The 72,089-nt window shown below is 32.3% G+C and overlaps 3 protein-coding genes across 4 annotated transcripts in view; 2 read left to right on the plus strand and 1 right to left on the minus strand.

The window, feature by feature from the left end:
- The window catches only part of LOC134698952 (uncharacterized), an 834-nt gene extending 381 nt beyond the window's left edge, over positions 1-453 (plus strand). The window contains exon 1 of the mRNA XM_063560638.1: positions 1-453. This exon is cut by the window's left edge and continues 381 nt beyond it. Coding sequence (XP_063416708.1) covers positions 1-453 — 453 coding nt within the window.
- Positions 454-31,121: 30,668 nt separating this feature from the next.
- LOC134712425 (uncharacterized) lies at positions 31,122-35,166 on the minus strand. Its single transcript, XM_063573956.1, has 6 exons — positions 35,059-35,166; positions 34,587-34,656; positions 33,167-33,301; positions 32,310-32,360; positions 31,808-31,943; positions 31,122-31,252 (listed from the first exon to the last, which is right to left on the minus strand). The coding sequence occupies exons 2-6, from the start codon at positions 34,647-34,649 to the stop codon at positions 31,131-31,133; spliced, it is 507 nt and encodes a 168-aa protein (XP_063430026.1). The 5' UTR covers positions 34,650-34,656; positions 35,059-35,166; the 3' UTR covers positions 31,122-31,130.
- Positions 35,167-51,172: 16,006 nt separating this feature from the next.
- Positions 51,173-57,038, plus strand: LOC134712431 (uncharacterized). Of its 2 annotated transcripts, none has more exons than XM_063573975.1 (7): positions 51,173-51,233; positions 52,447-52,488; positions 52,860-52,929; positions 53,904-54,038; positions 54,805-54,855; positions 55,732-55,867; positions 56,437-57,038. In XM_063573975.1, the coding sequence occupies exons 3-7, from the start codon at positions 52,867-52,869 to the stop codon at positions 56,556-56,558; spliced, it is 507 nt and encodes a 168-aa protein (XP_063430045.1). In that variant the 5' UTR covers positions 51,173-51,233; positions 52,447-52,488; positions 52,860-52,866; the 3' UTR covers positions 56,559-57,038. The 2 variants fall into 2 exon arrangements, with proteins under 2 accessions (XP_063430045.1, XP_063430038.1); XM_063573968.1 differs by lacking the exon at positions 51,173-51,233 and adding an exon at positions 51,953-52,061.
- Positions 57,039-72,089: the final 15,051 nt, after the last annotated feature.

Raw genomic sequence — 72,089 nt, forward strand, 5'->3', positions numbered from 1 at the left:
GAGAACCTTGTACAAGACTTTACGCATTCTTCCTCAAACAAACTTTATACAGTACAATGCCAGATAATTAAGCATTTCTGGTGTAGATGGAAGAAGGAATATTTAACCGCTTTACGCGAATTTCATCGCATCAACGGTAATAATGAACAGGATATCAAAGTTGGTGACATCGTTCAAATATACGACGAAACTCCCAGGATTAATTGGCAACTAGCTATTATAAAAGAACTTGTTTTTGGACAAGATGGACTCATAAGGTCAGTTATGTTAAAAACGAAAAACGGAATAACATCAAGGCCAATAAAGAAACTTTACCCTTTGGAAATAAGTACGAATGAAGTCAACACATGCGACACAAAGGAACAGGATCATGATTCAAACACACCGAAAGATCGCAAGGCAAAACGTGTAGCAGTAGAACGAATCAGGACTTGGACTATAGGGAGAACATGAACAGATAATCGAACGTTAAATTCAAAGTGACACTATATTATGAACTGTGGACGTGGTAAAAGTTTTTTATTTTAATGATGGACTTTAAAGTTAATTTCATTTTATTATTTGAACCGAGAGACTTTAATTATTTTACAAGTTTTAAATTTTTACTTTTCGTGGGCCGGAGAATGTTAGAAATTACGCACAGAAGAACGTTAACGTAACGCGCCATCATTGTAGATCGGACGTCGTGTTCTTATGACGTTAATATTGTATCTTTAGTCTTCAATACAAATTCATACAGTTTAGACGTCTTTGTTATTACATGCAGTTTTTAGTAAAACCACTTTACGATAGTAAGCCTTCCTGTATCTAAGAACGTCAGACTTCCTGTATCCTAGAATGTAAGCCTTTCTGTACCTTAGAATGTCAGGCTTCCTGTATCCAAGAATATCAGACTTCCTGTATCCTAGAATGTCAGACTTCCTATATCCTAGAACGTCAGACTTCCTGTATCCTAGAATGTAAGCCTTCCTGTATCTAAGAACGTCAGACTTCCTGTATTCTAGAATGTCAGACTTCCTGTATTCTAGAATGTCAGCCTTACTGTATCGTAGAACGTCCGTCTTCCTGTATCCTAGAACGTCAGACTTCCTGTATCCTAGAATGTAAGCCTTCCTGTATCTAAGAACGTCAGACTTCCTGTATTCTGGAATGTCAGACTTCCTGCATCCTAGAATGTCAGACTTACTGTATCCTAGAACGTCATACTTCCTGTACTCTAGAATGTCAGACATCCTGTATCCTAGAATGTCAGACTTCTTGTAGTCAGAACGTTAGTCTTCCTGTATCCTAGAATGTAAGTCTTCCAGTATCAAGAACGTCAGACTTCCTGTATTCCAGAATGTCAGACTTCCTGTATCCTAGAATGTCAGACTTCCTGTATCCTAGAACGTCAGACTTCCTGTATCCTAGAATGTAAGCCTTCCTGTATCTAAGAACGTCAGACTTCCTGCATGTATCCTAGAATGTCAGACTTCCTGTATTCTAGAATGTCAGACTTCCTGTATCCTAGAACGTCAGACTTCCTGTATCCTAGAATGTCAGACTTCCTGTATCCTAGAATGTCAGACTTCTTATATCCTAGAACGTTAGTCTTCCTGTACTCTAGAATGTCACACTTCCTGTATCCTAGAACTTTAGTCTTCCTGTATCTAAGAACGTCAGACTTCCTGTATTCTAGAACGTCAGACTTCCTGTATCCTAAAATGTCAAACTTCCTGTATCCTAGAATGTCAGACTTCCTGTATCCTAGAACGTCAGACTTCCTGTATCCTAGAATGTAAGCCTTCCTGTATCTAAGAACGTCAGACTTCCTGTATCCTAGAATGTAAGCCTTCCAGTACCTTAGACTGTCAGACTTCCTGTATCCAAGAATTTAAGACTTCCTGTATCCTAGAATGTCAGACTTCCTGTATCCTAGAATGTCAGACTTCCTGTATCCTAGAACGTCAGACTTCCTGTATCCTAGAATGTAAGCCTTCCTGTATCTAAGAACGTCAGACTTCCTGTTTTCTAGAATGTCAGACTTCCTGTATCCTAGAATGTCAGACTTACTGTATCTAAGAATGTCAGACTTACTGTATCCTAGAACGTCATACTTCCTGTACTCTAGAATGTCAGACTTCCTGTATCCTAGAATGTCAGACTTCTTGTATCCTAGAACGTCATACTTCCTGTATCCTAGAACGTCAGACTTCCTGTATCCTAGAACGTCAGACTTCCTGTATCCTAGAATGTCAGACTTCCTGTATCCTAGAACGTCAGACTTCCTGTATCCTAGAATGTAAGCCTTCCTGTATCTAAGAACGTCAGACTTCCTGTATTCTAGAATGTCAGACTTCCTGTATTCTAGAATGTCAGCCTTACTGTATCGTAGAACGTCCGTCTTCCTGTATCCTAGAACGTCAGACTTCCTGTATCCTAGAATGTAAGCCTTCCTGTATCTAAGAACGTCAGACTTCCTGTATCCTAGAATGTAAGCCTTCCTGTGCCTTAGATTGTCATACTTCCTGTATCCAAGAATTTCAGACTTCCTGTATCCTAGAATGTCAGACTTCCTGTATCCAAGAATTTCAGACTTCCTGTATCCTAGAATGTCAGACTTCCTGTATCCTAGAATGTCAGACTTCCTGTATCCTAGAACGTCAGACTTCCTGTATTGTAGAATGTCAGACTTCCTGTATCCTAGAATGTCAAACTTTCTGTATCCTAGAACGTCATACTTCCTGTACTCTAAAATGTCAGACTTCCTGTATCCTAGAATGTCAGACTTCTTGTATCCCAGAACGTTGTCTTCCTATATCCTAGAATGTCAGTCTTCCAGTATCATAGAACGTCAGTCTTCCTGTATCCTAGAATGTCAGACTTACTCTATCCTAGAATGTCAGACTTACTGTATCCCAGAACGTCAGACTTCCTGTATTCTAGAATGTCAGACTTCCTGTATCCTAGAATGTCAGACTTCCTGTATCCTAGAATGTAAGCCTTCCTGTATCTAAGAACGCCAGACTTCCTGTATCCTAGAATGTCAGACTTCCTGTATTTTAGAATGTCAGACTTCCTGTATCCTAGAACGTTAGACTTCATGTATCCTAGAATGTCAGACTTCCTGTATCCTAGAATGTCAGACTTCTTGTATCCTAGAACGTTTGTCTTCTTGTATCCTAGAATGTCAGTCTTCCAGTTTCATAGAACGTCAGTCTTCCTGTATCCTAGAATGTCAGATTTACTGTATCCTAGAATATCAGACTTACTGTATCCTAGAACGTCAGACTTCCTGTATCCTAGAATGTAAGCCTTCCTGTATCTTAGAACGTCAGACTTCCTGTATCCTAGAATGTCAGACTTCCTGTCTTCTAGAATGTCAGACTTACTCTATCCTAGAACGTCAGACATCCTGTATCCTAAAATGTCAGACTTCCTATTTCCTAGAATGTCAGACTTCTTGTATCCTAGAACGTTAGTCTTCCTGTATCCTAGAATGTCAGTCTTCCAGTATCCTAGAACGTCAGTCTTCCTGTATCCTAGAATGTCAGACTTCCTGTATCCTAGAATGTCAGACTTCCTGTATCCTAGAATGTCAGACTTCCTGTATCCTAGAATGTCAGACTTCCTGTATCCTAGAATGTAAGCCTTCCTGTATCTAAGAACGTCAGACTTCCTGTATTCTGGAATGTCAGACTCTCTGCATCCTAGAATGTCACACTTACTGTATCCTAGAACGTCATACTTCCCGTACTCTAGAATGTCAGACATCCTGTATCCTAGAATTCAGACTTCTTGTAGTCAGAACGTTAGTCTTCCTGTATCCTAGAATGTCAGTCTTCCAGTATCAAAGAACGTCAGACTTCCTGTATTCTAGAATGTCAGACTTCCTGTATCCTAGAATGTCAGACTTCCTGTATCCTAGAATGTCAGACTTCCTCTATCCTAGAATGTCAGACTTCCTGTATATTAGAACGTCAGACTTCCTGTATCTAAGAACGTCAGACTTCCTGTATCCTAGAATGTAAGCCTTCCTGTATCTAAGAACGTCAGACTTCCTGTATCCTAGAATGTAAGCCTTTCTGTACCTTAGAATGTCAGGCTTCCTGTATCCAAGAATTTCAGACTTCCTGTATCCTAGAATGTCAGACTTCCTGTATCCTAGAATGTCAGACTTCCTATATCCTAGAACGTCAGACTTCCTGTATCCTAGAATGTAAGCCTTCCTGTATCTAAGAACGTCAGACTTCCTGTATTCTAGAATGTCAGACTTCCTGTATTCTAGAATGTCAGCCTTACTGTATCGTAGAACGTCCGTCTTCCTGTATCCTAGAACGTCAGACTTCCTGTATCCTAGAATGTAAGCCTTCCTGTATCTAAGAACGTCAGACTTCCTGTATTCTGGAATGTCAGACTTCCTGCATCCTAGAATGTCAGACTTACTGTATCCTAGAACGTCATACTTCCTGTACTCTAGAATGTCAGACATCCTGTATCCTAGAATGTCAGACTTCTTGTAGTCAGAACGTTAGTCTTCCTGTATCCTAGAATGTAAGTCTTCCAGTATCAAGAACGTCAGACTTCCTGTATTCCAGAATGTCAGACTTCCTGTATCCTAGAATGTCAGACTTCCTGTATCCTAGAACGTCAGACTTCCTGTATCCTAGAATGTAAGCCTTCCTGTATCTAAGAACGTCAGACTTCCTGCATGTATCCTAGAATGTCAGACTTCCTGTATTCTAGAATGTCAGACTTCCTGTATCCTAGAACGTCAGACTTCCTGTATCCTAGAATGTCAGACTTCCTGTATCCTAGAATGTCAGACTTCTTATATCCTAGAACGTTAGTCTTCCTGTACTCTAGAATGTCACACTTCCTGTATCCTAGAACTTTAGTCTTCCTGTATCTAAGAACGTCAGACTTCCTGTATTCTAGAACGTCAGACTTCCTGTATCCTAAAATGTCAAACTTCCTGTATCCTAGAATGTCAGACTTCCTGTATCCTAGAACGTCAGACTTCCTGTATCCTAGAATGTAAGCCTTCCTGTATCTAAGAACGTCAGACTTCCTGTATCCTAGAATGTAAGCCTTCCAGTACCTTAGACTGTCAGACTTCCTGTATCCAAGAATTTAAGACTTCCTGTATCCTAGAATGTCAGACTTCCTGTATCCTAGAATGTCAGACTTCCTGTATCCTAGAACGTCAGACTTCCTGTATCCTAGAATGTAAGCCTTCCTGTATCTAAGAACGTCAGACTTCCTGTTTTCTAGAATGTCAGACTTCCTGTATCCTAGAATGTCAGACTTACTGTATCTAAGAATGTCAGACTTACTGTATCCTAGAACGTCATACTTCCTGTACTCTAGAATGTCAGACTTCCTGTATCCTAGAATGTCAGACTTCTTGTATCCTAGAACGTCATACTTCCTGTATCCTAGAACGTCAGACTTCCTGTATCCTAGAACGTCAGACTTCCTGTATCCTAGAATGTCAGACTTCCTGTATCCTAGAACGTCAGACTTCCTGTATCCTAGAATGTAGGCCTTCTTGTATCTAAGAACGTCAGACTTCCTGTATCCTAGAATGTAAGCCTTTCTGTACCTTAGAATGTCAGGCTTCCTGTATCCAAGAATTTCAGACTTCCTGTATCCTAGAACGTCAGACTTCCTGTATCCTAGAATGTCAGACTTCCTGTATCCTAGAACGTCAGACTTCCTGTATCCTAGAATGTAAGCCTTCCTGTATCTAAGAACGTCAGACTTCCTGTATTCTAGAATGTCAGACTTCCTGTATTCTAGAATGTCAGCCTTACTGTATCGTAGAACGTCCGTCTTCCTGTATCCTAGAATGTCAGTCTTTCGTTATCCTAGAATGTCAGTCTTCCTGTATCCTAGAATATTAAATTTCCTCTATCCTTGAATGTCAGACTTTAACCCTTGATGTCAGTCTTTTTGTATCCTAGAACGTCAGACTTCCTGTATCCTAGAATGTCATACTTTCTGTATTGCTAATTCTATTATCTTGGAAACAATAATCGATAGAGAGATACTGTAAACATAAAAATTATCACGCTAATTCAAGGATGGTATATTGATTTGTTTTTCCGTTTGTCATTGAATTTGTTTATGTTTTGGATGAACAATGTCATTCAAAGAAGAATGTTTTAATTTTTTATCAATCCAAAGGTTAATATCCGAAGAACTCATTAAAATTAATATTTATAAATCTTTTTAATGTTAGCTACACTTGGGCATGAGCAGTTTTTTATAAATGATATTAAGTTAATTTCCTTACGGACCTATAGTTGCTAATGTATTTGTCATTTTGGTATCTTGTAAACAGTTGTCTCATTGGCAATCTTCTTTTTTTATAGATAGTTTCGTTTTTATATATGTGACTGTATCTTTTTAATTTTTAATGTGCGTATTAAGGTATCCGGCACGTAAATGTTTTGTACAGTAACTTTTTTGGGGGGACATTTTACACTCTTTCGGAGTGAAATAACAAAAATACGACGTATGATAAAAACAAAAAATCCACTTAATCCTCTATGCAAAGGAAAATCGTAAGCATAGGAAATCCTGGATAATCATAGGTCTGTTCTTTGTTCCTTTTGTATTTCAACCAAAGATGAAAAACTGGATCCTCCATCCCTGTATTGGATACCTAAACTACATAAGTGTCCTTACAAACAACGGTTTATTGCTGGGTCTTCCAAGTGCTCCACGAAACCCCTTTCTAAATTATTAACATCCATTTTATCAGCAATCAAAGACGTGCTTCAAAGTTATTGTGAAACTGCCTATTCTAGAGGTGGCGTGAATCAGATGTGGATACTTAAAAATTCCAAAGATCTTTTAGAGAACATACAATCTAACTCTCTTTCATCTTGTAACAGTATTAAAACATTTGACTTTTCTACTCTTTACACAAGTATTCCACATTCCAAACTAAAAGACAAATTAAAAGAGTTGGTATTACTTTGCTTCATAAAAAAGAATGGCCAACGTAGATACAAGTATCTTGTCTTAGGGAGGGATAAATCATACTTTGTAAAGAATCATTCTGATTCAAACAAAAAATTCTCTGAAACCGATATTATCAAGATGCTTGATTTCTTGATTGACAACATATTTGTTACGTTCGGAGGACGTGTTTTTCAACAGACTGTCGTCATCCCAATGGGAACAAACTGTGCCCCTCTACTTGCTGACTTGTTTCTTTATTATTATGAGGCTGACTTCATGCAGGAACTTCTTAGGAAGACAGATAAGAAGTTAGCAATATCCTTTAACTCTACTTTCCGCTATATAGATGACGTTCTTTCACTAAACAATTCAAAATTTGGTGACTATGTGGATCGCATCTATCCCATCGAATTGGAGATAAAGGATACTACAGATACAGTTAAGTCGGCTTCATATCTTGACTTACATCTAGAAATTGACAATGAGGGTCGGTTGAAGACAAAACTTTACGACAAAAGAGATGATTTCAGCTTTCCAATTGTGAACTTTCCATTTCTAAGTAGCAACATTCCAGCAGCACCTGCATACGGGGTATATATCTCCCAATTGATACGATATTCCCGTGCTTGCATTTCCTATCATGATTTTCTTGATAGAGGGTTACTGCTCACAAGGAAGCTATTAAACCAAGAGTTCCAAATGGTGAAGTTGAAATCATCCCTTCGTAAATTTTACGGACGCCATCACGAGTTGGTTGACCGTTATGGAATAACTGTTTCACAAATGATATCGGATATGTTCCTTATGTCGTAACTACAATCCCCTTCCCTTTCATGAATTTGACCTACCGAATTAGACTATTAACCGGATTTTTAATCACACAAGCAACACGACGGGTGCCGCATGTGGAGCAGGATCTGCTTACCTTTCCGGAGCACCTGAGATCACCCCTAGTTTTTGGTGGGGTTCGTGTTGTTTATTCTTTAGTTTTCTATGTTGAGTCATGTGTACTATTGTTTTTCTGTTTGTTTTTTTCATTTTTAGCCATGGCGTTGTCAGTTTGTTTTAGATTTACGAGTTTGACTGTCCCTTTGGTATCTTTCGTCCCTCTTTTATCATGGATTTATTGAACAAAATAACGATCTTTCATGTGGAATATAAACAAAACAAATATACATGTCATCACTAAAAAAATACAATTTGTTAATATTTTTTCTACAATATTATCGTTATAAATAGAAGGTTTACAGTAAACAGAAATACCACCTTCCCTTCTAACTCCAATATTTTTTTCTAGAAAAGCTTGTTAAAATTTCGAAACTTGAGATATCAAGCCCTCGTTATCACTCAACCAAGTTTCACATAAAAAAATTAAAGCATATTCATGATCATATTTAGGAAGTCATTTTCATCAAGCATGAATATAAACCATGAACGTTCCAAGTGAGACATCTAATGTTATACATTGCCCTCTAGTGTGCTGCTATTTTTTTGTATTATTTGCCACCAACATGTATCTTGTCTCTCACAAAATAAGCTTTATGTCCTTTATCGTGCAGTTTTTTAAGTTCGGGTATTAGAGTTTTCTTTCGTTTTTGTGTTTCACCTAGCAATTGTTCTGAAATTTCCAAAATTGATGTCTTTTAAGTTTTTACTTTTTTTTCTCACTTCTTAACTTAACTACCAAATTTGACTAGAATTGGACGGATCCTCTCACCATTCTATTGGCCTTCAGTATCTAGATGGATTCGCGCATATTTGGCATTTTTAGTTTTTTTTCACAGAATATCGAGGAATCTTCTAGACAATTTTATCATCTTTTCCAGGAATGTTATAAAAAACGAAGTTCTCAATATTTGAATTTATTTGTGTATCTTAAAGATCTTCTCTCATTTTTCATTCAAGTTTTTTAAATTTTTTCAAATGATTATTCAATTTCTTTCTTCGGTGCTGTAATTTATTTTACTATAGAAAACAAAACGTTTATCTATGTTGATGACACTTGATTTTAATTCGTTACATTTGGTTTTCTGGTCTTCATATTGGTCACTAACATAATGTGTTGAGATTTCAACAGCTGCAAGGCTTGTTTCTTGCTCTACTTGTATAACTTTCATATTCACTGAGCTCACCAATATACCAATTTGATCAAGTTTATCTAACCTGAGCTTCGATATGACGCATATTTGGGAATAGTTCATCAACCCACACTGGTCTTTGTGACATCATTGAAGGAGAAGTATTCGGTGGAGGATGCACAATGTTTAGAGAAGATCAAAAAGGGAGAAGGGTTAAACCATTTGTTGATGTTGTGATTGTTGAAACGACTGAAACGATTGCATTTGTTGTGCATATTGTAATGATGGGTTCACAATTGATAAATAATCTGGATTGTATTGCAATATTTTTTGATGTGATAGACCACTTGCACTTGTATTTGATTTGTTTACATTTTTCATTGATTTAGGTGAACTCGACTCGTTCGGCACAAGACCGCTAGCTTCTTTATTTATGGCTTTAGACTTCCTTTGTTGTTGTTTTTTTACGGCTTTTTAAGTTCGGTTTCACTCCACGCATTTCCGTTAGTTGCATTTTCCTTCCTTTTACTGCTCTTGCCATTCATAGTTTTACATAGTAATGTTTTTTTAATCACAAAAAATTGTTTACAACTTATCGGCCTGCCGCTTACGTCCTTTGTATTTGTATGTTTATGTGTTGTCATGCTGGTAAACACTTATTTATGCGCGTCTGGCGTTATCAAATTATTATCCTGGTATTTTTGATAACTAATTAAATCTTTATACCGTAGACATAATGCTAAATTATAAATTTTTGTTATACATTCAGGATACAGACAGCTGCTATCCTACTAATCCTTGCCTGGAAGAAACCAGATGCCTACCAACTAATTCAAACGGTCATGCCTGTTTAACGTATGGTAAGTTGTATTTCCGAAGAAAATCATAAACACAAAGTCCAAAATCAAATTGCAATATCAAAACCTCAAACACATAAAACGCATGGATATTAACTGTCATATTCCTGACTTGGTAAAAGCATTTTCTTATATTGAAAAATAGTGAATTTACCCTTGTTTTATATTTATAGCTAGACAAAACGCTCTTTGTATGACAGTCGCGTCATTAATATATCCCCCCTCATTTTTAGACTTATATCTCGAATTTAATTTACACAGTCATTCAGTACCAGAATCTATGACAAACGAGACGATTTTAATTTTGAAATTATAAATTTCCCCAACCTTAGTATCAATATACCAACTTCACCTGCATATGGAATATATATTTCCAAACTTATTCGATATTCAAGAGCTTGCAGCTCCTCTTCAGACTTTGTAAAACGTCATCAGTGTCTGAGTAGAAAGTTGATGGACCAGGGCAGGGGTATGTCAAAGAACGTCTCGTCCTTTTTCTAAAAAAAATTCATCGGAAGGTACTAAGACCTTGTTGGTAAATATTCCGTATCAACTTCTCAAATAATATACGATGGTCTTGATGTATAGATTCTGCGTAATGATGTTGTTTATTATCTTAACAACGTGTTTAATTGTTCTTTGATTTGTCTTTGTTCTATTATTGATATTACTTTTACTGTTGAGTGGTTTTATGTGATATCCGTTTGACGAGGCTCGGTACTTAAACAACTCGTCAATGTGTTTTCATTGGCTTTCATTTTTAGTGGTTTGATTTGTATATGCGACTTTTTGTATTTCTGTCGTTCTTATGGCGTGACTCTGTACTTAAAAAGATCCCGTCAGTATGATATTGTTCTATAATATGTCATTATGATATATTTCTATTATGAATTACTATATATGTTGAACCACAAACGTCAAAATCATTCTATCGCGTAGTGGAATCAACTGTTGTTTGATTCTAATGGATTCTATATATAACTTTTGGACTACTAGAAGTTTAAATCTCGGTTTATTTCTGAAGTTTATTCTTACATACTTTTGATTTTTAACCCTGTATGCTGACGTTGCCTATGTAAATTTTAAAATTGTTTGTATGCACATTGGACGACAAATGATGTACCGTGTAAAAATTTCTGACGTCAGACACTCAAATAAATCAATGTATTCGTAGATAGTAGATGTGATTGTGTTCTGTTAAATTGTTCCTTTTTTAAATTGTTATACGATGATGACTGGTGTACCCATATTTTGACTATTTTATTTATTGTGTCTGTTTATTCAACGCATTAATGTAAATATAACGGAATTTGATGAGACTGTCATTAAAGTGAGAGGGTTAGCGCTATAGAACCAGGTTAAGTCCAGCATTTTCTACATTTGATAATGCCTGTACCAAGTCAGGAATATGACAGTTCTTGTCCATTCGTTTTTGATGCGTTTTGTTATTTGATTTTGCCATGTGATTATGGATTTTCCGAAATGATTTTCCTCTAAGTTCAGTATTTTTGTGATTTTACCTTTTTCCATTATATTCACAACGATGTGATAAAAGAACAAACAAATACAATATTTAAAAATATCAAAAATAGGAAAACAACAGTCAACATTGTATTAAAATCTAAATCACTCACTGTAAAACAAACAAATATTTAACAATTGCCAATTTCCTGACTTGCTACGGGACATTTTAAGATAAAATGGTGGGTTAACCTGGTTTTGTTGCTAGCCAAATCTCCCAGACTTATATCAATCTTAAATATAACACTAACATTGACAATTTACATGACAGAACTACTATACAAATTAATGGAAGAAAATTCAGGTACCAGGCTTGAAATATAATACACTAGATGCGTCGTGTTTCGTCTACATAAGACTCATCATGGACGCTCAGTTAAAAATAGTAAAAAAGCCTGTCAAAAATGAAGATCATTATGACCCAAAATTCCAAAACGCTGGGCCAAATACGGCTAAGTAAGTAAGTTTATAAAAATAAATCCCTGTATAATTGATATACAACTGTAAACACCGACGTGACCAACAACACAATAATATTCTCGTCGTAGCTAAACAAGCTTGACATTTTGTAATCCAAACGCGCATGTCGTGTAAACAATAAGTGTCTGTAGTATCAAAGGAAGATTTTTTAAATACTGTCTTTAAGATAAAAACAACGTAGCAAATTTAAAATGAATATATGTGTTTCTGACCCGTTCAAAAATCTTTGGACATCTCATCCTCTCTTTGCGATAAATATGTTGTAGTGTCAGTTGAAAAATTCTCAAACAGTGGTTATTTACATGGTAACACAACATACTACCTACGCACGAGTGTAACTTCACAATATTCAGAACATTTAGGTATTTTTGGTATCAAAGACAGCTGCATGACTGGTGATCTTTGTAGAAATGTTTGCCTGATAATTTTGAATATAAAAAAACACTGCAACAAATTTTAAAAGAGGTTATCTATTGCCTGTTTGTCAAATCTGAAGTACCTTATTTGGTACATCCGCAGATCCGGGAACCAGTTCTTTTTTACATACCATTAAGGTATGTTGATTTTTATAGTAGAAGATACCATAAAGTGTTGCCATGGCATTTCATAATTGTCACTTTATTTGAATATTAAAACAAAATAAATTGATATTGATAAATTAACCATAAAAGTCAAAAAGGCCAGGCATTAGTGGTGTTGTCCATATGCCAAAATCATAATTTGAAAATTCCTCACAAAGAACTTTCAATTTACAATGATACTAACAAATACACCCTACAACAATCACGAAAGAGAAGATTTACAAAAATTATTGGGAATTTACATGAGAATGTTTTACTCACACCACTTATTAGCTCATCGAACACTTTCAAGGGGTGCTTACCATGTTTTAACTAGCTACAAACACGAAAAGATTAATATTTGTGGCTTTTTTATGTGTTATATCGGTCTGATGATTTAAATCTGATTGATGTATATCATATATATTTCAGCACACATGAGGATATTGGGTTTATTGGTTTTTTTTATATCTCTTATACCTCATAATTTTTTTTAAATTGTTGAACATGATAAATATAACTAAGTAGTTCTAAATGTTGTCTTTGATCTTTATTAGTGGCTGTCGCATTGGTATTAATATTATACTTCTTTATTTCCTTGTATACGTTTATATTTAAAATCTACATTGGTTTATATACATAACATCATCGAACAACAAGCTATAAAGGGCATCAATAATTACTAGTCTAAAACATTCAAACGGGAAAACCAACGGTCTAATCTCTATTAAAACGAGAAACAAGTATGAACTACATAAACAGACGACAACTACTGTACATCAGATTCCTAACCTAGGACAGTACAAACATGTGTTCCATAATGTACGTATTGCATTATCACTCATGTAGTAGTTTGGTTCCACAATTTTATAATTGGTTTTCCTTAAACCTTTTACTTTCTATGTAATGATTTATTTTTTTATTAAATCAAATTATTATTTGTAGATTTTGTATGTTTTATTTCCAGTCACACTATGTTCACCTAATCCATGTAGACATGGATATTGTACTATAACTGATGATGGTTATAAATGTACATGTGATACAGGATACTCCGGTTATAATTGTCAATGTAAGTAAATACATTTAACGTCTTCCATCCCATTCTACTTGTAATTGTCATCTAGCTAAACAAAACAGTAAAACAATATTTTCTAATTGTTGGCTTCCTTTGTCCTTGAAAGAGTTTCTTTTCAATGCAAATTTGCATAACATAATAAACATCTTTAGTATATGTTGTTTTACAGATCAATCTAACTCAAAGGGTATGCATTCAATTTTGCCAAAAGTATTTTAAAACATAACCAGGAATTGAAACGGATACGTTGTTATTACTGTGAGTGAATCGAACCGATAAACAAATAGAGCAAATGAGATATTTACTGCGTCCTGTTTGTTATTATCAACATCAAATTTATATACATTTTTTTGTATTGTGAAAAGTACGGACTCTTTAAATTTATTATTTTTTTGTGGTCAATTCATGTATCCCTAATCCGTGTAAAAACGGTACTTACTGCTCCCCAATGTGTAAATGGTTTTAGTGATGTTCAGTTCATATCTATGGACAATCTTGCTCAATGAATTTTGTCAAAAAAATGACATTTTATGTAATTTTTTTTAGATTCTTGTACCGGATCGGGATGGATACTCCAAGGGACAACGTGTTATTGGTTCAGCGGCGGCACATCTAATTGGCAAAATGCACAGGTAATACTGAGTAACTAGTTAATAGGTTATCTCCTTCTTACTGTCCCCGTTAGCGCACTTAAAAATCTAGCAGAAAAAAATAAATGCAATTTTTGTTCGATATTAATAAGGTAAATTCACAAATGGAAAGACATTAAAAAAGGGAAACAATAATCAAACGGAACGGATGAAAATTCCTTTAATTATTAATTTTAACATTGTTACATTAATCGCCTTAATATAGTAGCACAATCGAATACCAAAAAGGGGGGTGGGTTTTGCTTTATGGTTGAGTATATTTCGAAATTGAGATGTTAACTCCAAGATGTATATACGGATAGGGTCAAGTTACATGAACGTAAGAGAACCTAATAAACATGTTAAAAACTCTCTGAAATTGATAAATATGTAACCATTTCTAGAATAAATGCTTCATATGGGCAATCATACCACATATTCTTTTTTATATATTCATTATCTTCTTATATCTTTCCTTGTTGAACTGATCCGTTCATCATTGCACTCAGAATTAATGAAAGCTAAATTCAAGACAAATGAATGCAAATATCTGGTTTATCATTTCATTTGCATACTAGTACTTATTTACTGCCGAAGGAATATTTTATTAGACAAACGTATTTTTCTGTTATGTCTGTGTTAAATAATCCATCTTGATTTGTTTAAACCTTTATTTTACAATTTTGTACAAGAGCAGACACAAGAAAGAGTTTCAAAAGAGTCAGATAGAGATTAGTAACTTTAAGGTTCCTAGTTCGATTCCCGTTCAGGGATGAAAATTTCAGGAACTGATTCTTTTTTCACACCATTTGCGAGTATGAAAACGGTGATAGTCCATCGAAAGTGGACGATAAATGACTGACCCGTATTAAGAGAGAGACATATATCTTTCACGTTGAATGCACCCTTGTAGGTTTCGAAAACGAGCAGGCTTATGTCTCTACAAGGCAGCACTCGCCCCCTCAAAGTGGAAAGGGATTATTATGAGTTGCAAAACGTGTTTCCTTATCCCACTATGAATAAATATGTTTAAATTAAAGAGATTAGTTTTTTTACAAAAAGTTCACGACTATATATTTTGAAAGCTATTTACTGAAATTTTATTTTTATAGAATGACTGTACCAATAGGTTTGGTAAGCTGGCTGAACCTAGCACTAGTGTTGATGTATCATTTTTGAGAAACAAGGCAACTGGGTCCGGACGTAGTTAGTATTTTTCTCTATCTAATTGAGTTAACGTACAGAAATGTATGTCATAGCAACTGTTTGTATTTCTGCATTTTAGTCATAATTAAGTCTATCTATATTGACTTACAATAGCTTTTAAATAAAAGTCTATCAGTTCAGAAAAAAATATTAAAATATAACTTGTTTAAGGGGCTTTCAGATCGATATACAAAGTAAATTAACACCGAAAAAAAAAGAGCTGTAGAGGAGATTCAAAGTCTCTTTTATTTGTATTGAAGTCCTGCCACGTAATATTGTCATTTTAATGTTATATTTTAACCTTGCCATAAAAGCGAGCGTGAGGTTTGGCTAGCCACAAAACAAGGTGCAACACACCATTTATTTTCTTAAATTGTCATGTAGAAAGTTCGCAAAATGGCCATTGATATATTATAGTTCATTTCTGTGTGTGTTGCATTTTAGTGTTTCTGTTGTGACGTTGTTCTCCTTTTATACTCGATATGTGTTCCTCAGTTTTAGTTTGTAACCCGTATTTGTGTTGATTTATGAATTTCGAAAAGCGGTATACTACTGTTGCCTTTAATTTTGCATTTGGGATTACCTGAACGCTTATTTATTCCATTTTTTTTGTTATAAGACCTCAAAAAACAATATTATTTGAAGCTCTGTCCGAAAGAACAACACGATATGTATCTTGAATAGATGAAAGACATTTCACAGATTCTTTGTCTCTGAACATGAACTTTGGTCGATCAATCACACATTTGTTCAACGTATAGTTGATATTTTATCAAAGACCTGATTGTGTGTCTGACCTGCAAAATTGTATAATGGTATATAAATAAAGGCAGCAGTAGTATAAACTAAATTTGTTGAGGTAAAATTACCTTTTTATGACCTATTTATATGTGTTTGTGCTCAAACGATCCTGTTACTTTATGTTCAATACTAATTTGTTTCTTATTTGATTTTTATACGTTTTACTTTTTAAATGCTTTATGTTGGTGCTTGGTTCAAAGAGGTGAAATCCCCCTTTTAGCGCTTGTATAAAAAACAAAGATGTGGTATGATCGCCAAGGGGAAAACTCCCAACAGTAGACCACAATGACACAGAAATTAACAACTATAGGTCACGGTACGACCTTCATCAATGCACCAAGTCCATAACGCTTAGTTTGCTAAAAAAAAAAGGCACAAACATGACAATGTAAAACAATTCAAACAACAAAACAATCAACCTTAAAAAATTAAACAAAAAACACATATGTAACACAAAAACAAACGATAACCACGTAATGTTAGGCTCTTGACTTGTGTGACAACTTACATAATGTGGCGGGGTTAAACATATAAGCAGGATGAACATCGTTTCGGAGCTAGACAAATACCTTGTTTAATTAGTTCCATTACTCGCTTATAATGACATTGATATTGTTTTTTTTTGAAAATTAACTGTTTACAAAACTTTGAACTATTTTAAATACTAAGGCTTTTCTACCTCAGGATAGATTACCTAAGCTGTTTTTGGCAAAACTTTAAGGAATTGTGGCCCTCAATGTTTTTCAACTTCGTACTTTATTTGGCCTTTTTAACTTTTTTGGTTTCGAACGTCACTGATGAGTCTCTTATAGACGAAACGCGCGTCTGGCGAATATATAAAATTTAGTCCTGGTATCTATGATGAGTTTATTTACAACCACTTGGTCGATGTCACTACTAGTGGAGATTTATTTCCCCGAGGGTATCACAAGCCCACTAGTCAGCACTGTTTGTGCTGACTTTGATTTTCATTGATATTGTTATATTTAAAAGTTAACTGTTTCCAAAATTTGGATTTTTTTTTTAAATACTAAGGCTTTTCTACCTCAGGCATAGATTACCTAAGCTGTATTTGGCAAAACTTTTAGGGATTTGGGTCCTTAATGCTCTTCAACTTCGTACTTTAATTGGCCTTTCTTTACTTTTTGGGATTCGAGCGTCACTGATGAGTCTTTTGTAGACGAAACGCGTGTCATGCGTATATATAAAATTTAGTCTTAGTATCTATGATGAGTTTATAATACGCTTATAATACGTGTATTATACGTCGCAGCTTTTAAAAAATAAATTACAATTGATTTTTCGTCTCTGGGGGTAGATGTGGGTCCTCAGAGGGAGGTAATATAACCATATAAACGCGTATGTAGCCGACTGATACCCTGTTACTTATTCGTTCTTTAATCGCTTATAATTCGTTTGTTATACGTTGCACTTTTTAGAAAAAGGATTTTCAATTTTGTTATGTCTCTAGTAGTACGGTGACCGAGTAAGGAAAAGTCGCTTATTTAAGGAGTTTAATTGTCATTCGGACTATACGGCTATAAATCACAGTATTGGTAAATCAAAGGTTGAAGTTAACATTTTGACTTGTCGTCAAAAAATCGTACGGTGCAATTTTCGTAAAATGGACTTTGAAGTACGTTAGTTTACTTAAACAAAAATTCGACTTAAAAACTTTTGAGGTCTAAATTGTAAAAGATCATCTGTGTTATGATTTCTGTTGTTATATACATTGTTGTTACACCTTATTTTAACAATTTCAAATAAGTTTAGTAAAATTAATCCGTTATTAAAGAGTTTATGTAAAAGATTACCAACGCTAATATTTTGCATCTAATAGAGTATGCTTCAATTATTTTTTTTATTTTTTTTTCTAACGCAAAATGTAAAATAATTAACATTTATATGATATTTCATAACTTTATTAATCAATAGTATTAAATTCATTTATCTCAGAAGCATTATTTCAGCAATTTAAGCCAGACACATGTCCTAATGCTCATATGACGGAGCTATTTGAAGCTGATATGCAGCCTCTTATAGATACATATAAGCAATGGGGATGTGATGTATTATTTACATTAAAATACTAGGATGTTTTCCTTAAAGCAGTATACATTTTGCTTTCAAATGTAAGGGCAGAATGAGAAGGAAATGAAAAACCAAAAACTACTTGTAGTTTTTGGTTTTTCATTTTTTGTATGTATAAACAAACCAAACAAGACACTTTATTTAATGTAATATATAAAACTAAAATGATTATAATTCAACAATGATTTGTTAAATTTACACCGAATATCATCAAGTAATATATTGTGTGTATGTTCACTTTGTTGGTATCAAATCACATGTTAAAATCCTTATTCTTTCTATTATATTTCCAGAAACATCTAATCTTTTAAACTTTAGATACATTTATTTTGTTTCTATGACAAAATCGTTAACGAATAGTAAATAACACTTACCAAACAAGTTTTATCTAATCCAAAAATTTATTTTCACAAAAAACATGTGCTTCCTTTTGCACTAGCTTTCGGACAATGATTTGTAACTAATCCAGCACAAAAGGTCAAGTACAATAACTGGGTCAAAGATGTAAACACGGGACGATGAACACAAATTCGGAAGGCAAAATGATGTTCCGTAAATACGTGATTTATACTATGAAATTTTATTGTTAATATGTATACACTGTATTTAAAAGAATGTGTATGTGATATATATAATTAACACTTTAATACTTTACTGAACTTTTCCCTGGAAATTCAGTAACTAATTACAGGGATACTCGGGCTAACGCTGTAATCCGAGTAAATTGTTAAAGCAGCAGATATATAATAAAAGATATTTACTTTGAAAAAAAAAGAGAAGGAAATGACCAATTCCTTCAAATTGTCATCCCAAATGTATCCTTATTATTTGTGTAACAAAACGTACCAATTAATGGAGGTGGATGCCAGTATACATACTCAATATCCTTCTGAGAATTTTATAGATGGCTACTTTGCTTTAAGACAGACTCCTTGACATTTTAACGGTACATGGGCCGTTATAAAAGCCCAAGGTGATCAAGTGGCACTGTAGGTATAACAAATCAAAAGTCCGCGCCTATTAGATTGACCCTTACTAGAGATTTCTAAGAATCCCTTTGTCGTGTAACGCTAAAAACAGCCTGGAATTGCTGCAAATAATGCGAATTCACAAGAGGAAACAAAACCAATAACAATGAAAAGAGATGAAGAACATGTTATTACCATTATGAACTAGTTGAATAATCCATGAATGATCCGTTTGATATCTTCTCCATGTCTTATTAATATCTCTTCTAGAATGCATGCTACAAGAGATATTCGATTCCTTTGCTCACAGCTGTAGATGAAGGCTTGAGTATGTATAAACATTGTATCACTAGTGCTTTTTCTTTAAATCCAGTCAAGGAGTTTTTAAAGTCCGATATCAAAGTCAAAACTAAAAACGTTTGAACACATGACCATCAACACATACCTTAAATATAAATCAGGGGCAATACTTTTAGGTCACATAAAGCCATAACTTGTATTTGGACATGAACTGATTTTGGATTTTTGAGATGATGTTACTATAGAACATGTTCTGTCGCATCCTTTAGGTCCCATTCAAATTTCCTTGTAAAGATGACGGCACCATAAGAAAATCATGCAAGTCTTAGTTGGTGAAGCAATATGAATCTGAAGTCTCTTGTGCACGGTCCTTACCATGTAACCTTCCTTTGTACCATCTCTCTCAACTTAAATTATAGAGGGTATGACATTGGTTCAATGTATTGATATTAAGAATCCACCAAAGTGTATCAGATTATTGAGAGGAAGAAGTATTCCTGACTGCAAAACTTTGAAATATCCCCTATGAGTCATCCTGATGTGAAATTATCAAAGGCATATATATACATAAACACTGTTAATTGCTGGCGTAACTTGCTTACCACTCAATAGGAGATCTAGGTCGATACTCACTGCCTTAAACTTTGACACGACGTTTATAGAAATGCAAAAGAGCGGAGGAACAATCATAATAACTCTAATACAAATGTGATTGGTCTGTGTGTTCACAACATTAAGTATATGACACATTCAAGCGAGTTGTGATTGCGTTGTGATTGCGTTGTGATTGCAGATGGGGAACATTAGCTGTGTAAAGGATGGGCGGAGATTTTTAGCTATTCACTAACTATGTCTGTTTTCCCAAGAATTTGTTTACTATGAGCTGCTGTACACGCAGTTACCGGATGAGACAAAACTTTGTCTCTGTTTGGAGTAGGTAAACACACTGTTTACAAGATTTTGATGGACACGCACGACTATTTCAGTGGTTTTTATAGTTTCGGTAATATTGACACAGATAAACCCCCTGCTTGGGCATGAACGTTGATTTCAAAGCTTTATGATCAGAAAACTCTCTTTGAAACTTGCCACTAGTAAAGATGTAAGTGTATTTGGATCACCTCCCTGTTAGGCGGTAGTGAAACAGCGTTTCAAACTAAAAATTTGGACCGCATTACACATTGTTAAACCTCTATTCCGTCAGTTTTACAATACGGTTGGTGAAAGTTATATGATTCATTACACCCCGTGTATTTTAAAGAACATATGTCAGCAGAATTCCTGCAGGATCTTGTGTTTTCATTAAAGGGAAACTATCTATGTAAAAAGGTCAGGTGTTTGTTCACGACAAACCCTCCAAGTCCGGAGCTTTGCTACTGTAAAGGGTCAGCATTATGTAGAAATTTTAAATCATGTTCCTTGACAGATGAACTAGAAGATACTCCTGGTATAATTCTGTTGTGTGGACATCTTTGATTAGATTTTTGAGTTGTAACTGTTTTCGAGGTATTGAGTGCTTTTTGGTTTTGATGAATTATATGAATGAGCTTAGGCAAAATATGCCTTCATTATAAAAGGCTTCTTCCGGTAAAATAATAATATTTATCTTTTATTGTTAAGGTTGAATGTCAGTCTGCAAGGTAACAACTGTAACTTTAACAGAAATTGTGTAGAATAGATCAAGTGTTTGAAAAACGCCTATTACAAGAATACATCGATTTCCTAATTAATTTTTTTTTTACATTTTCGAGATATTTCATTGTTAATTAATTTGAAAACATGTCTGTTTCTGAAATTTAACCTAAATTGGTGTATGTATCTTCAAATTTTAAAAGTATGGAAGAAAAAAAGGAAAACACAAAATTTGATCTTTGACCTTATTTCATGCAAAAATGTTACCACATTTCTTTTTGACGACATCGATAATATAAAAGTACTCATTTTTCCGAATCCAGTGATATATAATATAGCCATATAGTATGTTTGACGATTAAATGTAAAAAATAGTGGGTCTGGTCACCGTACTATAGTGGTAACAATGTGTTTTTACAGATATTATAACCTTATTACCGCGTATATATCCGTTCCAGCGCTCAGTTCGTATCCTGTTACTTATTTGTTTATAACACGTGTGTTATTTGTTGCACTTTAGAAAAGGATTTTCAATTGTGTTCATGTTTCTGGTGGTAATAATGTGTTCTTAGAGATGAAATAACCCTATTAGCGCGTATTATTCGACCAGAGACATGAACACAATTGAAAATCCTTTTCTAAAAGGTGCAACGTATAACAAACGTAGTATAAGCGAATAAATAACAGGGTATTAACCGAGCACTGGAACGGGTACATACGCATTGAAAGGATTATTTCATCTCTAAGAACACATTATTACCACCAGAGACATGAAGACAATTGAAAATGCTTGTCTTAAAGGTACAATGTATAACAAACCTATTATAATTGAATAAGTAACAGGGTATTAACCACGCGCTAGAACGGTTACATACGCGCTAATAGGGTTATTTCATCTCTACGAACTCATTATTACCATCGGACACATAAACACAATTGAAAACCCTTTTCTAAAAGGTGCAACGTATAAAAAACGTATTATAATCAAATATGGAACAAATATTGATTTTGTCATTAGCAAATTAAAACATAACTAAATTTCATTATCTTTTGAGGCGAGATGTATAGGGGACACAGCCACGTTTACTTTTATTTCTATAGAACTCGCTCTTCACTATACTACTACCTGTCGATACATTTATTTTTGGCATTGCACAAGTCTTGTCTTCTTTGACTATTAATGACGTTAAAATACTAAATCCCTGTGATGTGTTTTAGTCGATTTTAGTCTCTGATGCATGATTTTTTACTATTAATTGGTTTTGGCTTTTAACTAGCTGTCAGTAACTGCGAGTACTCTCAAATCGTATTTTCTTGTTAATTCGACCTGTTGATACTGTTTATAATGCTTTTTTGTCATTTTTTTTTATATGGATCTTTGCTGTATACCAGCTTTGATTATTTGTAATATCTTCAATTTTTCACTTATTATTACAACATTTGTATAAACTTCAAGATTATAAAAGAACGTTTTTTTCTAAAGTGAACATTGATTGGTTAAATATTTCTCAGTGTGTTTGAATTTGTTTATTAGCCTTTTGGTCATGAATGTTTGTCTCTAATATTTAATTAACTGTGCATTTGTATTCAGATATCGCAGATCAAATTTAATCGTTCATTGTGTAATCATACGTTTTTTGATTGAGTTACGTCTGCCAATTGATATTTTATCGTATGTTTTTATATGTTGTGATGTTATGCTATTGTTTCAGGAAAAAGGGAGAAGGTTTGGGCCCATTAAAACGTTTAATCCCGCTGCAAATGTTTGCACCTGTCCTAAGTTAGGAATCTGATGTACAGTAGTTGTCGTTTGTTTATGTAATATATACGTGTTTCTCGTTTCTCGTTTTGTTTATATAGATTAGACCGTTGGTTTTCCCGTTTGAATGGTTTTACACTAGTTATTTTGGGGCCCTTTATAGCTTGTTGTTCGGTCTGAGCCAAGGCTCCGTGTTGAAGGCCGTACTTTAACCTATAATGGTTTAATTTTTGAATTGTTGTTTGGATGGAGAGTTGTCTCATTGGCACTCACACCACATCTTCCTATATCTAAATAAGTCACTGGGTATTATCTCAGCACTGGAACGGGTACATACGCGATGATAGGGTTATTTCATCTCTGAGAATACCACAGACATGCACACAATTCAAAATCGATTTTGTTTCAAGTTGCAACGTATACCCCGCCTATCAAAAGCGAATAATAAACGCATGAGTAACAGGGGATAAGCCGAGCACTGAAACGGGTAAATACGCGCTAATAGGGTTATTTTTATCTCTAAAAACACATTGTTACCAATAGAGACATGAACACAATTGAAAAACGATTCATTTCAAGGTGCAGCGTATTGCAAGCATATAAGTAACGAATAACTAACAGGGTAACAATCTAGCGCTCTTTGAACCTAAATCTATCACCAGAGACAAGAAACAATTGAAAATCATTTTAAAAGGTGCAACGTATAATACACGTGTTATAAACGAATAAGGAACGAATTAAACAAGGTATTAGTCAAGCTCCGAAAAGATGTACACTCCGCTAACATGTTTTAATGCTGACCATGTGGTATGTGCATTGCTCATTGTTGAAGGCCGTACTGTGACCTATAGTTGTTAATTTCTGTGTCATTTTGGTCTAGTGTGGGGAGTTGTCTCATTGGCGATCATACCACATCTTTATTTGTATACCAGCGCTAAAAGGGTGATTTCACCTCTTCGAACCAAGAACCATCTTCAAACATACAAATATAAAGCATTTAAAAGGTAGAACGTATAAAATTCAAATAAGAAACAAATAAGTATCGAACATAAAGTAACAGGATAGGTTGAGCACAAACACATATAATTAGGTCATAAAAATGTAATTTTATCTCAACAAATTTAGAACTATAACCAGAGATAAGAATATAAACAATTAAAAAGGGAGAAGGATATTAAAAATCGAATAAGTAACGAATAAGGAATAAGTAACGAATAGGTAAGGAATTAGGAATGAGGAATAAGTAAGGAATAGGTAACGAATAACGAATAAGGAATAAGTAACGAATAGGGAATAAGTAACTAATAAGGAATAAGTAACCAACTTGATGTCTATGTTATGTTGATTATTTTCCAACCCCTCACTTTTTCCTCAGTTTGTATTGACTAGTGTATTTGAATTCGTATTTACATTTAACCATATATCTTAATATCCAAGATATCACACGAACATTATTTATTCCAAATGCTTTATAGTAACGAAAGTACAAACTATACTGTTTGATTTTCGGGAAAAAATATACATTTTATGACAATTCATGAAGAAGTTGGTCCATTTTTGCAATTACTCATGATACATTGTAACTTTAAATGATGTAATGTGAATTGTATCGACAATGCCTTTCATTTTGTTATGGTATGTCCAGGTTTTGGAACTTTGAAGCTATAAGTTTTACCTTAATGTCATTGTAAATGGCCAAAAATATGCAGCTTGTATTGGTTTAGTAAGCTAGCTCAAATAATTTTATAAAAAAATTGCACATTTCTAAATGTGGCATGAAAACTATGATCACTTATCATAATTGCATAATACACTTCTTTATGTTCGCGATTTATAATTTTGTTGTCTTTTTAATGTCATTGTTGTCAATATATATATCAGGTTATTCTGCTGTTGCATTATTTTTTGCTTCTGAAATCAAATATCTATGTTCTGGTTCAATCTGTTATATATAGTTTATTGGCTTGGAGGCACGGATAGCCTTAGTGAAGGTTCATTTAAATGGGCCAGTAGCCAGACATCAGTAAGTAGTCCTGACTGGTATCCGGGAGAACCTAACAATGGCAATGGTAAAGTTCCCGAACAGGATTGTATGGTAATTGCATCTTACCATGGTTATAGATGGGACGACATTGCATGTTCAGACAGTAAATCATATATTTGTGAAAAGCCGTACGTATAGTGATAGTAATAGAATTGGGGAATAATATCACACATTTACAGTACAACCTGTCACATCCTCTGCTTAATGGTGGCCAAAAAATAGTATCCACCATGATATTTCAATCATTAAAGCCCATGTGTCTTGCTTAATACACAAAGTATAACTCAATTGATAGTTTATGGTAAAGTTAAATCATGATTGCATTTCATTCATCAAATCCAATAACTAACAGTTTGAATATATGAAATCTATATTATTTGAATAAAACTTTTATGTCAGTATGGAACAAAGCAGCGTTACTGCGAATATGATTTAAATAAAAGAGAAAAAAGATCATACAATAATATGAGAATAACGGGATGTATCAGTATGTGACTAGTCATGTTAGTGACAAATTCGCTGATTGCAGAGTGGAGGAAAGTTGTCGACGAACAGTCCATCTGCAGCTTTGTCGAACTAAAAAGATTATCCAATGTATGCGTCAATCGATTCAACTAATTATATTATTACAAGACGAATTATTTGAACAAAGGAAATGTCTTAATTGCTTTAAAAAGGATTCATATACTGTATTTGTAAATTTGACTTTGGTATTCTGGGTAAGTGCTCTAAATTTCTAATTAGTCCATTTTAGTGTGGTTTCTTTTAATCAAAGATTAAAGTAGAACCCTAAAAAATGTACAACACGAACAAAATGTAATTGAGTTGAAACGAAAATGTCAACTAATTACGACCAATTTTTTGCACATATATTGATTTTACAGTTTTTGTGGAAGTTTTCTGTTTCTTTATCCGATATAGTTTTGGTTTTTTTCCTGCGAAGTATGAATTTTACTTACCTCATAAGTGTTTCTTAATTGTTTACTTTTTTTTTGCAGAGCACATGTATCACCCTGACGAAGATAAAAGGTCAAGCGATAGAAGATCATAGATTTTCAGTTGGATGAACGTTACATGTACTGACAACACTTACCAGTTAGCACTTTATATATTTTGTTTGACTTTTTTATAAATGCGACTTAAAAGTTTCATAAGGAGTGGTAATTTTGACATCAACTTTGGTTACCTAAATTCAAAGATGAGTATCCAGTCAATTATATAACTAGTACCGATACCAAGCAAAAATTCTCACGAGTTGTCATTTTTACAGATTTAAATGTGTTATAGACAAATTGTTTTTATGAAAAAAATACTGCCAGATAATAAAAATGAGCGTTCACTGTTGTGTGTTTGTGTGTCCGTTGGTCTTTTTCTTTTGTAGCCAAGGCGATGTCAGTTTTTTCTCGACTGATGAATCAAATATCAGTTTGGTATCTTTCGCCTCTCTTTTCCTTTAAAGTATGAGCTTTAGTCTTTGGAACAAAAACAAATTATCTTTGTCTTGTTGTTCTATAACTAACATGAAACAAAAGCTAAGTACAATTAAATACACTGGAGTGATTTCGTAAAACACTTTAGAATTAAATTTGCTTTTAGATATCAGAAAATTTTAAAATGAAAATCCATCACTGCTCTTATTACATGTATTATTACGCTTAATTAATTTTGTACTATCAATTTTTGTAGCTTATAAATTCAACTACTTGACCGTGTTTTTTACCTGAAAAAACGGAACAAACACTATTGAAATGTGCAAACATTTTAATTTCGGTTTGAGAACAATTTAGACTACTCTTTTATAAAGGCTGACTCAATACATTTGAATGACATCAAATTGACTTAAGAACAAAACTATGAAGCTTAAATATTGCTGTATTTATTTATCATTTCTAATAGCAATTACCATTCTTATGTTTATAGATTCTACCACTGTTTCGAGTAATAAACGATATTTATCCACTCGCGACAGTTACATTTTCAAATCAAAATCAAAAGGCTGGCCGAGCGTTATTTTAATATTTAAAGATTAAATGTTGAGGATGGGTAAATATCGTGTGTCATCAGGCATGGTCGCCTTTCATGTCGTCACGTTTGGAATTTCAGAGGAAAGCAGGACAATTTGACGTCATAATCGAATTTTGATCAATGACCAATGAAGATCAAACGAACCACACGTTGGTGAAATAGAAATAATCAGTAGGTCCGGAAAGGGATAATTCGTGTAAGAAAAAGTATAAAATATACATTGGTAGAACGTAAAAACTTTTTTTTGAAGTCATATGAAACGTGTTTCTTCAAAAGGTCTAGGCTTTTCATTCCATACGCGTTTTGTATACAAAGACTCATCAGTGACGCTCATATCAAAATAGTTAGAAAGCCAAACATTATAAAATTAGATATCATTGAGGATCCGATATTCCTTAAAGTTGTAAAAATACAGAATAGGTAATTTCTTCTCGGGATAAGTAAATCCTAAGTATTTGAATAATTCATACTTTTGCAAACAGTTATTTTATAAACATCACCATGTAGTTGCTATTTATGTCAACACCGAAGTGCTGACTACTGGGCGGATGATACGAAACTTCCACAAACAGAAGTATCGACCTAGTGGTGTAAATAGTTATCAAACTTTAAGATACCAGCCTTTAAATTTAATACACCAGACGCGTTTCGTCTACATTAGACTTATCAGTGACGCTCAGATAAAAAAAGTTATTACGTCAAACAAGTACAAAGTTGAAGAGTATTGAGGACCGAATATTTCGAAAAATTCATACTTTTGTAAACAGGAAAGCTATTAAATGACCACTTAATTGATATTGATGACTACTGGGTGGTGATATACTCGGAGACGAAACGTCCACCAGCAGTTTTTCAAATTATATAAATTATTGTTGGTAGGTAGATATTAATTTAAAATCGTTCAAATAAAATCAAATAAAATCGTCACTGGGTTTCATAAAGCCGCTTGATTGACTACAAATATGCAATAAAGTGTTTAGTTTAAACATATTTTATTGTTCCAAAAAGAGACAAATGGATAAGACACAAGTTTTTCAACCTGGTAACGTCTTCTCTGCAATACAGTGGTAGGTAACAATATTTGTAACCAAGACAATATAAAGACAACTGAACCCAAAATAACAATTATTACAAGTTTAATGGACTCGGATAATATATGTTGTGAATTTCAGGCATTTGAAGAGATAAAATTGTAATTTCAAAATTAAAATTGTCTCGTTCGTCATAGATTCTTGTACTGAAATGACTGTGTAAGTCAAATTCGAGATATAAGTCTAAGAATGAGACGGAGGAAGCCGTGTCTATTGTGTCTTAAATATCTAGTTCTTGGGGATATAATTATGGAACCCAATCAGAAAAGTTTGGATTGTTTATGGAAAAAAATTAATCATCAACATATCTGAAAATTAAATTAAATAATCTGGCTTCTTTGATCTTCTCTCTTTTGACGAGTGTCTGAAAGAACTCCAATGCATATGAAAATAAGAAAAGATCGACAAGGAGAGGAGCACAGTTTGTTCCCATAGGGATGCTGACAATTGATTGTGTACTTCTAAACTCAACAAATATGTTGCCGATAAGAAATACCAGCCTACTGATTTGTGTATATTTAAAACGTTGGTTTTCCCGTTTGAATGGTTTCACACTAGTAATTTTGGGGCCTTTACAGCTTGTTTATCGGTGTGAGACAAGGCTATTTGTTGCAGACCGTACATTGACCGATGGTTTACTTTTACAAATCTTTTTTTTTATGCTCAGTTGTCTCATTGGCACTCACACCTACTCTTCCTATATCAATGAACATTTTATATTTACCTGTAATCAATCTGTTTGAACCATAATGAATTAACCGCATTGGATGAATCTTACAATTAACTTAAAGATTGAAAATAAAAATCAGATCAAAATGACAGTTTCAGATAATAATTGGTTGGCTTGTAGGGGAAATTCGCCTAGTTGCAAATTATAAGCCAGAAAAATGATTCAGTGCTAGAATTTAATTTGTTTACTTTTCATTTTCAAATCATCGTTAATTTTGACAATTCATTGAACATATACCCCTGTTTTTAATCCAGCGTGAGAGCTACATTTTTGTATGTTATTATTCTTTTTGAACTTATAAAAAAATGGTTCCATCTATATATGTGCATATGCCCGTGTAACATGTACTTCAGTAGTTTTTTTTTACAGTAATGACAAAAACATGAATTAGATTATTTGCATTAGTAATTTGTAATAAAAAACAAAAGATGACCAGAAAATATACATTGCAGTGATATTTGTTCATCAAAGGACTACAAAGTAGATGTATATTTCCTTTTAAACGAGTTCACAAGCAGTATGGCATATTTCGACGTAAATCCATGTATATGTTAGGGGCCATCGGTGGCCTAGTATTCTAAGTAGTTTCAACTGTAATCACTAGCCAGTCAACACTGATAATATGAGTTCAAACCACACTCGGGCGGGTTCACTCGACTCAAATCTTAATTTACTGGGATTGTCAGTTTTCCCATCGAAGATCAGTGATTTTCACCGGGTACTCTGTCTTCCCCAAACAATAAAAAACTGACCGCCACGAGGCATGTATCTTTCATACTATGTTAAGATATTTATGAATTCAGGTCAGGTATTGAGACCGGCTTTTTAATTTTCGATTATACTAGCTGCAAAGCTGAAAACAAGACCGCTGATATTGATGAAAGATCCAATGTGTATCGATGAAATATAAATTTATTAAAAGTCTTCGGTAGTATAAACGAACAAATAAGAAGCATGCATCTTTATTGCAGTTTTAGCCATGATTATCGCTGTATGTTTTGTCTTGATATTTTTTATCTGGTGTAATTACAAAATGTTGGTGTATAATGTTATAGAATAGCACAATTAAAATAAAAATATTGTACGCTGATTGATATAATAGTGTAGCTTAAAGAACAAGATGTATCCACAACTGGCTTTGAAGGAGGTTTCAATAACTGTAAGTTCTTTACTATCCATTGGTAGTTGGGTGATTGGGAGATTTGAACCACGTTTAACCCGGCCCTTTAATGATGGATTTCTGTCATAGATATAGGAAGATGTGGTGTAAGTGCCAATGAGACAACTCTCCATCCAAATAACAATTTAAAAAGTAAACCAAGAATATTTGTTTTTCTATCAAGTGTTTAGTGAATCAGACCATTTGTTTCCTAGTTTGACAGTTTCATATGTTGTCAAGTCAGAGTTAATTAACATTGAACATCGGATATGAGTGTTATTCAGTATTGACAGCCATACGACGACCTATGGTATTCCTTACAATAACGTCATTTCTACTATGGTGGATAGTTGTTTCATTGTCAATTATACCACTTTGGGTGTTTTTCCACAATTTAGTGGTCACTGTCAACTAGGTTTAGGAGTAGTTTGAACATAAAAGGTGCAATGTATATACAGGTGTGATTAAAACAGATACCAAAATGAGAGGATATACCTGTTTTCGTCATATACATTGCCTTTAGTTACATCATTCATGAATTCAATTCGTTGTGGTACACATGAAAATCAACAAAAAAAGAAAACCCTTAATGTTTGCCTTTTGCGAGCTACAAAAAAAAATCATTTTTTTGTTGGAGTGTATGTTCTCTGTTCTAAACTTTTTGTGCTTTATACAGTTCTTGAATCTATCGAATAGATTTGTTTATCGTAAAATTTGAAAAAAAGAACTTTCATAGAGATATTCCATTTACTGCAAGCGTATGTACTCCTTTTTTCCTTGCCCTATGTGCCACTAGGCATAGAAAGGACTAAGTAAGTAAGTAAGTATGTACTCCTTCTTACCCTTTGTATTCGTTAAAAAAATAGCCATAGATTAACATCGTTTAGTATTTATTTGTTAAAGGTAACAATTATAGTATGAATTAAACATTCTTCTTACAAATGAGAGGTTTAGCTAGCCATAAAAGCAGGTTTAATGTTTAAAAAATCTTTAAAACATCTTTTTGATACAACTAACAAGGAAGCAATGAAGACGCACTTACAAACAGATTTATATATATTACATAATTAACCACACAGAAGTGTCTAAAGAGTCTTGATATAAAACAGACAAAAAATTCCGAAGACACAAAAGTACTGAATGTATGAAGAGGCACTCCTATTTTCCAAATCAATAACATCTAATGGTTCTGTACCAGCAGATGTAACAGCTGTATTTGTTCCACCATCTCCTTCTGCAACATCGACCAATGTAGTAATAATAATAACATGCTCTCTTTTGGATACCGTGTTCTGCAAGTAAAAGAAAATTGGCTAAAATTGATCCTGAACATTCATGTAATATTGTCAATGTAGCAGTATGATAAAGTGCTAGGTTTTGCTAGCCATAGGACCAGGCTCATTCAATTTCATCAACACAATCAAACTGTGAAGAACCGTTATACGGGAAGTTAGGTAGCTTTAAAAGCAGATTAATCTATCAATTTCTCCCAAAACATGTCTGTCTCAATCGGAATAAGACAGTTATTTTCCATTCGTAATGTTGGTTGATACAGTATATAGCTTGATTTGAAGGTTTTAAGGAGCTTCCCTATTTTAGTTTATTTAGGAGTTGTTTGTTGTTATCCATTTTTTTATTAAGATTGTGCTGATATATTGTATCAAAATACTCCAAGTCCGGCGAATCTGAACGAGTCTTGCATCTTTTTTTTTATTTCAACTTTGCTTGCAGGACTGCAGGCATGAATAGTTGTTTGTTGCTTGCCACACGTGTGTTGCAAATATTTTATGCATTTAAGGAGAATATTTAACAAGTTGTAAACAAAAACTGAAACTAAAAATTCATACCTGTGTTACAATGAACAGCCTTAATATAAGCAATATCTAGATCTCCACATTCTTCTTTGATTTCTGCTTTGGTCTCATTCGGAATGCTTTCGTCATCTTCAAAAGCTTCATAGCATGTTTTATCATCTGAAGGATCCTGTAAAGGCAATTCAATTTACAAGGTAAATGATATATATTTAGATTGAAATGATTCTATAGTTTTATACTTCTATTCTCATAATTGCATTCATACCAGTTTAACAAACCACTGTACTTATGATTATGTTCTGCCCTATTCCATTTGAAATTGCCTTGTGACCCTACACTTCTATAGGGCAGTTTAAAGCTTTCACTTTCAAAATTTGTTTGCAAAGCAATAATAAAAATGTCACAATTGAATAATTAGAGAATCTTCATGCAAAATTGTGTATCCAACTGGTTTGAAGGGATATAATAATGTGCATCCTTGTTTGGTCAGTTTAATTTCCATTCAAAACATTTGTTGTTATTCATCTACATTTACCTCATAAAACTGAACATTGCAGGTTCCGTTGTACTTGATAATTGAATACTCCTAAAACAAAGGAAAATGAAAAAGAATGTTTAATATAAGTAATTAGCTGTAACATTATTCTAAAAGATATTAATGTAAGAAGTTTATATGCCATGTCGTGTAAAAAACTCAGTTTTGTTGACAGATAAACGTTTTTTTAAGTATATGTAATTACAGTGTTTACATATGTTTATTCGTAAAATTGAAATGAAGAATTGGGAATATAATCATTTGTATGTGCATCATTCGTTTAATAATACATTTGATGATGGTGAAATAGTAGTAAACTATAAATAGCTTTAATATATAAAGGTTAAGGTATGATAAGATCTATCACTTTGACAATCAGTAGGATAGCCAGTTGGAATTAAAGGAAAGAAATCGATTTTTTAAGAGAGAAGATATAAAAGTTAAATTGTTATAATTGAATTGTAAACATCTGTTTCTATGAACTAAAACAGTTTTTTTTAAGATGCATAATTCAGGATTATTTAAATCTTGTATATGTGAATTTATTTATATGTTAGAAAAGATCCTCGAGATATTTGTAAATTTTTAAATGTGCATAAAACAGTCGATTGTAGGTACAGATATGCTGCGGTAAAAATACAACAGAACGATAGTATATTTGTCTTTTTAATCTGCATCTTTGCCCACACACACACCGGCGACAGTTTTATTCTTTTAAAAAATCTAAAAAAATGGGCAATATTTTATCTAAAAGAGAAATTGGAGTTTCCTTTTTATGGTCGGTCCTGTTTGAATTGATATTCTTTTGAGAAAGGTATAAAAACAAAATACATTTGATACATAAATTGTCATCTTACTTTGTCTTTACTGGTAATTTCGTCTGCCAGTATAACACCATCTTTCTTTATTATTGCAATATCCGTGTTCCCAATTTCAACATCAATGACGTCATATTCTCCACCTTTATTATCTTTCAACACTTTTTCTGATACCTGAAAATTTACATGTTAAATAGTAACTGTACAATTTTTCACAGAGTTTCATTTGTGTTCAAACATATACATGTATGTGTCTTAGATTACATAAAAGAGTTTTTGATATGCATATCTTATCTAAATTTTGCATCCATATGATGAATAAAGGCAAAAATAGTGTACCGGTGTACAAAAGTCATACATCGATTGATGACAGTTTATGTTCTATAATTGATTTAAATATAACAATAAAAGATGTACATGTGAATGTTCATTCTCTCAAATCAGTTATAATTTTCGTCGGCGTTCCGTAATTCTGTGGTTTGCCATTTTTGTTGTAGACACAAGAATTCATATATATGCAATTTGAAATAGAAAAAAGAGAATGTGTCAAAAAGACAACTATCCGACCAGAAATCAGAAAACAGGCCAAGGCCATCACTAGATCTTCGACATAGCGGATGCGGCTTTTAGCAAAAAAATACTCAAGTTCAGCGACATTTGAAGTCACACTGACTTTGAATCATATAAATGAATTAAAAAAAATTAAAAAAGCACACAAGACTAACAAAGTCAAGAAGCTCCTGACTTGGGATAGGCGCAAAAATACGGCGGGATTAAACGTATTCTGTTAGATTGCAACCCTCCCCTACACCTGAAACCAATGTGAAATAAACAAGCACACAGCAATATGCACATGAAAATGAAGCACACTCCAATCGGTTATTAAATCGTAGAATATATGAGAGTATTATAACCCGAATCTGTCAATAACTGATTAGAATGATTATATATCATCGTTTCTCATTTAACGAGATTGATTTTTTTCGATTGAGCCGCTACGGTTTCGCTTTATTGCCTATGTTAAGGTCGATGTTTTTATTGACATCGAAACGTTTCCACGTTTCTAGCGATAACTGTTTATATGAATATACTTTGGTGAGAAAAAAAATTATCAGTCAGTAAGATAAAAGAAAACTTCGTAACATAGCGACCAATGTATTTGTTTCCAATAAATAAAGGCAACAGTAGTATACCACTGTTCAAAACTCATAAATCCAATAAAAAGATACTATGAGTGAATCAATGTTAATTCCAAAACAAATGCCAGCCTAAATGACCTGACAAAGTATCGTCACTATATCCATATGAAAACGTCTGTTTAAAGGTTTGGTTAACTTTTGAGGTGAATGACGACATTTTGTGCTTTGTACAGAATATTACCATAAAGTTTGTGTATGTTATCATGGTTATTAGTAGTAATTTAAAATAACATTCAACTACAATACCAAAAACTTATTACCTTGGATGCTTCAAACATACTGGCACTCAACAAAATGAACGATAAAACTGTCCATCTATACATTTTCTTACTACAAAAGACATTTGATAATAAATTAATAAAACTTGTCATGCTTATCGATATTTTCTAAATGTAATTCACTTACAGAATGGCTTTATAATTGACTTTTGCTTTTCATTGCGACTTTTGACATATCTATTTCTGACCATTTTTGCGATGTATCTTACAAAATATGCTTGAAGTTGATCTACAAATGCACATATTGCATTAAATTTAAGCCAATTAAACCTTCTGTATATGTAATTTACAAATAATCTTTGTATTTTAATGTAGGATTGATTGCTTTTAACAAAATAATGTATTTATTAACATACTCAGTTGATGTATAGATACATATTTTATCGAATTATAAACAATATATTAATGAATAAATGTACTTAAAAAAAAAAAAAAAAAATTATTACCAACTTACAATTTTGAATTAACAGCTGTTCTTATTTATGGTTTAAATGACCTGCAAATTTGAGAAACAATGTTAAAGATGAAACGAGCATTCAAATACATAGTAGAACAATTTTTGAAAAAAGGATTTGATAACCTCTGTTCAGTTTACACAAGGACACTTTAACTTCTATTGTAAAACTTACTTCACACCAATCGCAGATACCTTTGATATAATAAGCTAGAGTTTATTCGCTGATTCCAGCTAATAGAATATTTTGTTTTTTATGAGTGAAAACAAATTGCTTAATTTTTAGCCGATTCAATTTCGTTTAACCCTTTTCCAGGATCAGTTGCCTTTATTCCGAATGCACTTTGACTTTTTCATATTACACTATGAAGTTATGACTAATTGATAATTAGTTAAAACATTTAAGAATGCAATAACTCTAGTACAAAAGATATCGGACAATTTTTGAATTAAATTAATGTATAAAATATTTGATCAATACACCTAAACATTTGGCGCCATATTTTGTCTTAATTGCTCCGTGTAAGAGTGGTAGTGTTGATATGCAAAGATCACAAATGTAGAAACCCAATTATCAGGTTTAAATACATGAGCCATTAATATAAAGGTAATAATTCTATTATTAAGTTAAAACGTTATCCTGTTTTGTTTTAAAGAAATGAAGAAAAAAATGATAAAGTACGAGAAGCTAAATTTGATTAAATATATTCAGCAAATAGAATACTTCGGCATTATTCTTGTATTTTTACACAAAAATGCAACTTATAATATTATATGATTATATCCTAGTAATTTCGCTAATCATATAAAGTAAGTACATTTAAATTAAAGTTAAATGAAGGTTTTTTTGCATTTATGAAGCAATATTTAAGGATTTGGCAAATTAATAGTTCTCTTTCATTTGTTTGAAATACTAAACAACAATTTGTATGTCTCTTTTTTAAACTTTATGAAAAAACTAAACTGATCAGTTGCGATTTTATAAGGCTGAATAACAATGCGCTACTTCAACGAGTTGTGTGTATGTAAAGACATGAACAGTACAAACCTTTGTTTGAAACCTGTATTTAAATATGGCGGGAACCTGTCGTCTGCTACATTCATTCAAAAGATGTTTGGCATTGTCAAACAATGTTATAGTTCACAAAAATTAACAAATCTACCTTATGTAAATGTCGACTTATGAATGATGCATGAAGTATAAAAAGACATTTAACTGACCTAAATGATCAAAAACATCGCTGAAACAAAAGAACATTTTTAAGATAATTAATCTATATAATTTTGATATAACGTACCTTTTCTTGCCTTTGCTGGATGTCTGAATATTATATCTGCAGCCTTATATAGTCACCTTCATGTGTTCCTTGTTGACGTACAAGCCAATCAGATCCTTCTGGGTTTTAATTATTTAAAGACATTTCGCAATTATTAAATCTGGGAAAAATGGTTTAGGTTAATACCCAGTTTAACCGCAAACTTATGAATAAGCATTATTTCGCAATAAAAATACAGTTAATCCTGTTTCTTCACATTGAGATTAATGCTTGACTACTGAAAGTGAAAATTCATCACACACAACGCGTCTCTAACGATGTCTTTAAAAAATTATAAAAATTTTAAAGGAAATGATGTGTTAATTTAACGCTTCGGTTAATAGTAAAATTATGTTTCAAAATCGATTTGAAATATTTAAGATTTTTTTGTTCATTTCTTATTATGTTGCCCTCCTCTCAAACATTGAGTCTCATGTTTTAGGATCAACATGGTTATGATTTTGTATCCCGGTACTATAATAATATAGTTAAAGGATACTGTTAATTTGTTTTCTTTATTCTAAAAAGTTCCTAAATGAGGTCTGACTCTCATCATCCTAGTTCCCAGTTTTGCATTCCAGATATTAGTGACATTGATATATGTGTAACATTCTGAATATTGCGATCTGGAACCAGTTAAGTCTCAAATGAATTAAGGAACAAGTCGGAAAAAATGAAATACAGTTAGTTTCCATCGGAAGATTTTTCCACCAAACGTAACAAATTTGTTGTCAATCAAGAAATCAAGTCAGTTTCACCAGGCCAGTAGTCAACATTTCGGTGTTGACATGAATATCAATAATGTGGTCATTTTTATAAATTACCTGTTTACAAAACTTTGAACTTTTTGCAAAACTTAAGAGTTTTTTTTTATCCCAGGCATAGACTACCTGAGCCGTATTTGGCACAACTTTTTGTAATTTTGAATCCTCAATGCTCTTCAACTTTGTACTTGTTTGGCTTTATAAATATTTTGATTTGAGCGTCATTGATGCGTCTTATGTAGACGAAACGCGCGTCTGGCGTACTAAATTATAATCATGTTACCTTTACTATTTCAAATAAAAAAATATTTTAATTAGATTGATTTTTATTTTACACAGTTCGATGTATCCTTCCCTATGACATGATAATTGTAGACATAAATCGTGTTTTGTAAAAACAAAAGTCAATCAGATTAAAAAAAAAATTCTGAAACTGACTTTATTTCTTGAAAGACCATACAATGTATATTTGTTACGTATGTAGGATGTGTTTGAACCAACACTCTGTATTCCGCTTTTTGCCGAATTATCCCTTAAATCATATAAGGCTAGATTAGTTACCGATCACAATATTATATTACACATATCAATATAACTATCAGCTAATACATAAAACGTAGTACCGGGCACCAGAATAATATGTGTCTGACTTCATACAGAAACTTCGTAGAAAAATGTAAACAAATTAGCAGCTTCATTTCACTCTCTTTACCGGTCTGTAGATGAAATATCTGAAAAATTACCACCCAAATTTTACCTATTATTCGGTGTTTATTTTTTTAAGCGAAAATTCCGCGGAATGATAAACTCGTCTTCGATAACAATACAAGGTAACGTCAAACGGTATGGTATTTAATCGACAATGAGAAATCCTATACTGCTTAGTCGGCTATAAAAGGCCCAAAATTACCACGGAATCACAGGTTCTTATATATATGCATTTGGCAGATAGCAAACTCCTTAATCGAAAATGTAATAAAATTGAATAAAAAGAAAATTTGTGGGTAAATGAGCGTGTGTGGTTTTTTTTAATTTATTATTGAATTAGATAATATTTTAAAATATCCAACGTTTTTATTAAAACAGAACAGCAACATAGCATCGTACGTACTAATTTAGTTGCTGTATTTGTCCTACAATAATCAAAAGTAACCCATGGCAGCCGTGGAATTGTTTTCATTTAGCAACGAATTAGACGTTTGTAATCGTATTTTAACCTTCGCTATCCTTTGGGATAAAGATGCTCAACCTATGGTTTAATGAATGAATGAATCAATTGTTACAAGATACCCTAAAATATAAATGTACTTAGATCGAAAGGCCAGTTTGATTTACGATATCTTCTACGTCATGGCATAAACATACAAAATTTGATTTAAAAAAAAGGATAAAAATGAATGGCGTCATAATTAAAGTATCGGTATACAAATTGATAAACATGTTCATTATTAAACCATAGTCCAACTGGTCGAGAGAAAGGCAAATCAAAACGAAATAGAAGAAATAAACGTTTGTTCTTACAAATGTTGATACAAATAGTTATCAAAAGTACCAGGATTATAGTTTTATACGCCAGACGCGCGTTTCGTCTACCTTCAAATCTATCTTCAAACATAATTAAATTCTCAAATGAGGCGTTGAATTATAAATCATTTGATTTATAATTGTATACATATCTTTTACAGATTAGAGGCGTTAATGTCTTTGTGTGTAATGTATTTACATGGTCACTTGTCGAGCATTACTATTATGTAATTGACTATGTATTTTATTGTAAAGTACTACATATTAATGAGTTTACGTTTAATCTGGTTGTTATCTAAACCATATTCCTATTTTTTTCTCTCCATTTAATGATTTTTGTAGTAAAGAAAATATGAAATGTACTTAGTTTTGTCTGAGTATTGGATCAGGAACAAAACTTTATAGCATCATGTCTTCAAAGTATGAAAACCCAAATGAATCTGATTGGCTGGTACTTCAACAAGGAACACATGAAGGTGACTATATTAAGCTGCAGATATAATCTTCAGACATCAAGCAAAGGCAATAAATTTGATCAAATCTAGCTACTCGTACTTTATTAGCTTTCGTTTTTTATCTTTAGAAATTACCTTTATGACGCAATTTTAGTTTGACATAATAATATATCATTTTTTAATATGTCTTTGTATTAATACATTTGGGTAAAATTATATTTGTATAGGACAATGCCCAGTATTTTATTCATCTGAACGGTATCTATATAAATTATATTCACCCTTCCCCGGTAACCTAAGAACCGCCCGGTACCCCATCTTTTGATCCCGTCGATGTATCGTCCGGTACCCCATCTTTAAAACTGTATGGGCACCGCCTGGTAGCCAATTTTAGAACCGTTGAGGTACCGCCCGGTATCTTAAGAACCTCTCGGTACCCCATTTTTGCAACCGTCGGAGTACCGCCTGTACTTATGTATATAAGGGGATGCGAGAGAGATCAGAGAGAGAACACAAATAGAGTGGAGATAGTTAGCTACAAGACTTGAGAGTAATATTGTGTTATTGAATAATGATTATTGTTCAACTGTTTTATTTTTGTCCAACTGATACAGATTACATAGTGATTTGAATTGAAACTTTGTGATGTGGTTTGTTTTCTTTGTGCCATTTGAACATGGATTTTACGTAATTTACTCAACCTAAAATAACACATCGACAAATACGACTCCATACAAAAACGACAACGCTACATTTATATTAATGGCTTATACATTTTAACCTGTAAATAAAGTTTCTACATCTTCGATCTTTGCATATTACTACTACAATTCCACATGCAATTATTGAAGTCTCTTAAAATATGTTTTAATACATTTTGTTAAAAATAGTCCGATTGTTTTGTTTGTTATAGAGTTATTGCATTATTATATGTTTGAATTTATGATTAATTGGTCATAACGTCATAAATTTCATAGGGTAAAATGATAAAGTCAGGGTTTCGTTTGCATAAGGATGGTACGCAAATGACCCTGAAAAGATTTCAACGAAATTGTATCGGATCAAAATTTAAGGAAATGAGAACGGAAGTGGAGAGTGTGTCAAAGAGACAACAACCCGACCATAAAATAGACAACAGCAGAAAGTCACAAACAGGTCTTCAAGGAAGCGAGAAATTCCCGCACCCAGAGGCGTCCTTCAACTGGCCAATAAACTAATATATATATTTTGGTCTTTTGTGGATAGCTGTCTCAATGCAATCATACCACATCTTCTTTTTTATTTATACTAGTTCAGTGATAATGAACGCCGTACTTAACTCCAAATAGGTCGAAAGGAACTAAAATTAAAAATAATACAAGACTAACAAAGGCTAGAGGTTCCTGATTTGGTACAGGCGCAAAAATGCAGTGGGATTAAACATGTTTATGAGATCTCAACCATCCACCTATACCTCTAGCCAATGTTGAAAAGTAAACGCATAACAATACTCATATAAAAATGTTCTTCAGGAGAAGTCCGAGTCTGATGTCAGAAGATGTAACTAAAGAGAATAAACAGAATGACAATAATACATAAATAACAACAGACTATTAGCAGTTAACTGACATGCCAGCTCCAGACTTCATTTAAACTGATTGAAAGATTATGTCTTCATCATATGAATATCCGGCACAATCCTTTCCGTTAGTGGTTAAGTATCATACCATTATAACATATATAAGAAGAACACAACCCTTGTCATGCCAACAACTGTTTTTTTAAATACATGTGTTTAGTTCCGATGCAAAGACCTTATAAGTGAATCAATATATTAAGCATTTTTAAGGTGTTTTGTTTTTAAACTTATCATTGAATTCGATAATGTTTTGAAATATCTAACGTTTTATTAAAACAGAACAACAAAATAGCATCGTACGTACTGTTGACTCAGTTGTTTATCCTACAATAAGCAAAAATAACTCATGCCAGCCGTATATTTGTTTTCATTTAGCAATGAATTAGACATTTATAAACGTAATTTAACCTAAAGTCCAACTGGTTGAGAGTAGGATAACGCAATGAGAAATAGAAGAAATAAACGCTTGTTCTTAAAAATGTTGATACAAATCGTTTTTCAAATAATTTTTAACTATGAAATGAAGCGTTGAATTAGAAATTCATTTGATTTATAATTTTATAGATATCTTTTAAAGATTAGAGGCGTTAACGTCCTTGTGTGTTGTTTAACTAAATGTATAAAAAACAATGTTTAAGAGATCTAAAAAAGTTGAGGCAATTTTAGTCATCATTTTCCCATGTTAGAGTTGCATTGTAATATGCAAAGATCAAAGATGAAGAAACTCAATGCTCAATTTAAAATTTATAAACCATTAATACAAAGGTAAAGTTTCTTATATTAAGTGTACGAGAAAGAACGAAAACTAACAAAATACGAGAAGGTAGATTTTATCAAATTGTTTCAGCATATTAAATACTCGGGCATTATTCTGGTATATATAAATAATAAAGCAACTAACTATATTAAATATCATGCTTCGAAACAGTCCGTGCAATTTATTTTGTTATATAAAATTAAAACCGTCTTTAGGGTAAAATTAAGATATTTCTGCATTTACTAAGCCATATTTATAAAAGGACATAGTTAATTATTGAAACCTGTATATTAATATGGTGAGAACCTGTATTGTGGGATTAATCTGCCTCGTTTATTCAAAAGCTGTTTGGCATTTACAAAAACTCTGCCAAACACTATCTCATCAAAATGTCGATTAATGAATACCTTTCAAATTAATTAAGCATGAAGTATATTGACACCTAGGTTTTTGGCATACCACTGGGCCACAAGTTTATTGTTTTCTGTTTAATATTAAATTTATATTAAGGTCCATTTTTTTACATCTCGTGATCAATTTTATTTGACAATCGCCACTGGAAGTCAGCAGGGTTAAAAAAAAATCTGTTGTTCAACCTGTTCGTCAAATGCGTTTTGCGTTTTGTTTAAATATACTTTTTCACTTTCTCGGTCTTTTGAAAACTACTTTCAAACCTATGATTACGTTGGATAAAAACCGCAATTTTTATACGTGTGCATGTCAAACAAATTTCGTTGTAGAAGGGTCTAAAAACAGCACAAACAACATTTTCCAAAAGACCAAAAAAGTGAAAAAGTATATTTAAACAAAACGCATTTGACTTACAGGTCGAACAACTGATGTTCTTTAACCCTGCTGACTGCCATTGGCGATTGCCAAATAAAATTGATCACAAGATGTATCGAAATATTTCTTTAGTACACCAGATCTAGATTTCGACAATATATGTCTTTTCAGTGATGTTAGGGATCGAAACGGTATTTGGAAGGCCATCTTGTGATCAATTTTATTTGGCAATCGCATATGTTCCTTGTTGTAGTACCAGCCAATCAGATCTCTCTGGCTTTTATACTTTGAAAACATGTCGCAAAATGTTTTGTTCCTGATTCAATACTTAGATTTTATTAATAACAATGCAAGCCATATTTTTCTACAGAAATCATTAAACGGGGAACAAAAACAGAAACATGGTTTAGATAAATAATAAATAATAAACGTAAACTCATTAATATGCAGTATTTTGCAATAAAATAACATAGTCGATTACATAATGGTAATGCTCGACATGTGACCATGTAAATACTTCAAACACAAGGACGTTAACGCCTCTCGTCCCTTAATATATCTTTAAGATTATAATCAAATGATTTTCCAATTCAACGCTTCATTTGATAGTTAAATTATGTTTAAAGAGGGTACAAAAATTTCAGCAAAATAATAAACATTTGTTTTTTCATAACAAAGTTTACTTATTACACTATTAGTTTTTACTTTATAATATGATGTAAATATTAACAAAAATATCGATTCGATTGGGCTCCAGATGACTTTTGAAATGTTTATATCATTGAAAAAGCTTCACATTATCTCCCTTCTGTGCAAAAAAGCTATTTTTGGCATTAAAATTGAAATATCTGTTATTACTCATCGGTGACCTATGTTTTTTATTGCTTTTTTCAAATAAGCTATATATCAACTAAATAATTTTAAGCGATTTCTGTATATAAGTTCTTTTTTTATTTTAATATTACCTCTTTTTTTCCTATTAATTCAACAGAAAAAAAAGTACCTTTACAAAAATATACAATTCTTTTGAAGGCAGACAAGCAGATTGTGAGCGTAAATGATCGGTGACCCCTCTTTTTTATTTCATTTTTCTATTAAGTACAAGATGAAGTTCATTTATAGAAAAAAACTAGCGAAATCTTATATTAAATAAAACATAAATGATTTAGACCCGATAGATTTGTATCAACATTTTTTTCAAAACAAACGTTTATTTCTTCTATTTCTTATTATGTTGACCTTCTCTAAACCAGTTGGACAAATGTTTATAATGAACATGAGATGGATGACGTAAGAAGCCGAAGGTATTCCACGGAAAATTTTTCGCTCCTACAAATCCAAGTAAAACTAATATATTAAAGACGTAATCAAGAGTATAAGTATACTGAATAGGTGCCTAATAGGTAGATAGTTGAATTAGAACTAGCTGGTTGTAATACTTCAACAAATATACGGACAAAAAACCATATTGATGATGGCAAGTTCGGATATCCACAGTACTGATGTCAGCCATATTAAAAACTTACCCGAGTCATATAAAAACGTAGTGAAAAATGGTCTGATGGCCGATAATCAGGTTTAAACTCTATGAATCCACATGGGATTCTAGGTTCTGTTGAACCCGTTTTCCTGCTAGAGAAAGATCTGTTTTGTGATGTCAAACCAAACATAAATCAGTTTCTGAACCATGTTGAACTTTATTGATCATGTTTTTAATTCTAAAAACCTCAAAGGTTTGCAAAGGGTATAAGGGATGTGGCACATTTATCCTGACTCTGAAACTGACAGAGACACTTTAATAACAAAGGACCTGGTTATAAGGAAAAAGCTTTTGAAAATCTATATCCGCAATTCTAATTCAAAGGTATACTCTCCAAGGACACAACAATGATGGAACACGTGATAGACGCAAATACAAACGCCCAGTAACATCAACAACCGACCAAATTCACGAACGAACATCAAATATTCAGAAACCACAGGGACCCTAACTATCAGCAAGCTCAACAAAATGTAAATAAACTTAATAAACATTAAATAGTATAATTATCTAGCTATTTTCATGAACATTTATTTGTATATATTTACTTTTCTTCTGTGTTTTTATTTATAGTGTAAAAAACAAAATTGAATAAAAAAAGAGTTTTTTTCAATAAAAGATTGTATGTGTCCAATTGATGTTATGGTAAACATAAACAATGTTCTCATTTTATGTTTGTTCATGACTTTTATTTATTATGTAAAAAAAAAAAGGGATACGATATAATATTAGATTATATGTGTTTGAATAATGATATCGAAAATGAAAATTGGTTATCTTCCATACATACTGTATATTGTATTGCTGTTGATAAGAGTAGTATATATATATTAACCAATCAAAAAGAGAAATTTAACACAAAACTCGATCATATGTTCTCAATTGACGAAATAGAAAACAGTGTAATGTTTCATTTATCTTATATGTATGTTTATTCACAAAATACCAACAAAAACAAATGTCTGAAAGAAACAGATAATTTTAAAACAAGCATTAAACCAACAAAAAGAAAAAAAATATTCACTTGATAACAAACGATCATTAGTTCTACTATTCACGTCATTAGGCTGCATTAGTTTAATTCAGATCATCATTAAAATGCATTTATTACATGAATGCACTGATTGCACAAAAGAATCTTCTATTTTCTGCAATTCCAACAAGGATATTTGGAAAATAAATTTATCAACAACATGTAGTATATCACCATAAACAGCCTCACACACAGGAAGTACGAAACGAATTACATTCATATATTTTTGCACCATACTATCCAGACACACATACTCCACAACCAGCTATGCTAATACGCAGTATATTCGATTCAAGTACAGATCCGCATTGTATTAAAACACATGACACACACAGCAGCTTAAAGTGAACATTCGAAAATCTCCAAAGAATTCTACACAAACAGATATAATTTCCAGGTTCAACTGTATGGATAGTTAAAGACGTTATCAAAAACTGTTGAGAATATGTTTCATTTGAAAACAGTTAAATTGTTGTTGAGCGCTCTATTGAACAATCCAAATTTCTGAAAATCAAGCTCCTATATACATACAGGTACATGTACATTCTACACCTTTGAAAAAACAAACAAAAAAAATGCTTAAATCTATTAATTTTAGAGCTCTAAGTAAGGTAAAAGAGGCTGCAAAACTGTATTATTGTAAAAAACAAATCTATTATACTTAAATGACGAGGTCCAATTTGTCAGCCATCATCGGGTAAAAACGACAAATCGGAGAATTCGAATTTATATGTAGCTAATATAGGACAATGGTGTAGATTAAAAAAATACACCATTCAAGACCCTTTTCTTTTCCACATAATTAATATTGCCAATAATTAACAAGTTCCGGGACGAATCCGATACCGATACCAATAGTATATTCACCTGTTACCTATTACCTTATCTGTACGTTCCGCATCTGAAAGGCGCACCACCAAACGGTGTATTTAAGATTTTGCTATATACACGGGTCATAATAACAGGGTTGACACTTCTAAATTCAATCATTGTCAAAGTGTTCCCTATTGAAGTATTTTAATAAGTATTATAAGACTTTCTAAGATAACAATACGAATACTAAAAATCATGACTTAAGGCGTACAGGTACAGTTTTCAATTTGTTAGCTGGCATGACGTAAAACAGCGAATCAAAGAATTCAATTTTTTTATAACTAATATAGGACAATGCTGTTGATTAAAAAAACACTCCGTTCCAGGACTTTTTGTTTTCAAAATAATTAATATCGATAAGTTCCAGGTCGACGGGATCCAACAGAAAAAAATGAAAGCAGAGAAAACTGTGTATCTTATAATCGGCATAACTTTAACATAACAATACCAATACTAAAATAAGGTTTACGCAAAGTTATATACTTTAATTTAGTCACGAACCCGCACTATCGTGGGTGTGTTCTAGTATTATAATGATACATATATATCATATATACTCATGCATGACTACTATAATACTGTTGGTCTTAGTTGTATTGTATACAACAACTTAGAACAGTTAGTTATGATGTATATCTCTGTAGTAATATTTGCTAATACATGTATTTTTCATTATTTAGATGAGTTATAATTTAAATATTTGCTCCTTGAACTGTCAAGGGCTAAGGAAAAAATATAAACGATATATCTGGCGTGAAAATCAAAAATGTGACATCTTGTTTATTCAAGATTCACATTTTACTAATAAAAACATAAACATAATAAATAGTGAAACTAAATGTAAGATATACCATAGCTTTGGCAATTCCATATTTAAAGGTGTTTCAAATTTAATTAAAGATAACATAAATCAAAAAAATAATAAATGAAATTAAAGATGAGGAGGATAGGTTATTCTAATTAATGTAGAACTTGATAACAACATCTTCACTTTAGTAAATGGATATGCACCAAAGATACAAAGAAATAGAAATTTCTTTCTTAAAAAAATAAACAACTTAATTGAAAAAAAAAGATTAGGCATGTTAATACCTGGAGGGGATATACATGAAAGTATGACTGAAAACGACAAAACAAGTACGTGTACACAAAAGTTTAATAAACTTGTAAATAGTTTGAAACAATTAAAAAAAAAAGCACAAGTTAGTTGGTTTGTGGCAAGAAATTAACCCAAAAAAAGACAATTTACCTGGAGAAGGAAAAATAACTTAAACATTGCAAGCAAAATAGATTATTTTCTTATCAGATCCGATATAAGACCACATATTACAGCAGCAGATATTAGACCCGCTGCTATTTCTTACACTGATCATCAGGCAATTTCGTTAAAGCTAAGACACAAAGCACAAAGCAGAGGCCGATGTTTCTTTAAAATTAATAAAAGTATATTGAATGATACACAAAAAAAAATTTAATGAACATGTTTATAAATTTGTTTACCGATATTTAAGTATGAAGCAATTTTTTTATCCTTATTTCTAACCCAACTTTCATAAGTTTATGCCATGACGTAGATGATATTGTAAATCAAAATTGGCCTTTCTATCTAAGTACATTTATATTTTAGGGTGTTCTTGTAACTATTGATTCATTCATGCATTCAACCATTGATTGAGCATTTTTACCCCAAGGGATGGCGAAGGTTAAAAACGGCTGCCATGGTAGTTTTTTTATTATTGAAGGAGAAAATACACCAACTTAGTAAACAGTACGTACGATGCTATTTCGCTGTTCTGTTTTAAAAAATTATCGTTAAATACTTTAAAATATTATCTAATTCAATAATAAATTCTAAAATAAAACTCTTGAAAATGCTTAACTTTGAGCCGATACAATTTTGTTGAACTTTTTTTCATGGTCATTTACTTACGATTCTTATGCAAACGAAACCTTGACTTTATTATTTTACCCTACGGAATTAATGAAATTATGACAAATTAATCACGAATTCAAACGTAAAAGAATGCAATAACTCTTTAACAAATATACAAATCGGACTAGTTTTAACCAAAAGTATATAAAAATGTTTAAGAGACCTCAATATTTTGCGTGTTGAGTTGCAGATGATATGCAACGATCAAAGATGCAACAACTTTATTCACAGGTTAAAATAAGCCATTACTATAAGGTTTGAGCGTTATACCATGCACAGGATTTTCAAAGATAAAGAACGAAAACTAATAAAATAGGAGAAGCTAGATTTTATAAAATATATTGCCTTTGCTTGATGTCTGACGATTATATCTGCAGCCTACTATTGTTACCCTTATTTGTTCCGTGTTGTACCACCAGCCAATCAGATCATTCTGGCTTTCATATTCTAAAGACATGCTGCAATAAAGTTTTGTTCCTGGTCCGATACTTAGAAAACACTCTGTACATTTTAAATTTTCTTTACTACAAAAATCTTTAAATGGAGAGAAAAGAAATGAAATATGGTCTAGATAAAATCCAGATTAAACGTAAACTCATTAATATGCAGTATTTTTCAATAGAATTACATAGTCCATTACATAATGCTTATGCTTGACAAGTGACCATGTCAATACATCACACACTAGGACATTAACGCCTCTAATCTCTAAAAGATATCTATAAAATTACAAATCAAATTATTTTCCAATTCAACACTTTATTTGAGAGTTTAATTATGTTCTTATTATGTTGCCCTTCTTTCGACCAGTTGTTTTATTATTTGAGAATGAACATGTTTATCAATTTGTATACCAATACTTTAATTATGAGGCAAGTCCTTTTTATCCTTATTTCGAACCTAACTTTCATGTGTTTATGCCATGACGTAGAAGATATCGTAAATCAAAACTGGCCTTTCGATTTAATTACATTTATATGTTAGGATGTTCTTGTAACAATTCATTCATTCATTCATTGAACCATAGATTGGGCATTTTAAACCCAAGGGATAGCGAAGGTTAAAATACGTTTATAATATAAATGTTTAATTCATTGCTAAATGAAAACAAATCTACGGCTGCCATGGGTTATTTTTTTTTATTATAGGACAAATACAGCAGCTTAATCAGCACGTACGATGCTTTTTTGCTGTTTCGTTTTAATAAAAACGTTAGATATTGTAACATATTATCTTATTCAATAATAAGTTTTATCCACACTCATACTCTTTTACCCAAAATGTTCTTTTTATCCAATGTTATCACATTCTGAGTCGAACAAGAAGATTGATATCGGTCGGAGTTTACATTATACACCGAATGCATATATATATAAGTATGCCTGTGACTCCTTGGTCGTTTTGTGCCTTTTATAGCTGACTTAAAAGTATTGGATTTCTTTTTTTCGAATACCGTACCATTTGACTTCACTTTGTATTGTTGTCAAAGACGAGCACATCATTCCGCGGAATTTTCGCTTTAAAAAAATGAACATCGAATATTAGCTGTTTTTTTATAAATATGTCATCTAAATACCGGAAAAGAGAGTTAAGTGAAGCTGCTAATTTATTTAAATTTTTCTACGAAGTTTCTGTATGAAGTCAGACACATATTATTCTGGTGCCCGGTACTACGTTTTATGTATTAGCTGATAGTTATATTGATATATGTAATATACTGAATACTGTTATCGGTAACCAATCTAGCCTCATATGAATTAAGGGATAATTCGACAAAAAGCGGAATACAGTTAGTTCCCATGCGAAACACGACCTTTATACGTAACAAATCTGTAATCAAGAAATTAAGTCAGTTTCAGAATTATTATTTTTAATCAGATTGAGATTTTTTCAAAGCACAATTTATGCCTACAAGTATCATGTCTTAGGGAAGGATACATCGTACTCTGTAAAATAATAATTAATCTGATTAAAACAATTTGTTTATTTGAAACTGACTTTAGTTTGATTGACAACATATTTGTTACGTTTGGAGAAATAATTTTTCCACGGAAACTAACTGTATTCCATTTTTTGCCAACTTGTTCCTTTATTCATTTTAGACTTGACTGGTTCAAGATCGCAATATTCGGAATGTTACACATATATCAATATCACTAATATCTGGAACACAACACTGGGAACTAGGATGATGAGAGTCAGACTTCATATATGAACTTTTTTAGAATAAAGAAAACAAATTAGCAGTATTATTTAACTCTATTTTCCGGTATATAGATGCAATATGCTAATTTAAGCTATTATTTTGGTATTATTTTTTTATTAATCAAATTCCGCGAAATGATATAATCGACAACTAAACAAGGTAAATTCATTAATAAAATTAAGCAGATGATACAGAAACGTCAATAAGACAACTCCCCACCAGAGACTAAGTGACATTATATTTAACAACTATGGACTTCATACGGTATTCACCAATGAGTGAAACCCATTATGTATAGTCAGCCATAAAAGACCCATTAAGTTTCCTGGTTCGACTCAATGGATAAAAAGTTCATTTGTAGGTGAAAAATTGTAAGTTTGTTTTAAATTCATCATTGAATAAGTTAGTAAAACGGAACAGCAAAACAGTATCGCGCTTACTGTTGGCTCAATTACTTGTATTTGTCTATTATAATAAAAATAATTCATAGTAGCCATATATTTGTTTTCATTTAACCTTGAATTAGACATCGCTTTCCCTAAGGATAAACATGCCCATCCCATGGTAGTTTCATATCAATTAATCAATTGGATGCATATGTACAAGGACAGCCTAAAATATCAATGTGCATAGATCGAATGTCCAGTTTAGGTATACAATATCTTCTCGTCATGCCACAAACATATGAATCTGAGGTGTGCATAGATCGAATGGCCAGTTAAGGTATACAATATCTTCTCGTCATGACACAAACAAATGAATCTGCGGTTAGAACTATGGATAAAAATAAATTGCTACATTATTAAAGTATCCGGGTACAAAATGATAACTATGTTGATTCTAAAACATGAGACCCAATGTTTGAGAAGATGGCAACATAATAACAAAATCTTAAAAACATCTTAAATACATCAAATTGATTTTGAAAAATAATTTTACTATTAACTGAAGCGTTACTTGAGCACTTCATTTCATTTATAATTAAAAAAGATATTGTTAAAGACGCGTTGTGTGTGATAAATTTACACTGTCCGATGTTGATCTTTAATCTCAATGTAAAGAAAAAGGATAAACTGTATTATCATTACGAAATAATGATTATTCATAAGTTTGCGGTTAAACTGGGTATTTACCTAAACCATTTTTTTTATTTTTATCCCCCATTTCATAATTTTTATAGTAAAGAAAATATGAAAGGCATTACATTCTTTTCTAAGTATCGAATCAGGAACAAACTGTATTGCGACATGTCTTCAAATAGTGAAAACCCAGAAGGATCTGATTGGCTGGTACTACAACAAGGAACACATGAAGGTGACTATATAAGGCTGCAGATATAATCTGCAGACATCAAGCAAAGGCAAGAAAAGGTACGTTATATCAAAATTATATAGATTAATTATCTAAAAAATAGTTTTTTGTTTCAGCGATGTTTTTGATCGATTAGGTCAATTAAATGTCATTGTATACTTCATGCTTAAGTTTTTGAAAAGCATTCATCAGTCGACATTAAAATAAGGTAGTATTTGTAAATGTTTGTGAACTATAACATTGTTTGACAATGCCAAACAGCTTTTGAAAGAATGTAGCAGACGACAGGTTCCCGCCATATTTAAATACGGGTTTCAAACAAAGGTTTGTACTGTTCATGTCTTTACATACATAGAACTCGTTGAAATAGTGCATTGTTATCCAGCCTTATAGAATCATTTATAATTATGTTTGTCAAAATGTTAATAAAAGAGACATACAAATATTTGTTTAGTATTTTAAATAAATGAAAGAGAACTATTATTGTGCCAAATCCTTAAATATTGCATCATAAATGCAGAAAAGCTTAATTTAATTTTAATTTGAATTTACTTACTTTATATGATTTGCGAAACTATGAAGACATTTTTGAATATATATAATATTATATGTTGCATTATTGTGTAAAAATACAAGAATAAGGCCAAAGTATTCTATTTGCTACATATATTTGATCAAATTTAGCTTCTCGTAATTTATTGATTTTTTTCATTTCTTTAAAACAAAACAGTATAACGTTTTAACTTAATAATAGAACTATTACCTTTATATTATTGGCTTATATATCTTAACCTGAGAATTTAGTTTCTACATTTGTGATCCTTGCATATAAACACTACCACTCTAACACGCAGCAGTTAAGACAAAAAATGGCGCCACATGTTTAGGTATTTTAATCAAATATTTTATACATTAATTTTGGTTAAAAATTGTCCGATTTCTTTTGTAATAGAGTTTTTGCATTCCTAAATGATTTAATTAATTATCAATTAGTCATGACTTCAGAGGGTAACATGATAAAGTCAAAGTGCATTCGGAATTAAGGCGACTGACTCATGAAGAACAAAACATTATATTAGCTGGAATCAGCAAATAAACTCTAGCTTATTATATCAAAAGTATCTGGGATTGGTGTGAAGTAAGTTATACAATAGCATTTAAAGTGTCCTTGTGTAAACTGAAGAGAGGTTATTAAATTCTTTTCAAAAAAATGTTATACTATGTATGTGAACGCTCGTTTCATCTTAAACATATTTTTTTTCAAATTTACAGGTCATTTAAACCATAAATAAGAACAGCTGTTAATTCAAAATTGTAAGTTATTTATTTTTACTTTTGTTTTTATTTAAGTACATTTATTAATTAATATATTGGTTATACTTCGATAATATATGTATTTACACATCAACCAAGTATGTTAATAAATACATTATTTAGTTAAAAGCAATCAATCCTACATTAAAATACAAAGATTATTTGTAAATTACATATACAGAAGGTTCAAGTAACTTAAATTCGATGCAATATGTGAATTCATAGATCGAATTAATATATATTTTGTACATCACAATAATGGTCAGCAATATATATTTCAAAAATCGCAATGATAGGCAAAAGTCAATTGTTTTAAGTGAATTACATTTAGAAAATATTGATATTACTTTATCAACAAATGTCTTTTGTAGTAAGAAAATGTATAGATGGACAGTTTTATCGTTCATTTTGTTGAGTGCCAGTATGTTTGAAGCATCCAAGGTAATAAGTTTTTGATATTGTAGTTGAATGTTATTTAAAAGTACTAGCAATAAAACAAAACTAAGGGCGCACGTACCGTTGTCAATGAAAACATCAACTTCGTCCAAGGCAATATAGCGATACCTTAGCAGCTAAATTGCGAAAAATCTATCTCGTTGAAATTATCAACGATAATTTATAATTATTGTAATCAGTTCTTGGCTGATTCAGGTTGTATTAATCTCATACATTTAACGATTTTACAACGGATCGGATTGTGCTTCAAATTTATAGGATGAATAGATATCCTACAATCATATTGATAGAGATCTTGACCTTCTAGTAGTCCTTTGTTGATTTTTGTATCATTTTCTTTTATTCTGTATTCTGACACCAGAAACTTCTTTTGAAATGAGTTTTAATGTGCATATTGCTGTGTGTGTTTATTTTACAATGGCTTCATGCGTAGGGGGAGGGATGAGATCTAACAAAATACGTACAACCCCGCTTTATTTTTTTCGCCTATCCTAAGTCAGGAGCCTCTTGCACGGTGTTAGTCTCGTATGATTTTTTTTATATTTTACTTCATTTTTCACTGAACTTGAGTATATGTTTGTAAAGGGGCCAGCTAAAGCCACACCCGAGTGTGGGCTTTATCATATATAAATTCTTGTGTATTCAATAAAAAAAAAAATCACAAAAACATATTGAACTCCAAAGAAAATTCAAACTAATTTGAGAGAATGTAAATTCACACGTACATCTTCAATTGTTACATTGAAATCAATTATAGAACATAAACTGTCATCAGGCGATTTATGACTTTTAAACACCGGGATACTACTTTTAACTTTATTGATCATATTGATGCAAAATTAAGGTCAGACATTCATTTCAAAAACTCTTTCATTTAATGTATATATAACATATACATGTTTATGTTTGAAAACGAATGAAAAAATTGAACAGTAACTAATTAAGATGTCATTTTTAAGGTATCAGAAAACGTATTGAAAGACAATAAAGGTGGGGAATATGACGTCATTGATGTTCAAATTGGCAAAACAGATATTGCAATAATCAAGAAAGATGGTGTTATTGTGGCAGACGAAATTACCAGTGAAAACAAAGTAAGATGACTTTTTATTTATCAAATAATTTTTGTTTTATATATTTTCAAAAAAAAATATCAATCATAACAGGACTGAACTTAAAAAAGTAAACTCCAATTACTCTTTTCGATGAAATCCTTGCCCATGATTTAATTTAAAAAACAAAACTGTCGCCGAGGCAGAGATGCAGATTCAAATGACCTAACTACTATTTTTCTGTTGAATTTTTTTCTGTAGAATTTCTGCACCCACAAGCGACTGTTTTATGCAAATATGTCTATATTTAAAAATCTACAAATATATCGAAGCTACAAAAAATCCTGAATTATGCATCATTAGTAAACTTTTCAAGTTCATAGAACCAGATGTTTGCACTTCAATTATACCAATGTAACTGATATATCTTTATCTCTTATAAAAAATAAAAAAAAATCGTTTAATTCCAACTGGCTACCTTACTACTTTTCACCATGATAGCTTCTATCATACCTTAACCTTAATGTATCAAAGCTATTTATAGTTTACTACTATTTCACCCTCATGTAATGAAATATTAAAACTAAGGATACACATGCAAAAAATTATATTCTCAATACTCATTCTTCATTTCAATTTTATGAAAAAACATACGTGAACACTGTAGCTACATATACTTAAAAAAAATTTGTTTGTCAACTTTTAGACGACATAGCTTATAATCTTCTTTCATTGATGTCTTTTGAAATAATGTTAAAATGATCACTGATATCAAGCATTCTGATTCATTTTCCTTTGTTTGTTTTAGGAGTATTCAATCATCAAGTACAACGGAACCTGCAATGTTCAGTTTTATGAGGTAAATGTAAATAAATGTCAACAAATGTTTTGAATGGAAATGAAACTGCCCAAACAAGGATTCGCATAATTAAATCCTTTCAGTTTATTACAGAACTGTGCATGGCAATTCTTTGATTATTCAATGGTGACATTTATGTAACTGATTTTCAACCGGAGTTTTTGTTATAAATAGTAAATATATATATATATACAACTCGTCTAAACATCAACCCAACAATGTTAGATCTGTAAATTTGCTTTCGCAAATTTTTGGTTCTTCCCGCGCCGGGATTCGAACCCATGCTACTGTGATATCTTGACACTAAATCGCCTGCACTGCAGCCGTCCCGCTAGACCACACGACCACCTGGGCTCTCAAAAAAAGAGCTTTCGGTGGCCATATGTTACCTTTCCACGTCAGTTTTAATCTAGCGGCGTACTACAGTACATGATATATAAGGCATGAAGATGTTATTGTTACAGATCAGCTAAATTATCTATAGTAAAGGATCCTACAAATTAATGTAAGATACAGTCACAGAAAATAATTATATTCATAAGTACGTCTGAGTCAGTGACAACCCTACAACAGATGTATCCAAGGGATCGCCATCAATGATGGTGATACATGGCTGTGTACATAATGTATATACAACTCGTCTAAACATCAACCCAACAATGTTAGATCTGTAAATTTGCTTTCGCAAATTTTTGGTTCTTCCCTCGCCGGGATTCGAACCCATGCTATATATATAAAGACATTTTAAGACTATCTAAACCCTACAATGTTAGTTTTCAAAATTATCTGAAATGGAATAAGAAACTCTGATTTTATATCATGTGAGAAGATGCTAAATATATATAATTTAAATCGTTCACTGAATTGCCTTTACAGGACCCTTCAGACGATAAAACATGCCATCAAGCTTTTGAAGATGACGAAAGCATCCCCAATGACACCAAAGCAGAAATCAAAGAAGAATGTGGAGATTTAGATATTGCTTATGTTAAGGCTGTTCATTGTAACGCAGGTATTCTTTTTTTGTTTCAATTTAATAGACTACTTCATGTAATAGTTTCCCAAGAAATGAAGTTGCTGCACATTCTCCGTCAATGCATAATATATTTGCAACACATGTGTGACAAACAACTATTCCATCGTGCAGTCCCGCCAAAAAAAATTAAAATTGTTCGCTGGACTTGGAGTGTTTAGATACAATATAGTAGCATCAGCTTAATACACATTGACTATAACAAATAATAACAAAAAACAACTCCTAGGTAAATTCAAATAGGGGAGCTCCCTAAAACTTACAAATCAAACTTTATACTTTATCAACTAAAATCACGAATGGAAAACAACTGTCCTATTCCAATTGAAACAGGCATTTTCCTGCAAAATTGATAGGTAAGCTTGCTTTTAAAGCTAGCTAAACTTATCACTTGTATAACGGTTGTTCATACTTTGATTATATTGATGAAATTGAGTGAGACTGGTCTTGTGGCTTGCAAATTCTAGAACTTTACTGCAATGTTAAATATACTGCTACATTTGCAATATATCATGAATGTTTAGGATATATTTTTCTTATACTTGCAGAACACGGCATTCAAAAAAGAGCATGTTATTATTATTACTACATTGGTCGATGTTGCAGAAGGAGATGGTGGAACAAATACTACTGTTACATCTGCTGGTACAGAACCATTAGATGTTATTGATTTGGAAAATAGGAGTGCCTCTTCATACATTCAGTACTTTTGTATTATCGGAACTTTTCTTTTTTTTCTGTTTTATATAAAGATTCTTTAGACACTTGTGTATGGTTAATTATGTTATATATTTGAAAGTGTGTTTGTCACGGTTTCATTGTTAGTTATATCAAAAAAACTTTTTTTAAAGATTTATTGCGTTTGTTTAAAATGAATAAGATATTTTCTCAAATGTTATAGCAAGTTAAAACCTTCCTCAGGAAAAAAGGAATAACAAAAATACAAAACTCAGAGGAATATTAAAACAAAGTTTTTAAATCAAATGATGTAGAAAATGATTGATTACATTTGGTTTCCTACCTATCGAAACCTCTCATTTGTATGGCTCCTTAAACCTGCTTTTATAGCTAGCTGAACCTCTCATTTGTAAAGCGAATGATTAATTCAAACTGTAATTCTGACCTTTAACAAATAAATACTAAACAATGATTATATAAGTTCACTTTTATTTGACAAATACAACGAGTTAGAAGGAGTATTTAAACTTACAGAAAATGCAAAATCTGTATGAACGATTTTTTTACAAATTATATGATATACAAAACTGTTTGATAGATTCTAGAACTGTGTATAGCATAAAAAGTTCAGATCAGAAAACAAAGCACCCCAAAAAAACAAATGAAACATTTTGAGCGCGCAAAAAGCAGACTTTTTTTTTGTGCATAAATAAGGCCGTTAGTTTTCTCGTTTGAATTCATTATATTGTCTTATCGGGGCCTGTTATAGCTGACTATGCGATATGGGCTTTGCTCATTGTTTATAGGCCGTACGGTGACCTATAGTTGTTAATGTTTGTGTCATTTTGGTCTTTTGTGGATAGTTGTCTCATTGGCAATCATACCACATCTTCTTTTTTATATTTTTGGGGTTTTTTTTGTGTTGATTTTCATGTGAATCACAACGAATTTGATAATCAATGATGTAACTTAAAGCAATTTGTATAACAAAAATAGGCATATTATCTCATATTGGAATCTGATTTTACTCACACATGTATATACATTGCACTTTTCAAAATGCTGAAACTCCTAAACCCTGTTTACAATGACGACTTAATTGACGAGAAAAAACCCAGGTGGTATGATTGACAATGAAACAACTATCCACCATAGTAGAAATGACGTTATTGTAAGGAATACCATAGGTCGTCGTATGGCTGTCAATACTGAATAACACTCATATCCGATGTTCAATGTTAATTAACTCTGACTTGACAACATATGAAACAGTCAAACTAGGAAATGAATGGTCTGATTTACATGACAGTTAATAGAAAAACAAATATGACCGACAGAATCATTAAATGGGCGAGTTAAATGTTGGTTGAGAGCTCTCAATCACCTCGTCACCATTGGACAGTAAAGAACTCACCTTCCTTTACTGAAAAATAAAGGCAACAGTAGTATACCGCTGTTCAAAACTCATAAATCCATGGACAAAAGTAAAATCGGGGTAACAAACTAAAACCGTGGAAAACGCATTAAATATAAGAGGAGAACAACGACACAACACTGAAATGTAACACACACAGAAACGGACCAAGCATCAGACAAAATTCCACGAGAATAGCAAATATAACATCAAAACCAAATACATGAATTTGGGATAGACAAGTACAGTGCCACGTCTTATCTTAATATCTCAAAAATAAGAGAAAACAAACGGCGCAACGTTAAAATGTAACACACACATAAACGAGCAATAATATAATAATGGCCATCTTCCTGACTTGGAACAGGACATTTTTCAAGGGGAAACAAATGGTGGGTTGAACCTGGTTTTGTGGCATGCCAAACCTCGAACTTTAATGGCAATGTTATATATTACAGGACTACAATACAAATAAATAGGAGAACATATTAGACAAAAAAACACATGATTTATAGATAACAAAAAACATCAAGTTTAAAATTCAATGCGCCTAAAACGCGCCTCGTCCACACAAGACTCACCAGTGACGCCCAGATATAAAAGATAGAAAGTGAAAAAACTACAAAGTTGTACAGCACTGAAGATCAAAAGTGGAAAAAGTTTGTGCTAAATACGGCTATGTTTTATGCTTGGGATAAGAACATCCTTATTAATTAGAACAATTAATGCTATTGCAAACAGTAAATTTTATCAAATGAATATGAAAGAGATATACATAATGAAACTGAAGTATTAACTAATTACAGAAAACTAAACCCGAATACATAATGTAAGACCAACACAGAATAGACACACCCGATTCAGTCCAGGCCTCAACGCAATAAATCATAAAAATGACGTCACATATGATGGCGAAAAGGCACAAACATTACGTTACATTTGAATTTATGAAATTTAGAAACGCATGCGCATAAAACCGCATTCAAAGCCAATAGCAACTTACCGATTCATCATGTTCGCCAAGCTAGAATGTTGGCATTCCATAAAACCAGGTTCAACTCTCCATGTGTTAAATTAAGATGTCATGTACCAAGTCAGGATTTTAATTTAGTACACCAGACGCGCTTTTCGTCTAGATAAGACTCACCAGTGACGCTTATATCAAAATACACACAAAAGAAAATAAAAGAATAAAAGAAACAGTAATGTAACTTACAGTTTGTAACCAAAGTAACTTCTGACATTTTCAATCTGTAGGCATATATATATCCACAGAGCCTAGGTTCATACCTAACAGCAACCTATCAAGGGCCCCAAAATGACTAGCGTTCACCATTCAAACAGGATAACCAACAAACAAATCCAGCGAGTTTTAAAGTTTTTTTTACAGATGGCAACCTTCACCATGTTCACCCTAACCTTAATGTAAAATCACACCATAGAAAGACACACATACACAAAATATCAATTAACATGGCTTAACTCAACCACAAGACAAATTAACAAAATCAAGTAAACATACACTAAACATATGTTTTTATCAAGCATTAAATTGTAAATAAAATAGCAACATGGTTTAGGTAAACAAGTATAATTTGAAACGTTATAAATGTCAACCTACTATGCAATATTTGGCAATAAAAGTTAAATTACGTTTATGCATAATGTGAGTATTGTTTGAAAACTGCCAGTGTAAATAATTTATGCACTACGAAATTATTACTTCTAGTCTCCAACAAAGTATAAAGGTTAAAAATAAACCTGATATAAATTTTTATTTAAAAGTAAAATTATGCTCGAAAATAGATTTGTATTAACTATTGTAAGCACTGGCGGCCTTTTAATTTCGTATCATGTTGCCTGTTTTCGTGTGTCTGATGGTTTATAGATACCTACTGCGTTTTTTTCGAACTGAGGGTCTAACTGTTTATGGATATTTTTTTAATTTGTTTCTAGAACAGTGAGTCTTAATGTTTATTGCTACTTTCTGATTTTTCAAATTGACGTTCTTTCTCTACAACGTAAAATAACAAAGTAACAAACTTCTTATCAATTTCGTATCGGAAAGTCCCTTATGAAGTGTCGTAATTTCTCCTATTCGTTCTGAATGTAAAAGGGAAATGTGACAAATCATATACAGAAACGCTTGATTGTTTGTTTCGTCATTATTTTATCGTTGTATGTACTGTTGCAAGAAAGCTAATAAATGAATTCGACGATTGTCCATGTTTTTTCTTCATAATTTGATTATTTCCTTTGAATATAAAACATCAGTAAAACTGTTATGTAACCTCAAAACAAATTTGTTATATAATTTTATGTTTTACACCAAATACGCGATATTCAAAAGAAGCGGGAACACATGGCAACTTATTTTCAGAATCATGTGTCTAAGGTGTTCTACAAATTGTGACCATGGGAACTTAGGCCGCGTTCAGATTAACCTTAATTTGGTGTTGTGTTAGTGTAACTCACACGTAAACTAAACACATTTACGTTCCCATTGATAAAACTTAATGTTTACATGTAGTTTCAATCATGTTTTGTTCTCATGCAGTCAATAGTCAATTTAAGCCTTGTGTAGGTTAGTTGTTCACAAAACTAGGCATTTAGAACTTTAATTTTACCAAGTATATTTTAGGGAGGAACGAAATTTCTTAACAAAAATGATATTCATAACAATTATTAATAAATTTCTTTACAGAAATATTTGTCTAAACTTGATATACTTATTTGTTATAAAAAAAACCACTTTAAGTAGCTTTATTAACCTCTTATAAAAACTCAAAGCTTTATTATTGCCGAACACATATTTCATTTGAAAAGGCCTTCCCAAATCAACTGGACGTATACGGGAATATTTGCCACTAGTCTTTACTCAAATAACGATTAAATAAATGCATCTATAATACTAAAATTACGAGGTCCAATTTGTCAGCCGTCATCACGTAAAAACGATGAATCAAAGAATTCAATTTTACATATAACTAATATAGTACAATAGTGTTGATTAAAAATTACACCACTCTAGGCCCCTTTGTTTTCCACGTAATTAATATTGCCAATAATTAAGAAGTTCCGGATCGAATCCGACACCGATACCAATAGTATATTCACCTGTTACCTATTACCTTATCTGTACGTTCCGCATCTGACAGGCGCACCACCTAACGGTGTATTTATAATTTTGCTGTATACTGTTGAGTAAAAGATACTCCATTCAAGGCCCTTTTGTTTTCCAAATTATTAATATTATAAATAATTGATAGGTTTCAGGTCGACGGGTTTAAACAGAAAAAATTTGAAAGTAGAGAAAACTGTGCATCTTATAATCGGCATGACTTTATCAGATGACAATACCAATACTAAAATAAAGCATACGCATAGTTATATATTTTAATTCAGTCACGGACCCGCGATATAACAGGTGTGTTCTAGTTATTAAAAAAGTGTGAGGTAAATTGTATTGTTTGTCTAGTATCTCAGATCCGTTAAAATACACTTATAAATTATAAAAAAGCATATACATCTCTCTTTGATAAATACTCCGTGGAGAAGAAATACCATTTGAAAGAAACAGAAAAGATAAAAATGAAGCGATCCTTAATATCGTAATCCTTTTTCTTCGTCTGTGAGCACTCTGCTGCAGCCTACGTTTTCTAGTGCGTAATCGTGACACCTTCAGTATCTTTAAACTACTACAAATCGTCAAAATGGCTTTCATAAAGGAGCCAGTGGTGTAAATAGTTATCAAAGGTACCAGGATTATAGTTTAGTATGCCAGACGCGCGTTTCGTCTACATAAGACTCATCAGTGACGCTCATGTCAAAATATTTATACAGCCAAACATGTACAAAGTTGAAGAGCATTTAGGATCCAAAATTCCAAAATGTTAGGCCAAATACGGCTAAGGTAATCTATGCCTGGGATGAGAAAATCCTTAGTTTTTCAAAACGTTTAAAGTATTGTATACAGGAAATGTATAAAAATGAACTATTGATATTCATATCAACACCGAAGTGTTGACTACTGGGCTGGTGATACCCTCGGGGACGAAACGTCCACCAGCAGTGGCATCAACCCAGTGGTGTAAATAGTTATCAAAGGTACCAGGATTATAGTTTAGTATGCCAGACACCCGTTTCGTCTACATAAGACTCATCAGTGACGCTCATATCAAAATATTTATAAAGCCAAACATGTACAAAGTTGAGGAGCATTTAGGATCCAAAATTCCAAAAAGTTAGGGCAAATACGGCTAAGGTAATCTATGCTTGGTATTAGAAAATCCTTAGTTTTTCAAAACATTTAAAGTTTTGTATACAGAAAATTTATAAAAATGAACACTTTATTGATATTCATGTCAACACCGAAGTGTTGACTACTGGGCTGGTGATAATCTCGGGGACGAAACGTCCACCAGCAGTGGCATCGACCCAGAGGTGTAAATAGTTATTAAAGGTACCAGGATTATAGTTTAGTACTCCAAACCCGTGTTTCGTCTACAGTGACGCTCATATCAAAATATTTATAAAGCCAAACATGTACATTACATTTAATTAAATGTAAACATGTTTACTGTACATGGCGTTTGGTTTGAACACGGCCTTATACATTCAATCAAAAGCAATGTGCAGGTAATGTTATATTACAAAGCATACAAAGTTCATTCTTATATAGTAAATGTGTTATCGTCCTGAATATACAAGTACATTAAATAAATATAACTAGACGTTTCAACAGCTATTAAAATCAATCAATCAGTTTATCGATCAATAAATCGATTACGGAAGCCGTTATTCATACGTGAATAAAAAACATACCAAACTATTGCTGGCGTCAAACAATCATATATGCAATGGTAAATGATAAATGGGGAATATGACAATGAAACAGAATATGTCAGACTGTATGATTAACACATTACTTTATCGTTTGTTTATGAGACAATTTAAGTTATTTTTATACACAAACAATTAGATCTTCACAGTATAATGCTTTTAATGACAATGCAAATATTGTGAATCAAAGGCAAATACGTATATCTTAGCAAGCATAGTTCATCATATAATGACGTTGTTATCTTGTTAGACTGATAATATTATAAGAAATGTAATATAACTTGGTTTTACTAATTAAATGATATTTTTGAAAGTGAATTCTCATTGAACATCATTCCGATAAAATAAAAAAATTTTGTCACATGGTATCACATATCCATATGATTGTCTACCAGTATGCAATGCAGTGGTAAGCTACTATGAATAAGACAATATATCAGATCAAATATGTTGTGAATATCAGGTATTTGAAGAACGGTGGTTTCGTTTGATCCATTCGCATTTTTGGGAAAGAAATCATTCACTGTAGTACACTGTTAGAAACTTTGCTTGCAGACAATTCAGTGCTGTTCTTTATCTTTTCAGACAATTTAGTATGATGTGGATGTATATCAAAACATAACCTGAAAAGATCTTAATTGATTGTTATCAACCTGATTGAACTACTGAAGTCACGGCATTAGATGAGTCTTTATATTTCAAAAAGTCTGAAAATAACTTACATTGTTTATCATTCAGTCTTTCGATGAAAAACAAAATCTAATAAAATGACAGTTTTGAATCAAAGTAAGGACCTTCACCTAGTTACGTATTACTAATAAGATTTGATTAATGGTTAGAAATTCATTACTTTCCTTTAAATCATTCATTAAAATATCGGTTAATTTGATATTTTGTTGTACATAAAAACACTGGTTTATTCAGTGTGTTTGTAACATTATACCTCCGTATGAATTTATAATTAGAGTCCATTTGTATATGTACATATGTCCATGGTATATGTTTTTTAGTGGTTTATGTACAGTTAAATAGCATTAGTGTTGTAAAAAAATATGATGTGATCAGAAAACAATCTTAAAGTTGTAATATTTTTTAATGTTGATTTTTCAGAATACAAAAAAAAATATTATTTTCTTTTCAACGGGTTCACAAGGAATATGGTATAGTTCTACATATTACTATGAATATTCTATCCTACTATAGGATATTAACGACGTCAGTGAAGATATTAATAAATTTTGAAGATTTTAGTTGCTGGAAACATGACAGCTGATATTAATAAAAGATCCAATGAAGTATTGTGCATGGATAACATATGAATTATTTAAGTATTAAGTAGTATTAACGGACACATAAAAACATGCCTCTGGTTTGAATTTATTGTAATTTCATTATTATCTATGGCTGTATGTTTTTTCTTGTCCTTTTTCATTTGGTGTAATTCGAAGAATTTCATGTTAAAATTAGTTTTATAGTATACCACGAGAATAAGGTATTGCACGCTGATTGACAAAACGGTCTATCTCAGAGAACATGGTGTATTGATGTAGTTGGCTTTGAATAAGCTTTCAGTAAAATTGAGTTCTTCACTGTCCCATGGTAGTGAGATTATTCAACTATTTTTAACCCTTCCATTTAATGATTGCTGTGTGTTATATTTGTTTGTGCTTTTTGAGTGGGTTTTTTTGGTGTACTGTAACAATTAAAATAAGTCAAGAATTTAAATGCTAAAGTGTCAAAATAATCTTGATATTAAAAGGTGAGGTAAGGCAAAATAGCTGAATGCATGAAGTCGAATTTCTATTTTCCATACCATGGCCAAAAGCAGCTAATGACTGTGTACCAACAGATATAACATATTTTCCTCCACCATCCCAGTCTTTTGTAACATCGACCAATGCAGTAATAGTAATAACAGGCCTTTTTTTATGTCGTGTTCTGCAAGTAAAAGACAAATGGCTAAACATAGACAACAAATTATGTAGTCAATTCGAAATATCAAAGTCAGTCATAACGCAAAATGAAAAAAACAAATTAAGGTGGGTCTTAATATTAATCCATATTATTTTTTTACAATTTGCCAAAGTGCAGTTTTTATCATGCTTTTTTCAAAACTATAATAAAAAGTATGGATCAACGGACTTGTTTTCACGCTACAAGTTGTGTAAACCTGATACATTTTGTAAAGATAAAATGTGAGATAGCGCTAATAGCATCCTCTCAATAACAAATCAAGAAGTATAAGATGGATTTACTGAACATGTTTTCTTGCTGCACCTATTAAAATAGGTAATTTCACAACACTTTCTATTAAAAAATATTGTTATCTGAGTTATCTCCCCGTATTTTGCAAGATTGAAAAAATAAATCAAACATAAGTATGCTGGGTAAATATGATAAAACACGAAATGTTCTATACTTAAGTTAAAAATCTACACTAACTGTTATCTGCTCCTAAAAAAATACAAAATGGCCGAAGACACCCGAGCCACCTTCATTGTAGAAAAATAGAAGATTCGGAAGAAAATAAAGTTAAAAAGGGAGGGACAGCTTTGTATTAATTGTAATTTATGCTAAATTGATCATTTTCAAAATTTCTTTTTCTCCATCAGTTGTTTGTTTCATAGTTTGTATAAACTACATTGATATCGCTATAAGATAGCAGTTATTCTAATATTAGCACTAATTATATCTGCTGAAATTGCTCAAAAGATTCTGTCAATATAACAGAAATATGAACATCCGTTATTCAAAAAGGATGTTAACCAATAAGTTCATCCGGAAAATGCCTGTTCAATTTGGAATGAGAAAGTTGTTTTCCATTTGTTTTGTTAGTTGATGAAGTATAAAGTTAGCTTTTGTAGGTTTTATAAACTTTTCCTATTATTTGTTTTGGTTTGTTTGTTTAATCCTTTTTAAAAGGAAAGTTTCATTCTGGAATATTGTATCAAAATCGAGTGCGGTCAAACAAGATATGAGTCTTGTATGGTTGGATTTTTTGTGGGGTTGCACGGTTAGTTGATTATTTGTGAAATATTTTGTTGTAAATTTTTCGTATACATTTAGGGGGAGCATCCAACAATATCTTTTCTTCAGAAACACTTATGTAAAGTTGTCGATGGAATTGAAACAAATAAAGCATACGTGTGTTACAATCAACTGCCTTTACATAAACAATATCTAAATCTCCACATTATTCTTTGATTTCGGTTTCGGTGTCATTCGGGATACTTGCGTTATCTTCAAAAGCTTCATAGCATGTATTATCATCTGGAGTGTCCTGTGGAGATAATGAGCGAGTTAAGTGATATTTAATTTGTAACATCTAAAATTGAATGGATAGGCAATGCTAGTTTTATTTCTGTTCACTAAAATAATGTTGGCAAAATGAAAACTAATTTTGTATTGTTAAGACAGTCTAGAGTTACTCAGATTTAAGTTCAAATAAGTATTTATGTTCTTCATTCGTATTCTATAATAATAACTGAAGACATGGGTGCCAAAACGCGAGATACCATTACAAAATCTGAATAGGCACAATTTCTCGCTACATTGAAGACCTGTTGGTGACATTCTGCTTGTTGGTTTTTTATTTGGTCAGATTGTTGTCTCTTTGACACATTCCCCATTTCCATTCTCAATTTTACATCATGAAAATATTGTCTCGTTAAGTATAGTTGAGGCAATCTCTTTTAGAATACTTCAGAATATGCTTTAAATAATCACAATGTATACAAGTCTGTAACAAATGATTGTTTTGTTAGGTTTTAAACATCTTGATTTTCACCTTTTTAAATTAATAAGCTTATAGTTGACAATTTGTCGTACTTTTCTGCTTAAATTTTTTCATGCATGTGATATATAATGTATCACATTAAGAGAATTATCACGCGCATTCCCATACCAACTTGTTTGAAGAAAACAGTTATGGATTTAATAGTAATATATTAGTATATTACTAGTATATTATTAAATTCATGTGTTTAAGAAAAGGAGTGGTGCTTTTCTTGGTTCAGTTTATTTTCCCTTCACAACGTTTGTTTACACTAGCTCACATTTACCTCATAAAACTGAACATTGCAGGTTCCGTTATATTTGATGATTGAATAATTCTAAAACAAAGGAATTGAATATGAATTTCAATATCAGTTACTTTTTTTCTAAACTATTTTGAAAGGTATAAATGAAAAAGATTAATTGCCATGCCATCTAACAGACTCGGTTTCGCTGACAAATAAAAAAAAAACGTATATCTAACTACAGTGTTAAATGACGACTGAGGATTGAAAATATACTAATTTGCTTGTGTATCCGTATTGAACGATTCAAATTTAGATTTGTTATTAATAATTATGTCGGTACAGAATCACGACGTCCTTCTTATAGTACAATTGCATCTATATCGATCCAGTAATATCAAACAAGGAATATTAAAAACTGTATGAATTCAAACCGTTCTAAGTGGTGTCATTAATATATAAATGATAATCAATATCAACAATACATTGCTGATAATGTTGGTATAAATAGTGAATTATTACTTTTTGGAAACAAATTATTTTCATATGATATGAATATTGCTATTTCTAAATCTGTTCATAAATATATCAGTGACACTCAAGGTTTTGTTTAAAACTTACTTATTGTTTTGTTTCATTTAGTTTTATTTATTTAGTTTTTCTCATCCACTTAAACATTAATTCATTTTATCCACTAAGCAAGCTTAGTGTCTCTTTCAAGCCATATGTATATATATTTCTTATCACTTATAAATCATATTGACATGTTTCAAGGTTCTTGAATACATGATGAGTAATTGCCTATGTACACTTAAATATACTTTGCATTTAGTAAGCTACAATGTAAACATATATGTTCTCGTGTGTGCTCATAAGTAGCATGCATGTTCCACTATATTGCATTTTTTTAAATACAGTTGTTATAATTGAATTATATCTTGAACATGTAACATGGAGAGAGCTTTTATAGGCTGTACCTGTTGCTCAATTCTTTTCATATCTTAATGAATAAAAGAGGGACCAAAGATACCAAAGGGACAGTCAAACTAGTAAATCTAAAACAAACTGACAACGCCATGGCTAAAAATGAAAAAGACAAACAGAAAAACAATAGTACACATGACACAACATAGAAAACTAAAGAATAAACAACACGAACCCCACCAAAAACTAGGGGTGATATCAGGTGCTCCGGAAGGGCAAGCAGATCCTGCTCCACATGCGGCACCCATCGTGTTGCTTATGTGATTACAAATCCGGTAAAACGTCTAATTCGGTAGGTAAAATTCATGAAAGGGAAGGGGATTGTAGTTACGACGTAAGCAACATATCCGATATCATTTGTGAAACGGTTATTCCATAACGGTCAACCAACTCGTGATGGCGTCCGTAAAATTTACAAAGGGATGATTTCAACTTCACCATTTGGAACTCTTCCTTGTGAGCAGTAACCCTCTATCAAGAAAATCATGATAGGAAATGCAAGCACGGGAATATCGTATCAATTGGGAGATATATACCCCGTATGCAGGTGCTGCTGGAATGTTGCTACTTAGAAATGGAAAGTTCACAATTGGAAAGCTGAAATCATCTCTTTTGTCGTAAAGTTTTGTCTTCAACCGACCCTCATTGTCAATTTCTAGGTGTAAGTCAAGATATGAAGCCGACTTAACTGTATCTGTAGTATCCTTTATCTCCAATTCGATGGGATAGATGCGATCCACATAGTCACCAAATTTTGAATTGTTTAGTGAAAGAACGTCATCTATTTAGCGGAAAGTAGAGTTAAAGGATATTGCTTACTTCTTATCTTTCTTCCTAAGAAGTTCCTGCATGAGGTCAGCCTCATAATAATAAAGAAACAAGTCAACAAGTAGAGGGGCACAGTTTGTTTCCATTGGGATGCCGACAGTCTGTTGAAAAACACGTCCTCCGAACGTAACAAATATGTTGTCAATCAAGAAATCAAGCATCTTGAAAATATCGGTTTCAGAGAATTTTTTATTTGAATCAGAATGATTCTTTACAATGTAGGATGTATCCCTCCCTAAGACAAAATACTTGTATCTACGTTGGCCATTCTTTTTTATGATGCAAAGTAATACCAACTCTTTTAATTTGTCTTTTAGTTTGGAATGTGGAATACTTGTGTAAAGAGTAGAAAAGTCAAATGTTTTAATACTGTTACAAGATGAAAGAGAGTTAGATTGTATGTACTCTAAAAGATCTTTGGAATTTTTAAGTATCCACATCTGATTCACGCCACCTCTAAAATAGGCAGTTTCACAATAACTTTGAAGCCCGTCTTTGATTGTTGATAAAATGGATGTTAATAATTTAGAAAGGGGTTTCGTGGAGCACTTGGAAGACCCAGCAATATACCGTTGTTTGTAAGGACACTTTAATATGTAGTTTAGGTATCCAATACAGTGATGGAAGATCCAGTTCTTCATCTTTGGTTGAAATACTAAAGGAACAAAGAACAGACCTATGATTATCAAGGATTTCCTCTTTGGTAAGTGTCGTGAGGGTATATGTTGGGTTTCCAAGTGAATTGTCTATACCTAATTCGTTTATCAAGCAATTAATGTAATGACTTTTACAGACAAAAACGATATTTAATATTTGGGGTTTGTCTGCGGGGACAACAACATATTTATCATGGAGGTCAGATAGGTGTTTAGCAATATTTGGATCATTGAAGATTGACGTAGCATGGGCATTGATGGACCCATTCAGTTTCTTAATTCTGATTGGTATTAACAACCTCACTGCCTTAATCCATTCGGATAGAGTATCTACGTCTTCCTTCTCGCGCTTAGCCCATTGTCTGGCATGATCCCCGACTGAATCCATCAGAATTTTAAAGTTGTATTTCCAATTGATGGATTTAGGCTCACGATATTTCGGACCTTTCGATAACACGTTTCGTAGAGAAGTGTTATTAACAATGTTAAGGTCTCCGGTAATAACGTGGCCAGCAGGATTATATGTGAATTGGGAACTAGCACAAGTGCAATCAGGAGGTTTAGACTTGAAGTCGTCAATATCGAGATCCTGCAAAACGCTTTTGTAATTGAAAATGTTAGTTGCAATAGGTTTGGTATAGGTATAAGAAATTATTGGTACAGAGTGGTCTTTGAAATAAGGAGGTATTTTCGATTGAACTAATTTATGATGACGGATATTGCCTAGGTTGACGCCATCGAGACCTTTGTTGGCAAAAGAAAGATTTAGAAAAGATCTTTTCTCTTTTTCATCTTTTCCAATGCGAACTGGCTTTAAAAGTCTGTGACTAGCAATATCCGAAATTATAGCTTGTAGTTTGTATAGGTTTGAATGAGGGTTTGTAACAGTGGATTCCAAACATAAATTGAACAGAGAATGAAGTTTTGAAAGGGGTAATGCATAAAGTTTCGTGCGAATGTGATGAATACCTAATGTTTTTTGTATGCATGGCAGCAAGTCATTAATAGAGACATCATGCAGAGAGGGTGATGTATAATGACGATGGCCATGCCTACGTCTACGTCGAGGAGTCGAGTTGAAAATATTCATCACATTCACCGACAGACGAAGGACTAGATAGAATACCTATACCATCAATTTTGTCATTGCAGCAATACGGTGTTGCAGTTCCCAATTGTCTAATCAAGTAGTCTTCTTTTTGTCTACGGAGAGTCGTTGAAAGGTTAGAATAATTAGAATAAAATATGTTTAAAATCGAAATCAACATTAACAATAAAAATAAAAAGAACTATAAATCAATGAAATAAAATTGTACTAATAGTCAACCTACTTTGTCTACACTGGCAATTTTGTCTGCCAGTATAACACCATCTTTCTGGATTATTGCAATATCTGTTTTGCCAATTTGAACATCAATGACGTCATATTCCTCACCTTTATTATCTTTCAACACATTTCCAAATACCTTCAAAATTGAATCTTAAACAGTTGCTGATCTTTTCAAAATGATTCATTCGGGTTCAAACGTTAACATATGTGTGCAGTGAAAAATAAAACGAATGAGTCTTTTACAAACAAGTATTTTATTTTACTTATCAAATACTGAATCAATATGAGTCTAGTGTGTGTACTAGAATTTAAAAACAAATTTAAAAAGAAATAAAAAGACGTGCAAATGCATTGTCTTTCTCTAAAATAAGCTTTCACACACAAGAATGTTATGTAAAATTAGAAATGGAAATGAGGAATATTTCAAAGAGACAACAACCTGACTAACGTGCGACCGACCGGTCTTTAGCACTGCGAGAACATTTTACACTCGAGGCAGCTTCAGCTGGCATCTTAGCAAAAATGTTCACTAGTTCAGTGAAAAGTAATATCACAAAAATACTGAACTCAGAAGAGAATCAAATCGAAAAGTCCCTATTCTCATGGCAAAATTAAATGACAAAAAACATAAAAAACGAATGGACAAGACTGAAAATGGACATCACACTTATGTTTTTTGTTATCTATTAATCATGTTTTTCTTTGTCTAATATGTTCTCCTATTTATTTGTATTGTAGTCCTGTAATATTATGTTGTCATCTCAATGTTATATTTAACTTTGCCATTAAAGTGCGTGGTTTGGCATGCCACAAAACCAGGTTCAACCCACCACTGTTATTCCCCTTTAAAAGTGTCCTGTACCAAGTCAGGAAGATAGCCATTGTTATATTATTGTTCGTTTATGTGTGTGTTGCATTTTAACGTTAGTCGTTTGTGTTTTCTCTTATTTTTGAGATATTGAGATAAGACGTGGCACGGTACTTGTCTATCCCAAATTCATGTATTTGGTTTTCATGTTATATTTGTTATTCTCGTGGTGTTTTGTCTGATGCTTGGTCCGTTTCTGTGTGTGTTACGTTTCGGTGTTATGTCGTTGTTCTCCACTTATATTTAATGCGTTTCCCTCGGTTTTAGTTTGATACCCCGATTTTGTTTTTTGTCCATGGATTTATGAGTTTTGAACAGCAATATACTACTGTTGCCTTTATTTAACTCCAAACATATAAATGAGCTACAAAAAACAACACACAAGACTAACATTTAAAGGTCAGATGCTACTGATTTGGACAGGCACAAAAATGCTTTTTCAGATCTAAACACACATCATAACGCGCAGTAAAACTCAGTTAAAAAGAGTCCGATGTCAAAATCGGTTACAAAAGAAATCACACAAACTTATGACAATGATACGTCACAAAGGACAACTAGCAGTTATACAGAAATGCCAGC

The sequence above is a fragment of the Mytilus trossulus genome, chromosome 1, assembly GCF_036588685.1.
Source record: "Mytilus trossulus isolate FHL-02 chromosome 1, PNRI_Mtr1.1.1.hap1, whole genome shotgun sequence".
In the NCBI taxonomy this organism is placed as follows: Eukaryota; Metazoa; Mollusca; class Bivalvia; order Mytilida; family Mytilidae; genus Mytilus; species Mytilus trossulus.

Bases quoted from the DNA above. Each gene is read 5' to 3' on its own strand.
- LOC134712425 (XM_063573956.1), bottom strand. From the start codon at position 34,649: ATGTATAGATGGACAGTTTTATCGTTCATTTTGTTGAGTGCCAGTATG. The intron at 33,302-34,586 runs GTAATAAGTTTT...GTAAATTTTCAG, and splicing joins GTATGTTTGAAGCATCCAAG to GTATCAGAAAAAGTGTTGAA. The intron at 32,361-33,166 runs GTAAGATGACAA...CCTTTGTTTTAG, and splicing joins AAATTACCAGTAAAGACAAA to GAGTATTCAATTATCAAGTA.
- LOC134712431 (XM_063573975.1), top strand. From the start codon at position 52,867: ATGTATAGATGGACAGTTTTATCGTTCATTTTGTTGAGTGCCAGTATG. The intron at 54,856-55,731 runs GTAAATGTAAAT...TTGCCTTTACAG, and splicing joins GCAATGTTCAGTTTTATGAG to GACCCTTCAGACGATAAAAC. The intron at 55,868-56,436 runs GTATTCTTTTTT...TTATACTTGCAG, and splicing joins GGCTGTTCATTGTAACGCAG to AACACGGCATTCAAAAAAGA.